This window comes from Medicago truncatula, chromosome 6, assembly GCF_003473485.1.
Source record: "Medicago truncatula cultivar Jemalong A17 chromosome 6, MtrunA17r5.0-ANR, whole genome shotgun sequence".
NCBI lineage: Eukaryota > Viridiplantae > Streptophyta > Magnoliopsida > Fabales > Fabaceae > Medicago > Medicago truncatula.
This window is the reverse complement of record NC_053047.1, coordinates 21,554,679-21,626,767: the sequence shown is the minus strand read 5'-3', so window position 1 is coordinate 21,626,767 and position 72,089 is coordinate 21,554,679. Positions and strand designations below refer to the sequence as shown.

Below are 72,089 nucleotides of genomic sequence, written 5' to 3'. Positions count from 1 at the left end.
TTTAAGAAAACTCGGATTGGCCCCCAAAGATCCAGAACAAAAGATCAAGGTGACAGAAACTGGAGCTATTCGCTTAAGCGACCACCTGGTTCGCTTAAGCGAACAAGTTACAGTAGCAACTCACTTTGTTCGCTTTATGGTCGCTCACTAGTTCGCTTAAGCGACCACATGTTCGCTTAAGCGAACAAGTTCCAGTAGCAACCAGAAATCTTCACTTACTTGCTCGCTCACAGTTCGCTTAGGCGAACTGAACCCAGAAAAACTATGAATGTTCGCTTACCAGGTCGCTTAAGCGAACCTCTAAGCAAACCTTCACAAGTTTGCAGAAAAAGTTACGGGTTTGGACCCCTTTTCACCCAAAATTATATCTCAAACCATCAACACATTCACATTCCCAAATACATAAATGCATACTCAATTATTCACTCTAAGTACTTCATTAAACCCAATATCAAGTTTGGAAACGTTTCACGGCTCATAGAAAAAGTTATGATAAGTTTTCACAAAAATCCACATGACCCATGTGTAGTAATTTGATCATAACTCAAGTCCTAAAAATCATTTGGACGTCAAACCAAAGCCATTAGAAAGCTAACATAATTATCTAAAACTTTCATGTTTACACCGAAGTCCAATTCAGCTCCTAAGCTTACCCCAATTGATTCCTCAAGCTATTCCCTTCAAAACCCTTGTTCTTCTCTTCACCTCTTTCTCTCTCTACCTCTCTCTCTAGGAAAATTTTATGAAGTGAATGAAAAATATTTTTCTATGACAACCCTAATGTTATCTCCCTTAATGGGCTCAATTCTAAACCCTAATGGGCTTAACCCATTCTAACATAATTCTAAAAAGTTCTTATACACTCAACGGTAAAATATAACCAACAGTCACTAAACGGTAAAAACTAATCACTGTACTAGTAACTTAGTAAAATAAGGGTTCTCACTAAATATTAAAAACAATTCTCACCAAAATTACCATTTTACCCTACCTGCCAAATGACCAAAATACCCTTCTAATACGGTAATCCATGTAAATGCACCCAATGACAATTAAATACACACAAGCACAAATAATCACAACAAACATATAATAAAAGTAATTAAAATAAATATAGCTAAAAATTGGTCTGTTACATCGAGTATGGAGGCGATCTATTGAGGTCAAATCTGAATTGATGATTGGATTGAAGAGAGGAAGTAGAATTTTGAGGAATTGGATTGCCTGCTTTTAGTTCTATTATCAGGAATGGAGTTTCAAATTGTCAGATATGGACACAATTTGGGTGGTCCAAGTAGTCGTGTGAAATATATATCATATGCGTTAAGCGTATGTTTGGTTGTTTTGCGGATAAAGAAATTGATTTTTGATAAAGATGAGTTGGTAATCGTTCTAAAGCTCAAATACTTTAAAATTGTTGAAGTATCGATATTCTAATATGTATCTTGAACCGATTCATGCCATATACAATTTGATACATATTAGGAGAGTATCTGACGATTAAATTTTATATAAGAAAAAAAAAACAATTGTCTAATACGTGAGGGATACGGTGAGAGAATTGATAAATTTTTTTATTATTTTGTTTTCTTTAAAAAAAGAAAGAAGAGGAAACATGGTTTTTTTTACTTTCTTTTTTTCTTTCAAAAAAATAATAAAAACATTGTACTATATAGATTCTTAAGACTTATCATAACAAATCATACATATCTTTTTCAATTACAGCACAATATTGAAAATATATAATATAAATTATTATCATTTTTAATGACACCAACGATATAATATTATTATAGGAATTTTTTTTTAAAGTTATAGTTGGAATAATGAAAAATTAAACCCAAAATCTTATATTTCCTTTATATATTTTTAAGATAAGATTGTTCTTATTGTAGCGAGGTATTTGAATGAGATTTACCTAATTTAATTAATAATTTAGTAATTTGAATAAACACTATCTTAAAAACTTTGTTTTTTAAGGATGCTTGTTGCTAGACACGATTTACGTGTTCGGTCTTTTTCCTCAACTTCAATTCAATTCTAGCCTTTTTCGAATCTCAATGCTTTAACCACAACACCTTTTTTTTTTATAATTAAAGTAGCAATACTGAAAAAAAAACAATTCACTTCTGAGACGTCTGTAATTATACTATTTTAAAATATAAAAAAAAAAATCAAAGTACCAATTTTATTCCTTTATTCATTCATATAAATCAAGACAGACAATAGTGTGTGGGAAATTTCGATGGAAAAGGTGAGTGGGTAGAAGTAATATTTTGTTCCGAGAAAAACATCAATGTCTTTTCTATTGTTCCCAGAAAAAACATCAATGTTCTTTTCTATTAACAAAATTACTAAATTAATCTTTACTAATTACTAACTTAAAAGTGTGTAATTAGGTTTTTAGTCAAAAGGAAGTGGGAGTAGGCTTGCTAACTTTATCCTTTATATTTTTTGGTGGGAGTAAGTTAGCAGCCCCCTTATTTATATATAGTATAGATGTATTAGGTAATGATTTTATTTTTGGGATATAATATAGAATTAATGATGTTCTTTTTTTGGGTATATGTAATTGACAAAATAATGATGTTTTATATTTTTTGTATGTGTAATTGACTCAATAATGATGTTTTTTATTTCGGATATATGTAATACACAAATTGTCACTTTCTTTACTATCAATATTACTTTTTTTTATAACATTAATAAGAGTAATTCATCTCGCACAAGACGTGCGAATAGAAACACTATCAAATTTTACAAAGATAAGTCACCAGTGTCAACAGAAAAAACACCGCAATGAAAACTGAAGTAATAATAAAATTACACCATAGCACCCAAACAAGGTAAAGGGTGCCGCCACCAATCATGATAGCTGTAAGAAGAGATGTGCATATTAGACTTTAGCCAAAGGAAAGATAGTTATTTAACCTTGTCCTCTATGATATGTGAATCCAAAGCGATGTTATTATAAAATTGGTTATTTCGCTCCTTCCGAATATCCCAAACACAAGCTAGCCAGATTATCCTGAGGAACGAATGAGAAGAACACGACAAAGTGTCCGAACTGAAGAAGATGCACGTGAGCCATACTAGGAACGACGCAGGAGAAGCCCAACCACTGAAAAACCAAGAACCACGTACTGCTAAATGCGTCGGAGCCAAAAAACAAGTGATTCACAGTCTCAAGACAGCCCCTCACACACACACACACACACAAACATTGTCCTCATTTTGAAGTACTCGTCGTCGCACCAAGTTGTCTTTTGTTGGAAGTCAATTGCGAAGTAGGCTTCACGCGAACAAGGAAAACTTTAACGGTGCTTGCCTATGCCAGACATCGCCAAACAACCCCCTTTGTGGAGGTGCATCTGGCGTCATGAGAAAATGGTAAGCTCCCTTAGCCGAGTACCCGGTCACAGGATCAAGAAGCCACCTCCACCTATCAGGTAAGTGATCCTGCAAAACAATATTATTCAACAAAATCGAACAGTCCGTAACACTTCTCCTCCCAAGCAAGAAGCCACCCCCACTTGTTTTTACGGTATTGAATGGTTTATTTTAAATGATCAAAATTGAGAGTTGCAAAAGGAGGAAATCTTAGGGGCTGGAATGAAATTTTTTTTTATTAGTGGCCAAAAATGGCAACTAGGGCAAAGTTAGGGGGCAAAAAAGTGTGTTTAAGACTTAAATTTATTAGTAAAGTATCTCGGTTGTATCGTATCTTGAATTTTAAAATATTTTTGTATCAATATCATATCGTTTATGTATTGTATCAAGTATCTGAGCATCATAGAGATCAAATTATTTATGTTGAAAGCATTTGTCTAAAAGTGGATTCAACATTAAATTTGAAACTTTAATCAATTGTATAAATCAAAAACTATAAATTCTAGTTTCAAATAGAATCAATACCGAAAACATTTCAGCACATGCAGCAAAAACCTCCATTCTAAAGTTGTATTTTTTGTCTATTTTCTCGTCCATTAAGATTCTACAAAATGCAGTCTTGTATATGTCCATGCTTTATAGAGCCTATCTTATAATCTTACACAATTTTGGAAGCAATTTCACTTAACCTTTTAGCCAACACTTATGTAATAACCTTGAACTGAAAATTTGCAAGATCTATTAGACGAAAACTATCCATTCTATCAGCTCCCTAAACCTTGGGGACAACAACAATGACGTTAGAATTCAAGTGCTGCTCATGAAGATCGTTCTATATGATTAAAATTGCACGAACATCCTCTACTTCTCTTTGAGGGTTATGGCCAAAAGTGTCAAATGAGCATTTGGACCTCTTCAAATTTTAGCTTAACTTTGCTAACATTGTTATTTCTTTGTTCCAAGACTTCAATAGGGGTTTAAGAATTAACATACGATAACCTTAGATTTTCTTCTGTAGAATTAACATAGGAGAACCATTGATTGGAATCTGCCGTGCTTTAGAAATATGATCTTTACAGGTCAGATGAGCACTCAAAGTTTTAAAGAATTGGAATCTTGAACAACTTATAGGGGATATTAACTAATAGGTTAATTCCAATTTATATAAGGATGATTAAAATGCCAAACTTATTTAAAATAATCACAAAATTTGAATCAATTATGTTTGGCATTAGAATTATCAAAATTGTATTCAGAAGTCCTAGATCAACTGGCAAAATGCCGAAATTGTTAGGCTGGATGCCATGACCGGGGTTCGAACCCCAGTACCTGTAACACCCCGTTTTTCCAACTTGAAAATTTCACAAAATAAATCAGAGAATTTCAACACAAACGGAATGTCACACTTCTTTCATAAATCATAAACAGAATAAATAACTATTTATCCATTAAACTCAACAACGTATCAATTATTTCATCGCAGCGGAATTAATTCAACATTTAAACATCTCTGGCACCAAGGCCTCAACATAAAACCTCATAAAAATTGTTCCAACATCATGCTATTAAAACTTCATAAAATAATACGTAAGAAACAGAAAACAATAACAAAATTCTCATCCCGTTACGTATCAGAGCACCTAAGGCACACGTGAGGAAAAGTCCACTCACGACCGCAACTAATACCAACTAACAACAACTATTCTCGATCACCTACAAGTTACCCATGCGAAGAGCAACATTTCCAAGCAGAAGGGGTGAGATTTCACATTCAACAATAATAAGTATATAATTCATCAAAAGCATTTAACAACATAAACATCATCAATTTATAATTATAATTCTTCATATAACATTTCATTAACAACTTATGAATATATGACAACTTATCAACAACGACTATGCAACATCTTCGACTTCAACTTGACAATGCGACTACTTCTTCTTAATCATGCATGTGGTACCAACCAGGGCGTCAAGCCCTCAACATAAGATCATTAATACACTCATAGGGCATCAAGCCCTCAACATAAGAGCAAAAGCTCACAGGGCATCAAGCCTTCAACGCAAGGAGCAAAGGCTCACAGGCCATCAAACCCTCAACTTGAATGAGTATGCATGGACTCAACAACTTACAACTTGGACAACATGGACAACTTATATGAATCCAATACTTTGGAACAACATCTTACAACTTAACAACATGGACTAACATATGCAACTTAATGATTTAATAATCAATACAGCAGAGACAGCACATAACAGCTCATAACATAATAACAATCAATGGTAATCAGCAACAACTTCAATATCATACATTTTCCACATAAATACATATATAACTATATCACATTACCAACAACATTTAATCATCTTAATTTCAGACTCTCTGAACTACATTAATATCATAAACAACTCTCATTCCTACCCCAAGGACCAACTCTTAACATTTGTGCGACAAAGATCGCAAGAACCCTAAACAAGGTTGTCTAACACTATGCAACTCGCGAGGCGAGCCACTCTACTCGTTATGGCGAGTTCAGGAAAAAGGCTATTCGCCTTGGCGAGCTAAAAATTGGGTGCTCTCGGGAACTTGACATTTTTCACTCAAAAATCCCATTTTCTGACTTCTCTATGTCTAATTCAAATCTAAAAACTTGCCTAATCATTCTTATATATATTAAGGCACTCAAAACCATTTAAAAATCGACCTTTAACATTAATTCAAAAAATCAGATTTCACTCACTAGGCAACTCGCTATGGCGAGTGGTTTACTCGCGATGGCGAGCAACAATTTAAGTCACTCGCGAGGCGAAGGGTTTTGCTCGCCAGGCGAGCGATGAACTTCATCCCTCGCGAGGCGAGGATCATCCCTCACCAAAAATCATCTAATCTCATGTTCCTAACCTTAAAACTGATTCCGATTACCATCCCATGGATTATCTAAGGTCTGTACACAATTTCTACATTAATTCGACAGTTTTTTATCAATTAATCATCAATTCCTCACTAATCTCTCAAATTCTAAAAACTCAATCTACAACCATGTTAAATTCAATTTTAGAATTAGAAACTCATAATTATTGAAGGTTAGTCCCACCCTTACCTTAGGATTCACGATCGGCAGGCTCTCTTGGTTCTTCTCTTGTTTTTTCCCTTTTTCTCCAAAATGTTTTGTTTCACGTAAAAACTATTCTGACTTAGGTTTCTCCTATTTATTCCTCAACCCTCTTTATCTTATTTCCACTTATTCCCCTAAATTCTTCCAAATTCCAAAACAACCCACACCACTTAATCTTATTTTATTTTCAAATCTTATTCTATTAAATAATAAAATAAGCCACTTAATAAATCACAACTCATCATAAAAATCATATAAATCACATAATCATATAAATATACTCTAAACTTAATAAAATAAATCAAATAAATATTTAGGGCGTTACAGTACCTCCACTATGTGTGTAAGTTTATAATGCTTTGTCATTTCGTCTATCTACCAAAAAAAAAAAAAAGGAATTATCAAAATTGAACACTTTAAATCATACTTATATCTAATCTTTGTGAACATTGCTAATGACTTTGCAAACCCTAATCCTAAATGGTTTTGGCTCCAAACATTCTTGACTGTTGATTTCAATCAAAACACATATGCACACTTCTCAACCGTTGATCCCTAAGGTAAGGGTGGCCCACATCAATTTTTAACAAAAACACTTCTCAACCGTTGATCTCTATGGTTTTGATTGTGATTTTTTCATTCACATTTCATATTTCTTTTTTTTTTTTTTTACGATTTTTCTGGTTTTTTAAGTTGAAATTCAGATTGGTACTCATTTGGTAAGTTGGTTTTGCAGGATATTTACTTGAATTGATTTCAGTCCGTTCACTTTTGATAAGTTAATTTATCTTAACCTCATATGTTATGTTATTATGCTTTCCCAGTTGTTTTCTTATTTGTGATGAAGATGATTATGAAGACAAAAACAATATGGGTTATTGAGATTATGTTGTTTTTATATAACTTTTCATGATTTAGCAATTTGTTATTAGAGTTGATTTTTCATTAGAGTTCTCTTAACTTTTCATTGTTTGGCTTCACTAAACACAAGTGAAGCAAAAAATGCAACCAACCTATTCAGTTTTTCCATAACATACATTAAATGTTGTAGTAGCTTGGTCTCTTTTGGTGTAGCCTCATTTGTATTTGCAGGTGCTGGTTGATAATTTAGTCAATGTATTTTCTTTAGTTAGCTTGGTGTAGCTTGGTCATCTTTAAATATGCATTGATATTCATTAATCAATTGTTGTATAATTTTGTTATGCTATACATCACTTTACTGTAAATCTTTTGTTCAACATGTTTTTATCATTTTCTTCTTTTAACCTACATGTAAGCATCTACTTATTGTGTAATAGAAATTTTGCAAAGGGTAGCTTGATATATTTGGTGTTGATTTTCTTTTGCATTGGCAGGTTGTAATTCATGGTTTGGGTAGAAAGTTGAAAATTTCTACACAGCCACATGATTTAGCAAAGATGGTGAAGGGGTTAAGGTTGATCTGAGAAGTAAAGATGTTGGCAAATGTCGGTGAATGTTGTGGTGCATGAGAATTATTGTCACATTGTATGACTGATTCATAACATTAGAATGATCAGTACAAATGTTAGTCAATGTCGGTGAATGTTGTTGTGCATGATAATTATTGTCACATTGTATGACAAAATTCTAAACATTAGACTGATGAGTAAAAATGTTGGCAAATGTCTTTGAATGTTGTGGTGCATGAGAATTATTGTCACATTCTATGACTGAATTATGAACATCAGATTGATCAGTAAAAAGGTTTGCAAATATCGATGAATGTTGTGGTGCATGAGAATTATTGTCACATTGTATGACTGGAGTTTTAACATTTTGATCAAGTTCTGGCGTTGACTTAGCAGCTTCAAGACCTAATTGTGTTTCAGCAGGAAGATGACATTAATCCTGCTTGATGTTTTCCACTTACCTTTTGGCATTTCATTCTTTAAAGTAAGTCTCAATTTATGCGAATCAATATTCAAATCATAATATTAAATATAAATTACAATTAAAATCACAAAATAAACTACTATATAATAATCTACAAATATTCTTTCAAAAATAAATTACAAATATGTTGTCTAAAAAAAAAGACGTCATGTTGTTGTTAAGTAACAAAAGCATCGTCCCCCAATAAAAATAATTCACCATCAAAAATAACATAAAATCGTAATTGAGAATTTTTCGTGAACTGCAATCTAAAAAATTATGATAGAGAATTTAACAAACATAGATAGAGAACAATAGGTGGCATTTAGCATGCACAGGTATAAAACTTGTGCACCATGCACAAATATTATTTCAACCACTAGATTAAACAGGTACACGGATTTTATTGTGGTCCATCTGCATCCTATCTTTTTTTAGTTTATTTTCAATCTTAGTTTTATCAACCTCCATGAGAGGCCACCAACACCGATCACTTTAATCTTTGTTGAATCAATGGATAGTGTGAAGAATGTGGCTATAGCCTCCTTTCTCAGTTGTTCAAAGACTGTAATTTTTTTCTTCCACCGAAACCAAGAAAACCGAGTTAATTAGATCTGGAACGCATCCATTTTTATTTGCCGCCGTAAACCCAAGTTTTGCAGCTTTTATGTAGATAGAGGATATGCATACGGTAAACCCACCTTGAATAGTTGAAACATTGAATCCGAAATTCACAATTGGGTTTTTTAGTTTTCTCCATTTTTTAGCAATTGGGTCTGTGAATTTTGAGAAATAAAAAATGGGTATTGGAAAGATTGAGATAAAGTGTTGAAGATTCTAATAAGAGCCAAGATATATTTTCAAAGAAAACACTGGGTTGTTAAAGAAGGCTCAACAGCTAGCAATTTCTGGGTTAATTTATCATACTTTTTCTACTTATCTTAATAACAAATTATGTAGGAGAGTTAATGGATGATGTATTGGCTGAATAAAAATTTAAATGAAAGAAGGTAAATTAATGCCTAAAATCATGGCTAAATTAATGCCTTAGAGTTTTTTTGACAGAAAATGCCCAGAGTTAATGCATCGAATTAATGTCCAGAATTGGGTTTACATAATCAGCGATGTTACCCCTTTTTGAAGTGAATTTGGGAAGATTTATTAGCTATTATAAATTGAATGTAGTTCTAAAGTTTTGATTTGTTTACTTCTCGGGTGTTAGTTTTATATTAGTGTCATGCCATGGATTATTCAGTGAGTGCTTAGTACATGAAGCATCCAACCATGGAGGTTAAACTATGCATTATTAAGGGAGACGAGTTGCATAAGGTGGGTTGTAGTAGGGAGATGAATTGTAGAAAGTGCGTGGTCAGATCTAGTGTGTGAGACACATGATAAGATATAATATAACTTAATATCTGATGGTTGAAATAAACTTGTGAATGATGCACAAGTTTATGACTTGTGCATGCTAAATGCCACCAGAACAATAAAGGTCAGGTTAGTAAATTGGTGGCATTTAGGGTGGGTCAATGGAATACTTTCCCACCATGGCCCAATTAGTATTTAACCATGAGATCAACTAAAGAGTATAGCTTTATCATAGACTCGCTACATTGGATAGTTTTTTCCACACTATCTTCAACAACACACCCTTCATCTTCAACCTTTCACCATCGACACTGTGCCCTTCAGCTGTTTCCGTCGACTGCTTTATCACAGCTTACAACCACTTGTCGCCTCCCATCTAAACTTATTTCGTCTTTCTATGTGACTGTTGTGTTGTGTTTGCAGTTTAATGCGTAAAGTTCAATCTTAATCCTTAAAATTATTCTGTTATAGTTTCTCATAATCTTCTGGTTCTGGGTCAACCAATTTTGAGTTTTTAATGGGTTAAACATGAATTGAGGCATAAACAGACCAAATTTTATATGGGATAAACAGACCCATTGACACCCACCTATGATATACCTAAGATAGAAGGCCAATCAGCGACGGTAACAAGAAAAGCCTTTGCACCCCTACGACGGCAAAACTATTATGAGTCGGAATAGCAACGGCGACATAAAGATAAGTAGAACAGTGTCGAAATCTGGATCTGAAAATCCCATTTCCCGTCTCTTTGCTTCTTTTTTCACGCTATTATCTTTTGGGGATTACAATTTTGGATGGCAGAATTTCAAGTTATTTTATTTTATTTTAAGAAAATTAAATCAACAATAAAAAAACACATACAGTGGAAGAAGGATAGTTGGAAAAGTGGGTTTGATGTTGGTGGTGGTGATAGATGAGTGGGGTATGGAGGAGAGAGAATGGAGGTAGAAAATAGAGTAAAGAAAAATAGAGTGTAAGTGAGTCTATGATAAAACAATGTACTTTAGTTTTATCAATATATGAGCCACCAATTCTTTTGTTGTATGAGTGATTGATGTGCATTCTTATTTTTTTTTTTCATTAATAAAATGTAGAGTGCCTTAGTACACAACCAATTCATGTTTTGAATAATTTGTTAAAAATATAATTTTTTAACAAATAAATCCTTTGCTAATAACATACATTCATGATTCTTCAAACAAAAAAACATACATTCATGGTTGAATGCAAACATTAATGTATAACAATTATCACTACTAGAAAAAGCAAAATTAACGAGGGAAATTAGTGACGGAAAAAATGAAATTCCTCACAAATTTCATGATCGCAAAATTTAGTGACAGAATTAGAGAGAGATTTCACGTTTTCCCTCACAAAATTTCTCTCACTAATTTTTATTTTTTAGTAGTGTATATGCTTAATTTTTTAAACCCAAAATCTATCAAATTTTCAATTAGTAAACTATACATGTTATAATAAAATCTATCAGATCTTCAATCATGAGAAAGTATAACAGAATCAACCAAAGTAATTCAAAAAAAAACCTGTAGATGGCTAGCAATATGCTCTCTTGTCAAACCAGGAACATTCATCACTTCAAATATTTTTTTTGGCTTTGCATCTAAAAAGTAAATTGATGGAAAAAAAATGTGTACACAAGTTTAGTTTCTTGAACTTGTCAAAAAAAAAAAAGTTTAGTTTCTTGAATTATACAATAAAAAATAAATAAATAAGTGGCATAGAATCTTACTATCAAGGACAAACTGATTCACAGCCCTTAGAAATTCTTGATGCATTGCTTGATTCACAGCCCTTAGAAATTATAAAATGTTTGTGCGCTTCATAAATCAAGCCCTTGATCACCAATCTTAAATTACACGTGGATATGAGATTAACAGTTTTTAAAAAAAAACTAACGGAGTTCACTTAATAATATATATTTTTTTTTTGGTTAGGTAGCCTAGTGACTAGAATTCACCTTATAAGGTGAATAAGTGGGGTGTCCGGAGTTCGAACAACGACCCCTGCATATAATTGTGCATTGTCCTACCAACTAAGTTATGCTCACGAGATGATACATTCTTAATAATTAAGGGACCAAACTGAAAAAATAAAATAATTTAAGAGACTGGGAATGTATACGCTTGACTTAATTAAATAAGTATTTTCTAGGGTCTCTAACAACAAAAAAAAATATCACAATAATATTAATTTATATAGAATACTACTTGATACAATAATATGTTAGACCGAGTCTAAAAAAATTCAATTTCATAATACTTTAAGAGAATAATTCACATTAGTGATTTTATTATAAAAAAATTAAATAAGATATTTTAGACTCAAATCTAGGGAAAATATTATTTAAAAGAATATATGATTCTTCCTTAAAAAAAAAAAAAAGAATATATGATTCTCATATTACTTTACATATAATATTTAGACATTTTATAGAGTAACTTCAATCCCAGAAATTGACGGTATAAAATAAATAAAATATTCTTAAGAATATTTTGGGTATAATGAAATTACAAGTTTATCCTCAAATGATAGAAAATCAAATTAATTGACTAAGCAAATTTCTTAATTAATAATATGACACATAAACAACAGAGTGAAATTTTCTAAAGTGCCACAAAAGGGCAAGGAATATTCCCAAAATTATTATATATATATTAATAATAAAACGATATTTCAAATTTCAATTTATTCTCAAATAAATCAATATAAAATATTGTGTTAAAAAATTCCGTAAATTATGGTAAAATGATCAAAATAATATTTAGTACTTGTTTAGCATAAAAATGTAAACAATTGGAATTCGTGGGTTGCTCTCACAATTTTTTTCGAGTCATCTTCTTCATCGATTAGGTCTGAAATCGAGTTGAAAACTCGTGAGTCTGACTCGATTCGATATGACTATTTATTCTGCGAAATATGAGGATTAGGAAAATGATCCCTCCTTTTTTTCTTTTTAGGATAAACAGGTTCTAAATCTATAAAATGATCCCTCTATTTTCATATTTTTAACCATTGGTAAAATGATTTACTCCCAAATACTAAACATCCTTAATAAGCATGATTGCGGAAATTGATAGGCAAAATAACATTGATAGTCCTAAATGTGTAAAACTGTTTGTGTATTTATTTAATTGAATAGTCTAATGACTTGAACATTGTATTTAAAGATGAATAAGTGGGAAGTCTGAGATCGAACCCCAAACTCTCCATATATATTTCAATGCATTGTCGTTATAACTCAGTTATGCTCATAGGGCATAAACTAGTTTCTATTAAGTAACACTATACCTACATAAACATATCACGACATCCTTTTAAAAACAAAATAAAAGCACATAGAACCTACAACTTTCACACTCTCAACATGGATAAAAACTAGGACACCATACGAATTTCCTTGATGAAGGATATATATAATTACTTGCCAAACAAATTAGGAAAATTTCCTTGAGAACCAAATAAACAAAACTACCAAAATTTGTATTGTGTCCTTGAAACCAAATAAACAAAACTAGGAAAATTTCGGGCAAGATTGTGACCATTGTCAAACAAGTACACCTTTTTTTTTTCTTTTCCAAATGCCACAATTCATGCATTTAATAAACTAAAATGAATTTAATGCAAAAATATTTCTAACTAACAAAACTAATAACATTAAAAAAAAAAAAAAAGAGATAATTCTTTTCTGACCTACTCTTCATCTTATTCCATAAACAGTCAATTAAAGAACTCATCATATGGATTCATGTTGGACTGATAAGTGAAAATGTTGCCGAATGTCGATGAATGTTGTGGTGCATAAGAATTTAGAACACTAGACTGAGCAGTAAAGATGTTGGCAAATGGCGGTGAATGTTGTGGTGCATGAGAATTATTGTCACATTGTATAACAAAATTCTGAACATTAGATTGATGAGTAAAAATGTTGGCAAATGTCTGTGAATGTTGTGGTGTATAAGAATTATTGTCACATTGTATGACTGAACTCTGAACATCAGACTGATCAGTAAAAAGATTTGCAAATATCGATGAATGTTGTGGTGCATGGGAATTATTGTCACATTGTATGACTGAACTCTGAACATCAGACTGATCAGTAAAAAGATTTGCAAATATCGATGAATGTTGTGGTGCATGGGAATTATTGTCACATTGTATGACTGAATTTTTAACATTTTGATCAAGTTCTGGCGTTGACTTAGCAGCTTCAAGACCTAACTGTGTTTCAGTAGGATGATGACATTGATCTTGCTTTGATTTTTTCCACTTACCTTTTGGCATTTCATTCTTCAAAGCAATTCTCAATTTCTGGGAATCAATATTCAAATCATAATATTAAATATAAATTACAATTTAAAATAACACAAAAAAATTACTATAGAATAATCTACAAATATTCTTTTAAAAAAAAAATTATTTATAGATATGTTGTTTAAAAAAAAACTTCATGTTGTTGGTAACGTAACAAAAGCAACGCCCCAAAAAAAAAATATTACACCATCGAAAATAACATAAAATCGTAATTAAGAATTTTCATGAACTGCAGTATAAGAAATTATAATAGAGAATTTATTGGTGGCTCATACATGAGCCACCAATTCCTTTGGTGTATCAATAAAGGTCAGGTTAGTAAATTGCATTATTTAAAAAAAAAAACATCATAAATCTCTCTTTTACCAATATTTATCGATAAAAAAAACATACATTCATGATTTTTTTTACATTCATGATTCTTGAAACATAAAAACATTGAATTCAAACATTAGTGTATAATAAGTATATGCTTAATTTTTTACACCCAAAATCTATCAAATTTTCAATTAGTAAACTATATGTTGTTATAAAAATCTATCAATCATGAGAAAGTATAAAAGAATCAACCAAATTAATCTAAAAAAACAAACCTGTAAATGGCTAGCAATATGCTCTTTTGTCAAACCAGGAACATTCATCACTTCAATAATTTTTTTTGGCTTTGCATCTAAAAAATAAATTGATGGAAAAAAATGTACACAAGTTTAGTTTCTTGAATTATACAATAAAAAAAATAAAAAATAAGTGGCATAGAATCTTACTATCAAGGCCAAACTGATTCACAGCCCTTAGAAATTCTTGTTGCATTGCTTGAGACCATTTTAAACGGTTCTTTTTTGTTGGGGGTTGATAATTATCCTTTTCAACCACATCAACATGAGTTTCTTTTGTGCCATTATCAACATGAATTTGATCATGTTTATTTTCATTCAAAGATTTCCTTGAAACATGTTGGCAAATGTTTTTAATTAGGTCATCATCACTCAAAGGCTTAACACAATACTCACAAGCCCCGTTTGCAATAGCCTTCATAGCTGCACTTGTTGATCCATCTTTACCCATCACTGCACATGTCACGTATATATAATTTAACTAAGTGTGTCATGTGATATATTAATATAATTAATTATGTATATATGTTCTTACTAATGACAGGAATATTGATTTGTTGGGTAATTTGTTGGAGAAAATCATAGGAATTCATGTCTGAAATTTGTTCTTCAATTAGTATCACATCAAAACAACCCTTTGCTTCCCTCAAAAGAGTCAATGCAAAAGAAGCATTAGAGCATGTGGTAACTGGAACAACACAAGCATAAAAATTCATAAAAGTAAGAATTGTTACAAAAAGTTCAAGACTTTCACACGTTAACAAAATTTAATTTATAATTGAGTATGGTATCAAAAATTAATTAACAAACCTTTGAAATCCCAACCAATTGACTTTTCAACAATGACATTATGGATAGTGGTATCATGATCAATCACAAGAACCCTTGGACCCTCTAAGAATTGTTGGGGAAGTGCCTCCATCTCAGTTGAAAGAGCCATTGAAGAAAGGATTAAAGCAAGCTATTGTTGAGGTGAAGAGTGAAACTCAAGAAACTTCAAAGAGAATAAAAAGGTTTATATAGAATTCAAAGCTTGAATAAAAAAAGAAGAAATCAAATATAAAATAAAACGATATCAATTATAATTGATTATAAATCTTTGTTAAGATATTAGCAAAAAATCTCAATTTAATTAATTTATCTATTGTTTTTTTTTACAGGAAATTTGATTGAGTAAAAGAAGTAATTAGGAGAAAAAATTTGGTACACATGTCAAAATTTCCATGAAGTTTTTTTTACGCCGTTGACGGGTATCGTTGATCTTTAACAAAAAGGAAATTTGGGTGTACCATAGAATTTGCCAATTTTCTTTACTTAATTGCACTATATTTCTTTTATTTTTAAGTAATTTATTTTTTTTGTCAAAAATTTTAAAAATACCAAAAAGGTTTTTATTTTTTATTTTTGTTGATTTATTTTTTCGTCAAATATTCTTATATATATATATATATATATATATATTCAATCATATATTTTTCAATCAAATATTCTCAAAATACCAAAAAGATTTCTTTTTATTTTGGTTTCCCCACTATGATGACAATCTATCGTATCATGTTTTTACCGTTCTTTATGAGTCATTGTATTGTTATTTGAATCATTTTTAGGTTTGTTTTAGTAGTGTTTAGCAAAAAGCAAGTCAATTAGCATTGTACTAAAAATACGAGAAAAATACCTCTTTTTTTGCTGCATCTAGAGCAATGGGAGGCATCAGGGGAAAGATGACATCCCAACCAAGTTGGTACCCCAAATCCACCCCATCTTATACCACTTTTCTCAAAATATTATTAAAATGAGAAAATATGTACAAGAGGGGGACAAAACCAAAACCTCAAAGGAAAAACATAAACAAAAAACCGGAAGAAAAGATATGTGAGGAAAATGATAAATAGGAAGTTCGAATCTGTCTCTCAAAAAGTTCTCCCTAATGAACAAGAGTAAAGAATCCCATCAAACAACATTCTCGATTCCATATGCTCGTGGGTAGCTAGCTTGTCCGCACAACATTCACGAACAGAAATGCGAGGAGGTTGAATTGTGCTCCTAAACTCTGTACTTAATTCGGTTCCAATTTTTTATTTGTTATTTTTAAAGATGCCGGCAAAGGTGGTTAGTATGCAAAGTAGTTTACATTGGAGTGGGGTGGGGTGAGGAGTGGATAAAGGAAGACTTGTTGGGTAAAGTGGAGTACGATTTGTCAACTAAAGTTTAGAGGGAGGTGATGAATTGGATACAATTCAATTTTATTACTCCTCCTGATTTGATTATTTATTTCAATTGTTGGTCATGTATAATGCTTTCGAAGAAGTTGAGGAAAGGGGCGTGGGTTATATGGCACGCGGTTGTTTGGATCATTTGGAAGATGAGAAATGATAGGGTTTTTAATAACAAAGTTTGTGGGGTTGATGAAATGGTGGATCAAGTCAAGGTGATCTCTTAGCATTGGTATATGAATAGAATGAAAATTGCAACTTGTTTGTTTTATAAGTGGTGTTGGAACCAAAACATGGTATGAAAGGCTCGTTAAGATCAAGGAAACTGCAGATCCAGAATTTATCAATGATCACTCTCTATACTATAGTAAAAGTTTAGATTTGAGGATGGACATTGGGGTGATAAGAATTCAAATGATTTTATTTCGATCTTCATTCCAGAAAAGGAAGGTTTTGTGCATGTTGACACACGAACTATATTTAAACTAACTAGCTTATATGCTTGTAAAAATGATATTTTTTTGGATTAAAGTCAACATTATAAGAAATCTATTTTCTCTTTCAATGAAAAGATGATAGTAATTGATTTATGTTTCCCAAACAATTCCGACAAAAGGAACGAGTTCTTTAGTAGCCTCTTTTGTATCTACCACATGTCTCTAACTTGTAGAAGGAATTTGCAGAAATATTTAGGTTAAAATTAGGATACAATGCAAAATAGATGTTAAATGAAATATAACCTATTTGAACAATTTTCGCATTAAGGAAATGGACAACTCATGTTGAAGGGTCCAGAGTCATTCGACAACAATTGTAAATTTACTATCTATTACTTGTTTATGAGTAATGCTAGCAACACTTTATTTTGAACACTCGCTAATAATAACTCTCTTATTCTCAAGAGCCTAGTTGAACTAAGATATATGCCAGCAACTTCAATAAGTTTAATTAACAATTTACAGTCTATGAGTTTAACTAAAAAAATCTTAAAATAACGACATTGAACTTAGAATCACATGAAATGTGAATGACTGAAAGGTCGAGTGACATAATCGACCAAACATTTTAATCTCCTGCAAAAATCTGACAAATGACGGATTTCTGCAAATGAGGGCAAAACTTTAGAGGTAGAGCAAGGTTTCCTAGAACTAATTCAAGCAATGAAACTAGAAGTAGTGGCTCTTCACAAAATAAATGAAATATTCTAAGTCAGAAATGCAAGAAGTATGAATATCATACATAGCAGCCACAAATTGTTCTACTTGAGCAATTTGGTTACATAAAATAATAAGAGAAACATACATTGCATAGTTATCAAGTGCACCACATAAATGCCTGGCAGTTGATTTGTATTAAGAGACCAAACCTATATTGTTCAAACCGAAAATTCCGGTAGCAGTGTATATAGAAACTAACAAAAACACCAGGTATCATCTAGGAACTAGAAAATTCATATAAATGACAGGTTACATGCGGGAGAGATCCTTGGATAGGAGAATAAATCTTCTAAAAATTGGGGACTTTCCATTGAATTCCAAGTACTTCTATAGTGGATTTCCATAACCTGTAAATGTCTTGCATTTCGCAAAATATATGTTACAAATCGAAAATCAGCTTCTATGGCATGATAGTCTAAAATTTTGCATGTTGTTAAATGGGATGAAACACACTCAGGAACCGTATATGGGTATTTCCAATCTTCAATTTCGTTGGTAGTTGATAAACCTGTCCACTGTCAATCAAAGACAAAATAGAATTCGTAAAAATACTTAAAGAGACTAGAAGGGAAGAACCAACAAAAACCATGAACTATTCATCGACGTGACCAACAAACCTTTGAAATTGAAAGACTTTGAAGTTTCGGACAATTATGGAGCATTTGCACTACCTCATACCAATCATGAATGCAATTATCAAACCAAAATAGTCGAAGTTCAATTAAGTTTTCAAACACAGGGCAGCCTTGGTAATATGAATTGATTTCTTGATTGGGGAGACTTTTCCCCATCTGCATACAAGAAAAAAATACATATTATAAAACCAAACAAAGTCATAGATTATGTAAGCACTTATCATATGAGTGTTTATGTAAGTTATTTCTACACACAACACAAATAAACTTTGTTCATACGAGGTATAATATTTTCATATGCTAACTCACAGAACGTATGGAAATAAAATCAAAATAACTTCTTGACATATCATAAGTTGTTTCCCTAAACTCTCTAAAATAGTTTCAAAAACGTTTATGCATATGGATAATTCAAATAAATCAATCAAAACAACACATAATAATATTGATGATAAAGGAGAATGCATCATATCGTAACATATCACATATCATACCCCTGTTACTGTTAGAAATTGCACATTTGAAACTGCTCTGAGAGGAACGTCGAATAAACGAATATTGGCTTTAATCAACTTGGATAAGGTTTTAGAGTAGCCTCCGGCTGTAACCTCAACCCCGATATTTGATGTGACATATGCAGTTTTCAAATCCTCTAACATGGGACTCCCGGATATAAGTTTCTTTAAATCCTCGATATCATCAAAACGAACATCGCTCAGATGAAGCGTTTTAAGTAAAGGAAGATGAACAGAACAATCAAATAGAGTTGCAACAAGTAAGTTTGTTAATTTCAAAACCACGAGTGTTTTGCAGCAGAAAATAGCAGACGTCAAAGTCACACGTGGTAACAAGAATAGAGAGAGATCCTCCACGTGTCGACGTATTGCTGTTTCGACCCATTGATTGATACTGGAATAGTCAAACTGCCAGAAATCGTACCGACACTTGAGATGAAATGATTTGAGTGTATGTTGTTGGGCTCGTGGTGAGAGTAAGATTGCGTCCAACATTTGACAGAAGTGAATCCATGCCTCGATTTCGTTCACGCCACTTTGGATATCGTTGAAGTGGTGAACATCACGTGAGTGACATAATGAGACCCACCTCTTCGAAAGAATGGTAGTTCTGAAAGCGTCTTTGATTGGAAGAAAAGAGAGAATTTGGCTTAGTATGTCGTCTTGGAAGTCGTTGAGAGAATCTACTCTTGACGCTCTCTTACTGTGTGTTGGGGTTGGTTGGCGAAGAAGGTTGGGGATGTTATCTTCCATTGGAATCGAGTATGGAGGCGATCTATTGAGGTCAGATCTGAATTGATTACTGAATTGAAGAGAGGAAGTAGAATTTTGGGTAATTGGATTACCTGCTTTTAGTTCTATCATTGGGAATAGAGTTTCAAATTGTCAGATATGGACACAATTTGGGTTGTCCAAGTAGTCGTGTGAAATACATATCATATGCGTTAAGCGTAAGTTTGGTTGTTTTGCGGAAAAAGAAATTGATTATGAGTGAATTGATTTGTAACATTGATTTTTGATAAAGATGAGTTGGCAATCGTTCTAAAGCTCAAATACTTCAAAATTGTTGAAGTATCGATATTCTAATATGTATCTTGCACCGATTCATGCCATATACATTTGGATACATATTAGGAGAGTATCTGACGATTAAATTTTATTTAAGAAAAAAAATTGTCTGATACGGGATACGTTGTGAGAATTGATAAATTTTTCTATTATATTGTTTTCTTTAAAAAAGAGAAAGAAGAGGAAGCATGGTTTTTCTTTGAAAAAAAATAATAAAAACATTGTAATATATTAATATATAGATTCTTAAGACTTATCATAAAAAATCATACTTATCTTTTTCAATTATAGCACAATATTAAAAATAAATAATATAAATTAATATCATTTTTAATGACACCAACAATATAATATTATTATAGGAAAATTTGTTTAAGGTAATAGTTGAAATAATGAAAAATTAAACCCAAAATCTCATATTTCCTTTATGTATTCTTAAGATAAGAGTGTTCTTATTGTAGTGAGGTATCTGAATGAGATTTACCTGATTTAGTTAATAATTTAAATAATGTTATAAAAAGCATAAAATTCATACTCCCACCCAATACTCCCTAATACTCCATCCGGTCACATTTATACGAAGAAAAAAAAACAACTTTTTATCTACATTGAATAATTAATGTCTCTAACCTATAAATGTGACTGAATACATTAATTATTCAATATACGTAAAAAATAATTTTTTTCTTATAAATGTGACCGGAGGGGTTATATTTTATTTATAGGGGGCTGCTAACTTACTCCCACCCAAAAACATGAAGGAGTGAGTTAGCAAGCATACTCCCACTTACCTTTTACTAAAAACTCCCTTGTATCTTGAATAAACACTATTTCAGTGGATGGGTATTATTGTACTTTGCTTTTATAATTATTATTATTTTGCAAACTTTGGTTTTGAAGGAATTGTTGCTAGGACACTATTTACGTGTTCTGTCTTTTTCCTCAACTTCAATTCAATTCTAGCTTTTTTCGAATCTCAAGGCTTAAACAACAACACTTTTTTGTATATTTTTTTTTTAATAATCAAAGTAGCAATACTAAAAAATAAAACAATTCACTCCTGAAACGTCTTTAATTATACTATTTTAAAATACAAAAAAAAAAAAAATCAAAGTGCCAATTTTATTCCTCTATTCATTCATATAAATCAAGACAGACAATAGAGTGTGTGGGAAATTTCGATGGAAAAGGTGAGTGGGTGGAAGTAATATTTTGTTCCGAGAAAAACAACAATGTTCTTTTCTATTGTTCTTGTAACGCTCATATTAAACGTATCTAGAAAGTTCAGTATGTGCATTAACTTAGTACTGGATACATTAAATTTTAACAACATAAGCTTCAATGAATAAAACATCTATACAAATTCGTACGTTCAATACAACAATCTTAGAAATCCTAAACATTTGTCTAGTAATCACTAGAATCCAAACAATAATCTTCGTCTGGTACGAACATGTACTCGATGATGATCCATTAAGCTACCTGCATAACGTCCCTTGCCACATAATCTACTGATCTGAAACAAATAAGGATTGGGATGAGACATAATGTCTTAGTGAGTTCTACCTAATCCTAGGCTATAGGTAACCTCGGGGGAAAACCTAAGGTTACCACGTGTCTACAATACAACTTGTCGGTTGATTATACGTGTGTGGAGCATTCTTACCTAGACGGTAGTGCATACTAGGATCGTCATAAGGTTTTACATAACATGGGTTACAAGTTTTGTCATCTTCTACATGTCATGGCGGTCGAGGGAACCTAATACTACTACTTAGAATACGATATCGCATCGAAACCTAAACATTAATCATTCATGACATGGTCCTAAACTGGACGATCGGGGAGATACTAGGATCGTCGACAGTTCATCTTAATAGTCTTGCCTTGTTGCATAAGCTTATACATACTTCATAGTCGAACATAAACATATCATATCATATCATAGTGTTCATTCATTATGTTAGAGGTTAGTGTTGAACAAACATAATTATCTTGATTCATTTTACGAAATGCATCGACTGGAGTAACCCCGAGTACAATCCCTTACATGACCGATGAAACCTAGCTAAGGTACATCGGACTCCCTCAGTGTCGTGCGGGCCTACCTTGCAGAGCGTGTCCCGTCCCCCTGGCGTGAACCTCTTGTATCCCCTTGGCGTGGATAGCAAGAGACACGACATCTACATCTGGCTTAAAGTCTTGTTCATACATGAAAGCTTATACTTAACTTACTAGGATGATCACCACGAGTCCGTAACCTACTCGTTTAAAGGTGAATCATTTCGTGCATAATCTTGATCATACATAACTTATACCTAAAGTGCTTAGGTTACATGATAACATACTAATTCCCGACTATCTAAGTCGAGGCTCTAGGATTCTTCCATTCTTAGACTTAATTGCTACCTGCATAATTCATGTTTCGCTCGTATGCCATTCACCGTTGAACTTGTTAATAAATTCCATGCATTTCTATTGATAAAACTCTAGGTAATAATGCACATTAGACTCTAAACATTGAGGGTTTATACGTTAGAAAAGAACTACAAGAAACGGGCCTCGGACGGCCACTTCTGGGCTTCAGAACAGGGTCAACATGTGCCGTGCTGACCCAGTTCGCTTAAGCGAACCCTAAGCGAGCTCTAAGCGAACAATGTAACACCCCGTTTTCCCAATATCAAAATTTCATTAAACACATAGCATTTATCAGAGTAAGCATCAAAACAACGGGATATCACATATAACATAATCCAACAGTCAAATAATAATTTAACCAATATCTTAAACATTGCAGCGGAAAATCATAATCATAATTCGTAAAACGTTTTGGCACGCAGGCCCAACAAGTATCTCAAAAGAGTTAGTCAAAACAGTAAATATTCATGGCAGTTCACGTAAGAGAATGAAGCATGTTATAGCATAAAACCCCATCCGGTTACGTATCAGAGCGACCTAGACGACACAGTGAAGGCAAGGCCACTCACGACGGCAACTGCACACTAAGCACGATCACCTGCAAGTTACCCATACGAAGGGCAACATTTTCAAGCAGAAGGGGTGAGATTTCATAATAAAATAACATTAATCAATGTAATTGCGAATCATAAATTAACATCATAATCATTTCATTATTAACTTTGCATAAATGCTAAACAGTTATCACGTAATCATATATCCAATTCATTATGAACAACGTAACATAATCAATAAGCACTTATCACGTAATCACATATTCGTTCATTATCAATAGGGCATCTTAATCATGACAATGTGACAATGCTCCTAGACTCCTTATATGCATGTGGTACCAATCGTCATCATAAGTATTAATATACTTTAATCGTGCGGAGGACAAAGCTCCTATAAAACGTGCGGAGGACAAAGCTCCTAATATTCGTGGTGAGGACTAAGCTCAATGATATGCTATGCATGGACACATATGAACAAAACATCGTAATCAACTTATCAACATGCATCCAATAATTTGGAGCTAAACTTCATCGTATAATTATGCACTTAGTTAAATAACGGAAGCAGCATAAACAGGTCACATAACAAGATGATATCATTATATCAAAGCACATAATTTGTATCATTATCACATCTTCTTATCTTGCATGAGTATACAATACAATAGTTCATATTCAATTAATATTAATATAACTTAAACAACTCTACAGTCTGCATTAAACGACATCACGAGGTCTCATTACCAGTTAGGGGTTCACTCTTGATCAACAAGTGCGACACAGATCGCATAAACACATAAACAAGTTCATCCTGGTTGTACTCGCGAGGCGAGAGTACTTACTCGCCATGGCGAGTACCACTCAACTCCCAAACTAAGGTTGTTCTGGGTTCCCTCTGATCCTACATTCATTCCTAATCAATACTAGGTATGTTCAGGTACTCAAAGGCATACAAGATTCAACTAAAAAGGTCGAAACACGAAATATGACATGCACTCTGCCTAAGCTCGCGAGGCGAGGAAGGGTTGCTCGCCATGGCGAGTTGTACCAAACAACTCGCGAGGCGAAGGGAAGGGGCTCGCGTGGCGAGCGATGAAGTTCATCACTCGTGAGGCGAGGATCATCACTCGCCGTGGCGAGCGATGAACAGAAGCACGGGCAGACTAGGGTTTTTCTCAAAAATTCATCACACAACATGGTTCAAGGCGTGGTTTTGATTCCAGAATTCATCTTAAACATATTCTAAGGTTAAAGGACGGTTCTTTCATCAATCTAACAAGTTTTACCGTTTGATCATCAATTTTTAGGGTTTTGACCTAATTCCAAAACTTCTCTAAATCAATCCTAACTTTGTCAACTAATCATCAAAATTACAGTAAATAACATTATTGAATTATTAGTCTCACCCTTACCTTGTATGAAGAAAATCGCAGCACTCTACCTTGGTTCCTCTAGACTTGGCTTTTTCTCCCTTTTCCAAAAGTTTTCACGTACAAAGTGTTTTTTCTAAACCTAGGTCTATTCTTTTATATCTCCTCTTAAAATACTTATCTTATCTCACTTTCTCCCCCCAAAACTATCTAAAATATCAAAACAGCCCTCAACTAAATATTTTATATTATTTTCAAATCTTTATTCTATTTATCAATAAAATAATTCTCATATCATAATCAAATCCTCCAAAACTCATAACTTATCACGTCATCAATCAAATCACTAAATTCACCACAAATCATCAAAACATATCAAAATCATGCATATACTATATAATTATAATATAATGACCTAAACTCGATTAAATAAACGATTAAACGAAAGTGGGCGTTACAACTCTCCCCGACTTAAAAGATTTTCGTCCTCGAAAATTTACCTCAAGCAAACAACTCTGGATAAGACTCCAGCATCTTACTCTCAAGCTCCCACGTCAAGCTTTCACCAGTCGCTCCCGTCCAAACGACTCTCACGAGAGGTATCTCCTTGCCTCTCAACGTCTTCACTTTACGATCATCAATCCTCACCGGTAAAGTCTCTACCGTAAGGTTGTCTCTAACTTGCACATCGTCACTCTGAATTACATGAGATGGATCCGGAACATACTTTCGAAGTTGCGACACATGGAAAACGTTGTGCAAATTCGAAAGATGCGGCGGTAAACCCACTCGGTAAGCCACCGTTCCAACTCTTTCCAATATCTGATACGGACCAATGAACTTCGGGGTCAACTTCTTTGACTTCAAAGCACGTCCTACACCAGTCATAGGAGTGACTCTCAAAAACACGTGGTCTCCTTCTTGGAACTCAAGATCTTTTCTACGCTTATCATGATAACTCTTTTGTCGACTCTGCGACGCCTTCATTTTCTCTTGGATCATCTGAACTTTCTCAGTAGTTTGCTGAACAATCTCTGGTCCTAAGACCGCTCTTTCTCCTGATTCAAACCAACACAACGGAGTTCTGCATCTCCGACCATACAAAGCCTCGAACGGTGCCATTCCAATACAAGAATGGTAACTATTATTATAAGTGAACTCGATCAACGGAAGATGACTATCCCAAGTTCCTCCTTGCTCAAGAACACAAATTCTCAACAAATCCTCTAGCGACTGAATTGTCCTCTCCGACTGACCATCTGTCTGTGGATGATACGCCGAACTCAATCTCAACTTCGAACCCAAGGCCTCTTGCAAACTTTTCCAAAATCTAGAAGTAAATCTTGGATCTCTATCTGACACGATGCTCGAAGGAACACCATGCAACTTCGCAATCTCCTTGATATAAATCTCTGCCAACTGTGCAACAGGGAAACTAATATTAATAGGTAGAAAATGAGCTGACTTCGTCAACCTATCAATAATAACCCAAATTGCGTCGCTCCCTCTAGGAGTATTCGGCAAACTCGTCACAAAATCCATGGATATACTATCCCATTTCCATTCTGGCACGTCTAAAGGTACCATCATTCCAGCAGGTTTCTGATGCTCAACTTTCGACTTCTGACAAACTAAACAGGAATACACAAACTGTGCCACATCTCGTTTCAAACCAGACCACCAGAAAATCTTCTTTAAATCATGATACATCTTCGTAGCTCCCGGATGAATACTCAAGCTACTTCTATGACTCTCTTCAAGAATCATCTTCTTAATCTCTTCATTGTCTGGGATACAAATTCTTCCTCGGAATCTCAACACACCTTGATCATCGATTTTAAAATCACTGTCTTTAGTCTGATCTCTAGCAACCAACAAGTCCACAAACTTTACATCAACTTTCTGTGCTTCCTTGATATTTTTCAGAAATTCACTATCAATCTTCAGCATACCCAGTTTCACACTCTGAGGTGACCATTCGCAAACCAAACTCATATCTCTAAACTGTTCAAGCAATTCGAACTCTCTGACCATCATGGCGGACATATGCAATGTCTTCCTACTCAAGGCATCTGCAACAACATTAGCTTTACCTGGATGATAATTCAAACCAAAGTCATAATCCTTCAACAATTCGAGCCATCTTCGCTGTCTCATATTCAATTCCTTCTGATCGAACAAATACTTCAAACTCTTGTGATCACTAAACACCTCAAATCTCGAACCATACAAGTAATGTCTCCATATCTTCAATACAAAGACTACGGCCGCCAACTCGAGATCATGCGTAGGATAATTCTTCTCATGAATTCTCAACTGTCTTGAAGCATAAGCTACCACTTTACCTTCTTGCATAAGTACACCTCCTAAACCCAACTTGGACGCATCACAATATACCACAAAAGGTTCATCTGACTTCGGCAAAATTAACACTGGAGCAGTCGTCAAACGCTTCTTCAATTCACCGAAACTTTTCTCACAATGAACGTCCCACACAAAAGTTTTACCTTTACAAGTCAACTGCGTTAGCGGAAGAGCTAACTTAGAAAATCCTTCAATAAACCTTCTATAGTAACCAGCTAAACCCAAAAAGCTTCTAATTTCAGTAACGGACTTAGGAGTATCCCATTGCGATACAGCTTCGACTTTAGACGGATCCACAGCAATACCATCTCCGGAAATAACATGGCCTAGAAAACTCACTTCTTTCAACTAGAATTCACACTTAGACAATTTAGCATAAAGCTTCTTCTCTTTCAACACTTGCAAAACAATCTTCAGATGCTCAGCATGTTCTTCTTCAGTCTTGGAGTAAATCAAAATATCGTCGATAAACACAACCACAAACCGATCCAAAAATGCATGGAAGATGCGATTCATATACTCCATAAACACTCCAGGTGCATTGGTCACACCGAAAGGCATAACTTTATATTCATAGTGACCATAACGCGTTCTGAAAGCTGTCTTCTGCATATCTTCATCTTTTACTTTAATCTGGTGATAACCTGATCTCAAATCAATCTTGCTGAAAACTCGTGCACCCACTAGCTGATCCATCAAATCATCAATTCTCGGAAGTGGATACCTATTCTTGATAGTTACCTTGTTCAACTGCCGATAATCAATACACAACCGCATACTACCATCTTTCTTCTTTACTAACAAAACCGGCGCTCCCCAAGGTGAAACACTCGGTCCAACAAACTTCTTCTCAAGCAAGTCTTCCAACTGTTTCTTCAACTCAGATAACTCAGAAGCAGACATACGATAAGGTGCCATCGAGACCGGCTTCGTTCCAGGAACAAGATCAATAGAAAACTCAACTTCTCTCTCTGGAGGCACATCAGGAATCTCATCTGGAAAAACTTCAGGAAATTCACACACCACCGGTAACCTATCAATCACTGCTTGATTCTCAATAGATAAAGTAGCCATCAACGAAAACATCAAGATACCGTCGCGTTCCAGTTGCTTCAGCTGCTTAGTAGATAAAAACTCTGCACCACTTTCCTCTTCGACGGAAGAGAAATGTACTGACTTGCTAAAACAATTAATAAGAACGTGGTTGTACTCTAACCAGTTCATACCCAAAATCACATCCATACCACTCAAAGGTAGACAAACTAAATCCATTTCAAAATCACGACCAAACATAGACAAAGGACATTTCAAACATACGAGAGAAGTAGTCACCGAACCCTTAGCTGGAGTTTCGACAACCATCTCTCCATTCATATCAGACAAAACAAGACCCAAAGCAGAAACACAATCGAAAGCAATAAAACAATGCGTAGCACCAGTATCAATAATAGCAACTAAAGGAGTATTATTAATATAGCAAGTACCTCTGATCAAACGATCCTCATTCTCTGTCTGAGTCCCAGTCAAAGCAAAGACCCTACCAGTAGTTGGCGCCCTCTTAGGCTGAGTACACTGTGAACTAATGTGACCCTCTCCATTGCAATTAAAGCACACAATGTCCGTACGATTGCAATCAGCTACAACATGACCTTTCTTGCCACACCGGACACACTTCTTAATTTCCTCCGGGCAGACGTTGCTTTTGTGGCCTTTCTCACCACAATTGAAACACACAATCTCTGCAGCATCCTTCTTCTTAGGCCGCCTAACATCGACCATCTTCTGTTTACCTTTGTCAGCGAGGGCACTGTACGGCTTAGGACGACTCTGCTATCCCTTGCCCTTCCTTTCATTCACTACCTTGTAGTGAGCCTTCGTATCCTCTTCATAGATCCTGCAGCTATTAACCAAATCCTGAAAAACTCTCAGCTGTTGGTATCCAATCGCCCTCTTAATGTCGGGCCTCAAACCGTTCTCGAACTTGATACATCTCGAGAACTCAGCATTCTCAGTAGTATAGTGCGGATAGAACTTAGACAGCTCCACGAACTTGGCAGCATACTCTGTCACGGACATATTTCCTTGCTTCAGCTCAAGGAATTCGATCTCTTTCTTCCCGCGAACATCTTCCGGAAAGTATCTTCTCAGGAACTCTCTCCTGAAAACAGCCCAAGTCACAACAGCTCCCTCCTGCCCAAGGGTAGGCAGAAGAGCAACCCACCAGTCATCAGCTTCCTCGGCCAGCTGATGAGTACCAAATCGCACTTTCTGATCCTCCGTGCACTGCATAACCCGGAAAATCCTCTCAATCTCCTTAAGCCACGTCTGGGCTCCATCAGGGTCATAACGTCCTTTGAAGGTCGGAGGGTTCTTCTTCATGAACGTCTCCAACATCCTAGCTTCCGCGTTCGCACCAGCATTTGCGTTAGGTTGTTGTCCCACAACTTGGGCAACAGCTTGTAGAGCAGTAGCTAACGCAGCATCGTTTCTTCCAGCCATTTCCGAGATTCTACAAAAGTAGCAACAACAACATAAGATAGTAATATAAATATTACTAAGACTCGACACGACTCTCTAATTGACCGGACGGACCGACCTGCTCTGATACCAATTGTAACACCCCGTTTTCCCAATATCAAAATTTCATTAAACACATAGCATTTATCAGAGTAAGCATCAAAACAACGGGATATCACATATAACATAATCCAACAGTCAAATAATAATTTAACCAATATCTTAAACATTGCAGCGGAAAATCATAATCATAATTCGTAAAACATTTTGGCACGCAGGCCCAACAAGTATCTCAAAAGAGTTAGTCAAAACAGTAAATATTCATGGCAGTTCACGTAAGAGAATGAAGCATGTTATAGCATAAAACCCCATCCCGTTACGTATCAGAGCGACCTAGACGACACAGTGAAGGCAAGGCCACTCACGACGGCAACTGCACACTAAGCACGATCACCTGCAAGTTACCCATACGAAGGGCAACATTTTCAAGCAGAAGGGGTGAGATTTCATAATAAAATAACATTAATCAATGTAATTGCGAATCATAAATTAACATCATAATCATTCCATTATTAACTTTGCATAAATGCTAAACAGTTATCACGTAATCATATATCCAATTCATTATGAACAACGTAACATAATCAATAAGCACTTATCACGTAATCACATATTCGTTCATTATCAACAGGGCATCTTAATCATGACAATGTGACAATGCTCCTAGACTCCTTATATGCATGTGGTACCAATCGTCATCATAAGTATTAATATACTTTAATCGTGCGGAGGACAAAGCTCCTATAAAACGTGCGGAGGACAAAGCTCCTAATATTCGTGGTGAGGACTAAGCTCAATGATATGCTATGCATGGACACATATGAACAAAACATCGTAATCAACTTATCAACATGCATCCAATAATTTGGAGCTAAACTTCATCGTATAATTATGCACTTAGTTAAATAACGGAAGCAGCATAAACAGGTCACATAACAAGATGATATCATTATATCAAAGCACATAATTTGTATCATTATCACATCTTCTTATCTTGCATGAGTATACAATACAATAGTTCATATTCAATTAATATTAATATAACTTAAACAACTCTACAGTCTGCATTAAACGACATCACTAGGTCTCATTACCAGTTAGGGGTTCACTCTTGATCAACAAGTGCGACACAGATCGCATAAACACATAAACAAGTTCATCCTGGTTGTACTCGCGAGGCGAGAGTACTTACTCGCCATGGCGAGTACCACTCAACTCCCAAACTAAGGTTGTTCTGGGTTCCCTCTGATCCTACATTCATTCCTAATCAATACTAGGTATGTTCAGGTACTCAAAGGCATACAAGATTCAACTAAAAAGGTCGAAACACGAAATATGACATGCACTCTGCCTAAGCTCGCGAGGCGAGGAAGGGTTGCTCGCCATGGCGAGTTGTACCAAACAACTCGCGAGGCGAAGGGAAGGGGCTCGCGTGGCGAGCGATGAAGTTCATCACTCGCGAGGCGAGGATCATCACTCGCCGTGGCGAGCGATGAACAGAAGCACGGGCAGACTAGGGTTTTTCTCAAAAATTCATCACACAACATGGTTCAAGGCGTGGTTTTGATTCCAGAATTCATCCTAAACATATTCTAAGGTTAAAGGACGGTTCTTTCATCAATCTAACAAGTTTTACCGTTTGATCATCAATTTTTAGGGTTTTGACCTAATTCCAAAACTTCTCTAAATCAATCCTAACTTTGTCAACTAATCATCAGAATTACAGTAAATAACATTATTGAATTATTAGTCTCACCCTTACCTTGTATGAAGAAAATCGCAGCACTCTACCTTGGTTCCTCTAGACTTGGCTTTTTCTCCCTTTTCCAAAAGTTTTCACGTACAAAGTGTTTTTTCTAAACCTAGGTCTATTCTTTTATATCTCCTCTTAAAATACTTATCTTATCTCACTTTCTCCCCCCAAAACTATCTAAAATATCAAAACAGCCCTCAACTAAATATTTTATATTATTTTCAAATCTTTATTCTATTTATCAATAAAATAATTCTCATATCATAATCAAATCCTCCAAAACTCATAACTTATCACGTCATCAATCAAATCACTAAATTCACCACAAATCATCAAAACATATCAAAATCATGCATATACTATATAATTATAATATAATGACCTAAACTCGATTAAATAAACGATTAAACGAAAGTGGGCGTTACAAACAACTCTGGTTTGGTTCTGCCATTCTTCCGCTTAAGCGAACGTCAGTTTGCTTAAGCAAACATTCATCAGTTCAGACTTGCAGAATTCGAATTGTTGATCCAAAAACCTCAAAATCGAGTCTCTAATGTTCATATTACACCCAGAACACATGGAAAACAATATAACTTGATTGCATGGCAACAATTAACACAATTGCAACAAATCAAGGCATAAGGGAACTAAATTCATATATATCCATAAAACCTAACATTTCAATCACCTCACATAACTCATACACAACCACAAAGGAAGGTATTCTATCTATAGAACTCACCTTTAATCTGAGATCAACTTCAAGTTTCTAAGCCTCTACTCTAAACCCTAGCTTGCTCCCTTGCTCAAAACATGAACCCAAAGCTCCTAGCTTATCAAGATCAAACCCCAACCTCTTTAATCTTGCCTTTGTGATGAAAGGAGTGGAATTAAGTTGAAACCAAGCCTCCACATGCTGTTAAGATCATGAGGGAACATCTTAAATGAACTTGTCATGGAAGTAGGAAGATCTTGGATGAATGGGTGAAGAGAGAGAGAGAGAGAGGGAGAGCGTGAGGTAGAGGGAGAAGGGAGAGCAAATATGTTTTGTGTTTCTAGAGAGAGGAGGAACATGACTAAATGAAGAAAATTGGTCATTATGGCCTTATATAGCCTTGTGGCTAGTTACCAAAATTCCCTTCGTCTCAGACGTACTTAGATTAATACTGATACTGAACCTGCTTATCAAGCATTACATGATAATATCCTCCATTACATTTATTGTACATGAACATTCATACTCTGATTATTCGATTGACAAAATTCTCATAGCTGATGAGTGGGATATTACAGTTCCCGAAAAAACATCAATGTTCTTTTCTATTAACAAAATTACTAAATTATCCTTTACTAATAACTAACTTAAAAGTGTTTAATTAGGTTTTTAGTCAAAAACAAGTGGGAGTAGGCTTGATAACTTACTCATTCATGTTTTTGGGTGGGAGTAAGTTAGCAGCTCCCTTATTTATATGTAGTATAGATGTATTAGGTAATGATTTTCTTTTTAGGATATAGTATGGAATTAATGATGTTCTTTTTTTTGGCTATATGTAATTTACAAAATAATGATGTTTTATTTTTTTTAATGTGTAATTGGCTCAATAATGATGTTTTCTATTTGGAATATATGTAATACACAAATTGTCACTTTCTTTATTATTGATATTACTTATTTTTATAACATTAATAAGAGTAATTCATCTCGCATAAGACGTGCAAATAGAAACACTATACAAATTTACAAAGATAAGTCATCAGTGTCAAGAGGAAAAACACCGCAATGAAAACTGAAGTAATAATAAAATTACACCATAACACATGTACAAGGTAAAGGGTGCCGCCACCAATCATGATAGTTGTAAGAAAAGATGTGCATATAAGACTTTAGCCAAAGGAAAGATAGTTGTTTAACCTTGTCTGCTATGATATGTGAATCCAAATCGATGTTATTAAAAACTCGGTTATTCCGCTCCTTCCAAATAACTCAAACACAAGCTAGCCAGATTATCTGGAGGAACGAATGCGAACTGAAGAAGATGCTCGTGAGCTATACTAGGAACGACGCAGGAGAGGCCCAACCACTGAAAAACCAAGAACCGCATACTCCTAAAAGTGTCGTAGCCAAAAAACAAGTGATTCGCGGTCTCAGGACAGCTGCACCCCCCCCCCCCCCCCCCCCACACACAAACAAACATTGTCATCATTTTGAAGTACTCGTCGTTGGAACAAAATGTGTTTTACCCTTTGAGAGTTTTGATGATAACAACGTATTAAAAATTGTCAATTGGATATGCTAATTTTTGTTAAAGTGTACATGACCATAGACAAAATTTGACATCTTAAAAAGGTCTTGAAAGAACAATAGAGAGCAAAGGAATCAACAAAAAGGAATCCTAAAGCATCTGAAGAAAACTGCTCCTGAAGACAAAGTGCTCCTGAAGTGGCGACGTCATCAGAAGCAAGTTCATCAGAAGCTGAAAATCACCAGAAGCTGCAGTTCGTCAAGAGATGCAACATAAAGCTTGAAAGGTTGTTCAATGGATTTAATCTCATCTAAGCATTGCACAGGACTGGAAAAGTGAAGCAACGAGTAGATTGAAAGGTTTTGAATGCATTGGATGCTTGTTCTTCAAAGAGCGTTGAGAAAGTACAATTGTACGAAGTGTGCAACCACTACCTCCACTACTCTGTTTGTGTCTCTGCTACAAGACAAGAAAAATAGCTCTGCCTGCAAAGATGTTCCTTCGCAATGGGAATGCATTTGAAATTGATCCTTCATAAGACAATAACCATATCAGGCAAAAGATCATTGGTGATTCATCAAAGCTTCAAACAAATCTATTTTGAATTGCTGACAATTCACAATGTCTCTTTCATACCTCTATATAAAGGAGTGAAGACTTAGAGTTTTGTACAGAACAATACCAAGAATTACAAGTGCCAAAACTCTACTGAAATTGTGCTGCATTCAAAAGTTCACTTAGAATTTCTTATCAACTTTCATATCTTAGAAATTCTAGAGTCTTAAGAGTCTGTATCTGATTTGTATTGTGAACACCACTGATTGTATATCAAGTGTTCAACCTCAAACATTTTTCTTGTAATTCTGTTTGAATTAAGAAGTCTCTCGCAGTTGTGCTTGAGCATTAGAAGTCTCTTGATTGTGTTGAGGAGCATAGGAAGTCTCTTGCAGTTGTGCTTGAGCAATTTGAAGTCTCTTGCTAGTTTTAGCAGTGAGCAATTGTAATCAGATATTACCTAGTGAACTCTCCTTGGAAGTGCAAGGGGGACAGGACTGACTTCCGGTTTGTGGAAGGAACCTGTATAAATTGCTTTGTGTCTTTCTTCTCTCTCTCTCTCTCTCTCTCTCTCTCTCTCTCTGTTTTATCCACTGCATCTAGTTCTGAATATCACTTCAGAAGTAGAACTCTATCTGCTTCTAATCAGTGTTTTCAGCTTAGGAGAAAAGAAGAAAAATCTAACACAATTCAACCCCCCCCCCCCCCCCCCCCCCTCTTGTGTTTTTCTCACCTTCAGTCGTCACACCTAGTTGTCTTTTGTTAGATGTCGATTGCGAAGTAGCCTCCACGCTAACAATGAAAACTTTAACGGTGCTTGCCTATGTCAGACATCGTCAAACAACCTCCTTTGTGGAGGTGCATCTACCGTCATGAGAAAATGGTAAGCTCCCTTAACCGAGTAGCCGGTCTCAGGATCAAGAAGCCACCTCCACCTGTCAGGTACATGATACTGCAAAACAATATTATGCAACTTTCAATTTTCGGCCAAAGAGGCGCTCCCTAACACTCCTCCTCCCAAGCAAGAAGGCGCCTGCTCCACACCCAGGCACCACCGCCATCCTCCTAACCTCTACTCTCCATCTCCGCCACCGTCGCCCACCTATTTTCGGCCAAAGAGAACAACCATTATTGATGTTACTTATATTTATATATTAAGCATTTAGAAATTAAATTTAGGATTAAACACACTTTTGACCCTAATTCCAGCCCCCTAAGTTTCTTCCCTTTTGCAACTTTCAATTTTGATCATTCAAAATCAACCATTCAAGACAAAAGAAGATCAAGAAACCAGTCCCAAGCCATATTCTTTGCCCTATAAATCTGAAACTTGCTCAACAAAACACCCCACCTCTTTTTACGGTATTTAATGGTTGATTTTAAATGATCAAAATTGAAAGTTGCAAAAGGAGGAAATCTTAGGGGCTGGAATGTGATTTTTTTTAATAGTGGGACAAAATGGCAACTAGTGCAAAGTTAGGGGGCCAAAAAGTGTGTTTAAGCCTTAAATTTATTAGTAAAGTATCTCGGTTGTATCATATCTTAAATTTTAAAATATTTTCATATCAATATCGTATCGTATATGTATTGTATCAAGTATCTGAGCATCATTGAGATTAAATTATTTATGTTGAATGCATTTGTATAAAAGTGGATTCAACAATAAATTGAAAACTTTGATCAATTGTATAAATTATAAATTATAAATTCTAGTTTCAAATAGAATCAATACCAAAAACATTTCGGTACATGCAGCAAAAACCTCCATTCTAAAGTTGTATTTTTTTTTGTCTATTTTCTCGTCCATTAAGATTCTACAAAATGCAGTCTTTTATATGGCCATGGTTTATAGAGCCTATCTTATAATCTTACACTATTTTGGAAGCAATTTAACTTAACCTCTTAGCCAAGACTTATGTAATAACCTTGAACTGAAAATTTGCAAGATCTATTAGACGAAAATTATTCATTCTATCAGCTCCCTAAACCTTGGGGACAACAACAATGACGTTAGAATAGGGGTTTTTCGTAATTTTTGTTTTTTCGTGAGTTGTTTCTACACAACAAGAAACAAATAAAATAGGGGTTTCCATATATTTGGACCTCTTTCCTTCAAAAAAAAAATATATATTTGGACCTCTTCAAATTTTAGCTTAACATTGTTATTGATGTTTCCATGTATTTCTTTGTTCCAAGACTTCAATAGGGGTTGAAGAAGTAACATACGATAACCTTAGATTTTCTTCTCTAGAATTAACATAGGAGAACCATTGATTGGAATCTGCCGTGCTTTAGAAATATGATCTTTAAAATATTAACTCAAAGTTTTAAAGAATTGGAATCTAGAACAACTTATAGGGGATATTAACTAATAGTTTAATTCTAATAAGTGGCGGAGCTCGAAATAATTTTGAGTATGGACCGATTTTTAACAAGTGTAAATTTATATTTTTTAGAGAAGGTGTAAATTTATATTTTTTTTATTAATTAATTTGAGGGACTATGATTTTTTTTTCTTTCTATAGAACATAATTTTTTTTTTTTTTTTGGATCAAGTAGTCTATTGGCTAGAGCTCACAATTTAATTCTGGAGAAGTGGAGTATCCGGGGTTCGAACCCCGGCCCCTGCATATAAAATGCAATATCCTACCAACCGAGTTAAGCTCACGGAGATAAAAGAATGGAAGGCAGCAATCGAACTGTGAACAAGAAGGTAAAAAACGCCTTGCCAAAACCGCAAAAATAAAATAACGACAACACTAAAAATATTGATATATATGGAGATGTGGGGTATCGATTCTCGTACCTCTCGCAAAAAACAATTAAAAACGAACCCTATCCAATGCGTCAAAGAAAAAAAAAATACATAGGAAGTTGTTGTCCAAATGGTAAGGAACTTGTTGCTGTTTCAAGTGCTTGTGCACAAGTTTGAACCTCATCTATGTATTCTTTTTTAAGTAAATCTTTTTAAAAAAAAGGATAAAAGTAAAAAAAATGGAAGGCAGCCGTCGAACCGTGAACAAGAAGGTAAAAATTGCCTTGCCAAAACCACTGGAACACGCTTACAAACATGTCAATTTGTTCCCATAAGTCTTCCTATGTTTACTAATGTGGTCCTCTTAGTTAGTTATTAACCTTAAATGTCTAACGTGAACCAACTTTGTATGTGGTCTACCATAGACTTTATTAAATTTTTTAATTTTATCCGTTTGATTTTTTCTTTGAATGAAGATTGTTGGATCATGGAGGGATCTATTTTAGCTTATAATGAACCACAACCACCTAATTTTTTTCTTCATCTTCTTCCTCTACCAATCTTCTTCATTTGCATCTTTTTTCATCTTCATCTTAAACAAAAATCCAAAAAATTACAAAATTTCATATCTATTTTCCAGAAACCCCAACATAGCAAATTCCAAAAAATTACAAGATCTATAATTTCATAGCTATCATGGATCCAAACAAATCCTTCACAAAATATTTTCCAAAATTCCCATAAAAATTTCCAGCAAAACATAGTAACAACATCACTGCAAATTCCAAAACTCTTTCATCTTATAGCACCTCCAAAATCATTGCGATATGTTCCTCACCCATTGAATGGGTATGAACAACCAACAATGTCATTTACACATCAATGCCAATCTGATCAGATTTTAATTTGTAGTTCCAAAGTGGTTTGATCTACCACAAACTTCTCAAGAAAGCAGCCCCTTGACCTCAAATATTATTGTCTTTCTCCACCAAATTAAAGGTGCTGGTTTTTTTTTTTTTCTTCTTTCTGATACAACCAAATTAAAAGCCTCTAACGCTCCAACAGCTTACAGTCATAAAAAAAATAGGTTTAGATTGGAATTTGTAAGGGTTTAGATTAGATCTAAAAATTTGTTTATATTGGAATTTGAAAGGATTGATGTAGATGATGAATTTGAAATTTCTATATTTATTTTAATTTTTAGGAAATTCAATAGAAATAATCATATGTTGTGCGTTCATTGTATGTTTGTGCGCTTTCTAAATCCAACCCTTGATCACCAATCTTAAATTACACGTGGATAAGGGGTTAACAATTTTTGAAAAACCTAACAGAGAGGACCACATTAGTAAACAGAGGAAGACTTATGAGACCAAATTGACACACTTAATAGTTTTTTTTTTTTTTGTCAGATAGCCTAGTAGCTAGAATATACCTTATAAGGTGAATAAGTGGGGCGTTCGGGGTTCGATCCTCAACCCCTGCATATAATAATGCACTGTCCTACCAACCGAGCTATGCTCACGAGACAACACACTTAATAGTTAAGAGATCAAACTGAGAAAATAAAATAAGTTAAGAGACCGGAGGATGTATACGTTTGACTTAATTAAATAAGTATTTTCAAGGGTCTCTAGCAACAAAAAAATCTCATAATAATATTAATTTATATAGAATACTATTTGATAAAATAATATATAAGATCGAGTCTAAAAAATTTCAATTTCATAATACTTTAAGAGAATAATTCACATTAGTGATGTTATTATAAAAAAAAGGGTTAATTAAGTTTTTGGTCCCTATAAATATCTGCAGTTTTGTTTTTAGTCCCTATAAAAATAAATCACACTTTTTAGTCCTTACAAAATTTTCCGTTAGTGTTTTTAGTCCCTGTTAAATTAAAATTTGTTTAATTATGCTTAAAATTTTAAATTTTTTAATGATTTTTTACACACTTGTTTAAAACATTATAAAAGGTTCTGCCACAATAAATTAGCTCAAAATTTTATTTTTAGGTCCAAATTTTCGTTAGTTTTATCTTGAATTTTTGGCGTTTTAAAAAAATTATATTTAATTCATTACATGTTAAAAAATTCTACTTTTTTATAAAAGACATTATTATAATGTTCTTAATATGTCTGTTAAAAATCATTTAAAAATATAAAAGTTTAAGTATAATTAAACAAATTTCAATTTAATAGGGACCAACACATACTTTTAGTCCTTGTAAAATTAAAATTTGCTTAATTGTGCTTAAACTTTTAAATTTGTAACATATTTTTCACATACTTACTTAGAATATTATACAAAGTTCCCCCGCAAAAAAGTAACTTAAAATTTTAGTATTTTGTCCAAATTTTCATTAATATAATCTTGAAAATTTGGATTTTCGAAAAATTCATATTTAATTCATTACATGTTAAAAAACTAATTTTTTTTATAAAAGAGTGTTTTACGATGTTATGAACATGTATGTAAAAAATCTTTCAAAAATTTAGAAGTTTAAGCATAATTAAACAAATTTTAATTTAACAGGGACTAAAACACTAACAGAATATTTTGTAGGGACTAAAAAGTGTGATTTATTTTTATAGGGACTAAAAACAAAACTGCAGATATTTATAGGGACCAAAAACTTAATTAACCCTAAAAAAAATTACATAAGATATTTTAGTCTCAAATCTAAAGAATATATTATTTGAAAGAATATATGATTCTCATATTATCTTTATTATATATATTTGCACTATTTTTTTTGAAAAGTACACATGGCATGCTTATATTGTTAGGTACATTTAATGTTTTATTTGATTTACACAACAAAATGTAATATGCTAGAATTCTAAGGTGTATTTAATGTTTTTTTTTATTTAAACTACAAAATGACATGAATTTTGGTAAACGAAAAATTTGATAATTGGAAGATACTTATTTTGACAACCGTGATTGAATCTACAAATTTGGCAACCAAATGGTAATCAATTTTTGATTTTTTTTTAAAATAATTATTGTGATTAATCATGTAAAAATTCTATGGACTGAAAATCAAATTTAAAATTTATTGTTTTGTTATTGCATCATTTTTGTATTGATACGTCTTATTTTTTATTTTTAATTGGAACTTCAAATTTTACTTTTACTAAAAATCAAAGAAAAAAAATTAGAATGCATCATCTTTGTACTCTAAATAATATTTGATTCACGTCATTTGAACAAATTCTTTCAATAATATATTAACATGTGTCGATATTTTTTTTTTTTTGTCTTAGATGAAGTGGTAAACCACTGAAACTAAACTCACACACAATTGTGAGGTCCCGGGTTCGAACCCGGATCATGACGTCCGGCCTTACAATTTCGGCATTTGCCAGTTGAGCTAGGACTTCTAGACTGTGAAAATATTATTTTGTTGAACCAATCATATTGCATCAATTATAAAAATAATTGTAATTATAATGTATATCATATAAATATTTATCTTGCATAGAATCAATAGTCATTTTATCTATATTAAAAATAATTTACACTTAAAAAGGAATTATTTTATGGTGTGTAAATGTAATTAACTTGCACTAACTTTTTTGATTTGTTTAAAATTAAACCTCACAAATGAACATATTTCTTTTGTCAAAAAAAAAAAATTAACATATTTCTTTTCCTCCCTCTTTTCTATATGTTTCAATCATGTCATGAAACCAATTAGATCATAACACGTGTCAATGAGATTTCTAAGCCAATTGAATTCTAATATGTGACATTTTTTTCATCATCATATTATTTAATGACGGATTGAGATTCAAAGGTAATTTGTTGGTTTCCCCCCGATATATAGTTGATGAAACTTGCATCATTTTCATCTCCTCACTTCTTTCATGCAATTTCTGATAACATGTTTGAAATCAATTCAGTAAAAGAATCATGGTTCTAATGAATTGCATGTATTTGGTTCCTTTTTGTTTGGTTTGTTTGTGATGTAAACGATAACTCAGTTATCTGTTCAATGAATACGGTTCTAATGTATGAATATATATCTTAATCGCGAAAAAAAAAACATGTTTCATATTGATATCATGGCTATTTACTTCAATGTGGTCGTTTTAGTTATATTCATTTTATTTATTTTTGTTTTAATATATATTATTTTATATTCAAACTTAAAAATATGAATAGTAATTTGATCAACTCTTCTCACATCCTTCTCTTTTGTTTTTATTATTGTGGAATACATATAAGTTCACGATTCTGATTCCATTTTAATCAAGCACTATAACTAATAATTGTTAAAGAAATCAATACATGAATAATATATCATGTACATGTTCTATTTCCGGTGTTTTTAAAAATGAATCAACTTTCGTGTTTGACTTCTCTTGCTTGAAAGAGAAATATTATATTGTCAAATAAAACATATAATTAAATTAAAGAAATGATTAAATATCAATGAAAATTCATGAATGAATATAAATGAGAAAAAAAAAACTGTTCAAATAAGGCTTATAAAGTCCTCAAAAACATGTATATTAGAAAATTTCTTTTAATTAGTACTTCCTCCGTCCCTAATTATAGGGCCCTTTTGAAAAAATAACGGAAATTAAGATAGTGGATATTTGTATTAAATATGTTTGTAATTAGTATTATTTTTACAATTTTATCCTTTAACAAAGAGTTGATTTTTGTTTTCAATATGTTATTTATTGTTGATTGAAGAAAAAGATGTATAATTAATAGGGGCATGTATGTAAAGAAATAATTGATGTAGTTGGAAATAGCAAAGGGGTCTTTTAAAAAGGGACAAAAATTTTTTCTTCAAAAGGGTCTTATAATTAGGGACGGAGGAAGTATTTAATTTAATATCAACAAGAGCAACCCTATGATTTCATGTAAATTGTCTCCCATGTTAATTTCCTCTAGGATAAAAAATTGTTATAGTTAAAAAAACCAAACATATGGTTCATTAAAAAAAATTAACTTAATACCTATCAAGGACTTATTTCGTAAAAAAGACCCGTTTGTTACAACATTTTTTTGTAAAAACAAAATGTTTACATGTTAGGTTTGAAAAAAGAAAATGTAAAAATAAATGACTTAAAATTTATATATACAAAGGTAAGGGGTGTCTAATAATATGGAACAAGTGTAAAGGTTACTCTTATTATTTTTAGCAAACATGTCGTATAAGTTAAGAGTAAAAATTGACTCCTAAAATTCTATTGGATTTGAATAATTATATTTTCAATAATAATCACAACTTTTAGATCAATTCAAACATTTGATTTTATCTTAACCACATTCAAAGTCACAAACATGATTGATTTTGATGAGCTGATACTATAAAATTTCTACACTAACATTCAAAATAAACATGTTTACATTATATGCCCCAAAATATAAAGTTGTTTTGAGTAATTTATCTTAAAACTCATTTGAATATTATGTTGTATTCACTATAGTAAACAAATAAAAAATAACTTATGTTTGTAAACTAAAAAGTATCTTAAGTTTTTTCAATAATATCTATAAATCAAACGAGGAAAGTGTTTAAAATGGTTTTTTTTAAACTCTATATTTAGTTCAAGTACCGATTAATTCAATGAGATCAATCTCACGAGCATATACTATCAGACTAACAAAAGTGTCTGGAAGGATATTTAGAAAGGAATATACTGGAACATGTCATTATTAGAAAAGTTAAAAAAAAATTAGCAAAATAAGAACGTAAACACTCCTTAACTAATAATTACATAATGAATGTCATTAAATTTCTATTTGATGAACATTAATAATCATTTCAAAGTCAAATAAATTTCCGCAGAGAAAAAAACTTCACATATATATATGGTGAACTTTCAAAATTATAATAAACATTTCAATTGCATTGCAACTTTAATAATTAATTATACGTCATAAATTATAAGTTATATGCCATAAAATTTTCATTCATAATCATTGTTCATGTGGTAGCACATTAAAAAAAAAAATGAATGTCATTAAATTTCTACTTGATAAACATTAATAATCATTTAAGAGTCGAATAAATTTTCGCATAGAAAAAACTTCACATATATATGGTGAACATTCAAAATTATAATGAAGATTTCAATTGTATTTCATTTTTTTTTTTGAGGGATTAAAATTGAATATTTCAATTTTAATTGTTAATTATATGTCATAAATTATAAGTTATATGCCACAAAATCATTTTTCCCCTGGTAGCACATTAAAAAAAGGTTATAAATGACATTTGTTTGTGAAAGAACTTTAAATTGATTGTTTAAAGAAAAACTTCAAGATCATTAAGCACTCAAATATATATAAAAAGTTAACGTGTCTAATATGGAACAAGTGTAAAGTTGACTCTTATTATTTTTAGCAAACTTTAATAAAATATTGCATTTTCCTTAAAAGAAAAATATTGCATCGGGGTTTCTTTTAGATCATTTTCTAGATGTCCATATTATATTGATCCAAACATACGACTCAAAAACAAATATTTTTCAATCAAGTAAAAAACAAGGGGGGTTTTCGATCACGAAAACGTGACGTATAAGCTAAGAGTAAAAAATAGAGTCCTATTAATTCTATTGGATTTGATTAATTATATTCTCATTAACAATCACAACTTTTAGATCAATTCAAACATTTGATTTTATCTTAACCATATTCAAAGTCACAAACATGATTAATTGTGATGAGCTGATACTATAAAACTTTCTACACTAATATTCAAAATAAACATTGTTACATTAAGAGATAAAAAAACAAATATAACATGTACCGACATTTTTTTTAAATGATAACACATAGCTGTTATAATTTAATAAGGAAGCAAAAATTAGTAGAATCGATGTCTATATTCAAGATAGGAAACAACATTTAAAGGTCAAACGCAAAGCAAAACTTTTTCGTTTTTCTATATAAGGAATGATGTGGTGGTGTAAAAAAAACATTGATTAAGTTCATATTATTTGTTTCTATAAAAAGGTTCATATTATTTGTAGAAGCAAAAAAATAAAAAACAATGGTGATAAGAAGGGTCAAAGAAAAAGGTTTTTATTTATATATAAGGAATGATTGAATTAATAGTACATAAAAAAACATTATTTAAGTTCATATTATTTGTGAAAAAAAATAAAAATATTTGTGATAAGTATAAAATAAATTACTCATATGTTTTTTATTTACTCATGTGTTTTTAAAAACAACTTTATGCATTGTCCATACCAACTGAACTTTGCTCACGAGGACATTAACTAAAAAGTTTATATACATAGTAAAAATTTCCAAATCCTCTATAAATAATCCAAACAAAATGATATATATAGATATATAAATCAACAAACCCTGTTGTTTGTCAGATCATTTTCTATCTCATTTCCATTTATTTTAGATTAAATTACTTAAATCACTTTCGTGTTTTTTTTTTATTATATATTTTCAAAAATTTTTTTTTTTTACTCAAAGTTAAAATTATTAATCTTCTAAACAGACTTTACAAATATTAATTAGTCGATAATTCATAACAACCTATTTTGAGAGAAAGTTTTGTTCCACTTTTTCATTTCGTCTTTTTGTTGGGTTCTTTCTTTTTTTTAAGCAAATATTAGTTGTTTGTAAATTTATAGAGGGAAGGGAAAAATGTTAGTTTCTGGGGTCAATTTTACCCTTAAATCACCCCTTCAAAAAAAAAAAAATCTTTCCCTTTAAGTTAAATAAGACCTTTCCTTATATTTTAATTTTTCTTTCGTTTGTTTTTGTGATTTCATCATCATAGCATGACTCAGTTTGTTTTGATTTTCTATTTATATAAATAAATTCTTACTACTTTTTGAAACACTGTTGAATATTAATTTATTACATGATTGATTTTATTTCTCATGATGATCTTATAAATAATAGCATGAAATAATTATTTTCTCACTAAGGGTGGTTAAGACCATCTACAATAGGATCTTTCTTCTATTTAGAATCGTATTTTTATAGACCACCCTCGCTCTCCTACTATTTGTGTGTTACACATGATCACTTCGTTGTAAATTCCGTCATTGTCAATCAAAGTACATTTTTGTTTCTTTACTATGATTTCGACCATATGCAAAGTTGTTACTTAAACCGTGTAATTTCCAATCATTTTTTTTTTGTCTTTTCGAATTTTAGTTATTTTTTTGAATTATTAACAGGATTGAAAAAATATACTTTTTTTTTTAAATTTATAATTGAACTGATTTAATATTTCAAATATTAGATAATTATGAATGAATAAATACACTACTGTCAAAATTTACTGATACATATTTATTACTAAGGCCCATTTGATATATTTTTGAAGGGTTGAGTTTGAGAGATATTTTATTTTTTTTAGTGAAATGGGGTTCAATTATGAACCAGTTGTATCACGCTCTAAACATACGAATAAAAGGTAACAATAACAAAAGAAGATGAGGAAAAGAAAAGAAACAAACTCAGAGAAAGTCCTTAAGTTAATCTGGTAAAATACCTCTAGAGTTTGAGAGATTAAATCTTATTAAATATTAATTATATAACAACAAGTGACATTTACATACGAGACTCATTTAAGCAATCAAACGGAGAGGACCGTTATGGATGCTCTAACAATTGATTAACTTATCAATGAAAAATCTCGGTTGAAAGTAATACAAAATAAATGCTTGCTGAAATTATCAATTTTCAAATATTATTGTTATTATTATTATCATTATTAATAAATATTGATTTTTAATGTTTTTTTAGATATACTAATTAAATGTATCAATTAAGTTTGCTAACTAACTTTATATTTGATATTTTATCGAGTTATTATGAAATTGGTAGGAGTTTACACCACCGTTTAGCAATGACTAATCTTGGTTCGAAAACCTGCAGGACACATAAGGTGAGTTCTCTCATCTCATCCAAATATTTTTAATACGCATGAGACAGAAATTGAACTACTATCCACATGCTTAAGAGGCTCTAATCTATTATAACTTTGACAAAAAAAAATTCTAGGGTCATAGTATACATGTTACTTCTATGTGTTCGTAGAAGAGATGAAATTGGATCTGCCAATGAGAGTGGAGAAATTAAATTATGTATTACTGATAAACTTTCTGGTGTATTCGTGAGAGTATAGGAAACATAATGAATTGATGGCGATTTTATGGATTTGTTGAAGAAGTTTGCTACCAAAATATTAGACTTATTAAAATATGTACATCTATTTAAAATGCCCAATAAATATGTATTTTGTCAACTCATCAAAATACATCTACATTTTTCTATTGCAAGATCCCATGAAATAACAAAAGTGAAGGAATTTTAAATGATAAAGGTTGAATTTTTTTTCTTCTTCATGAAAGCGAATGACATTCAAAAACTAAAATTTAAGATAAAAATTAAACAAATGACACTAAAAAACTAACGAAACAACTCATCACATTAGGCAAAGATCCTACATTGGATTATATTATCACATTAGACTAAGAACAATCACAGAAGTGAGATTCACATCACATATTCTTTCAAAGTCTGAAAGCATTATGCATGTGAGTCATCTCACTTAAATGTTTCTCATATCTACTATTGCATACAATATAAAATTTTAACTTACACTTGACACATTAACATCTGTCCATTAAGTGTCAGGATCTTTGTGTTTGTAGTCCACCACCAAGAACAACTCTCGCTCCCTCACAATGTCTAACGGAGATGTGATACCACAACTGAGCTTTCTGTGGAAGCTTAAACTGATGTAGATCGACAATTTGGGGAAAGAGAAAACCACACAAGTGATAATAATACCACCACAACTTCATCCAAAATTTTAAGACTTAAAGTATATGATTTTTGTTAGTATATATAATATATGCGACGACATTCTAGCCTGTGCTTGGCACGGGTGTCCATGCTAGTTTTACATATAATCTTTAGAGATTTCATCGAGTAATTTCAATCCCATGAAATTTGGGTTAGAAATTGAGGGTATAAAATAAATAAAATCCTCTTAAGAATATTTTAGGTATAAAGAAATTACAAGTTTATCCTCGAATGATAGAAAATCAAATTAATTAACTAAGCAAATTTCTTAATATTTTTTTTTTATAAAGCTAAAATCAATAAAAGTTTGCAAGGTGAAGCCTGAACCTCATACAAAAAGTTAATACAAACAGCTCAAAAGAGACAACAAACAAACAGACTAAAAAGCCAAAAAAACCATCCCTAAACAAACAGGCAAAAGGGACAACATCAATGCATAATCAATCTAGAGTGAGAAAGCCCATATTTGTCTCTATCAAGAAGGGATTGAATGAAAGTAGGAGGTGCTGGCCACCACTATGAGGAAAACAGAGAAAGCCATTGTCCATGCTTGGCCAACGCATCTGCAACCATGTTGCCTTCCCTATGAATATGCACACAAACATAAGCAATGTTTTGACAAAACCCGAGACAGTTGTGCCATCTGATTCTCATCTTCCAAGGAACACCCACCATCTTGTGAAAAGCTTGAACAACTTTAATGAAATCAGTTTCCAGGCAGATGTTGCTCAAACCCATCTCCATGGCCTTTTCAATGGCTAGCATGAAGGCACAAAATTCAGCCTCTATAAAAGTAGCATGTCCAATGTTGCTAGAGAGGGCCCCCAAAAACACAAACCGGGAATCTCTAAGCACTATGCCAATGGCCCCACAAGGATGGACCCCAACAGAAGACCCATCACAGGTGAGTTTAACGGTACCACCTATAGGAGGAATCCAAATAACTTCTGTCATTGGCCTATTTCTTAATATGACACATAAATAAGAGAGTGAAATTCTCAAATAAATCAATATAAAATATATTTTTTGTTAAAAAATTCCGCAAATTATGGCAAATGATCAAAATAATATTTAGTACTTGTTTAGCATAAAAAATATAAACAATTGGAATTCGTGGGTTGCTCTCACAAATTTTTTCGGGTCATCTTCTTTACTAATTAGGTCTGAAATCGAGTTGAAAACTCGTGAGTCTAACCCGATTCGATATGATTATTTCATCTGCGAAATATGAGGATTAGGAAAATGATCCATCCTTTTTTTTTTTCTTCTTCAGGATAAACTGGTTCTAAATCCAGAAAATGATCCCTCTATTTCCATATTTCTAACCATTGGCAAAATAATTTACTCCCAAATACTACGCATCCTTAATAAGCATGATTGCATGATCCCTCTATCTCCATATATATTTCAATATGCATCGTCGTTATAACTCAGTTATGCTCATAGGGCATAAACTAATTTCTATTAAGTAACACTATGCCTACATACACATATTACCGCATCCTTTTACCAACTTGAGTTTTTTTTTTTTTTTTTTGAGACGAGCTTATAACTTATTCGTTATAAGCTAACTTCTTCGTCTTACCAAACAGACCCTTATGTAGTCCTATAAATACTCAAATTTAAGCGCCAAATTCAATTTTCATTCATCTTCTCTTTTTTCTCTTCCCTCCAAAAATGCGAACACGCTTTCTAAACAACGACTACTTCACACTTCCACCATTGCATCCCCCTTTCCTCCACCTTCCCGTCCCTCGTCTCCCTACACCGCCGTCCACCACCGCGAACCACCACCACCACCACCACCTCTTCACTCCTCTCTCCAATCTCTCCCTCCACCTCGATCCTTTCCCGATCGAATCCGCTCTCTCCTCCTTCCTTTCCGCGGTTCTCCCTCACCAAATCAGCGTCGAAGAGAACGATCTAACGGTTTTGAATCCAGATCGTGATTCCTCCGTTGCCGAATTTCGAAATTGCGAGGAGGTTCGTTACGGTTTTTAGTTTACGTTTTGTGAAGAGTTAATGTGCTTTGATATTCGTTTAGATTTTTTAGTTGATTTTCGTTGGTTACTGTTAGCATTTCATTTTACTCTGACAATTGTGATTCTATGTGCTTTACGTGTTTGAATTTTTGACTGTGTCGCCGGCTTTGAAAATTGTGAGCTTAGTTTCGATTTTCAGTTCACGTTTTCCTTCTCTGATGAAGATTTTATGTATTTAGATTCTTGTGTAGATTTTGTGTTGATTTTCACTTGAGGTGAGGTTAGCATTTTCATTTCACTTGAAAATTGAGATTCTATGTGATTTACGTGTTTGAATTTTTGATTGCGTTGCCGAATTTCAAAATTGCGAGGTTAGTTTATGAGTTCACGTTTTGCTTCTCCAATGAAGAGTTGATGCGTTTTGATCTTTGCGTATATTTTGTGTTGATTTTCGTATGTTACTGTTAGATTTTCATTTCGCTCTGAAAATTGAGATTCTATGTGTTACTTTCATTTTTAAAATTGTAACGTTAGTTTTAATTTCTAAATTGAGATTCTAATGTAGTGTAATTTCGGAATTTCAAAATCACGAGTTTAGTTTCAATTTTCAGTTTACTTTCTGTTTCTCCGATGAAGAATTAGTGCGTTCTGATCCGCGTGTAGAATTTGTGTTGATTTTAGTTTGTTGCTGTTAGCATTTTACTCTGAAAATTGTGATTCTATGTGCTAGTTGTGTTGATTTTTGTTCGTCATTGCTAGCACTCTGAAAACTGCGTTGTAGCGAAAAGTAGAGTTAATCTTCAAAGTTAGTTTCAGTTTAAGGTTTGATTCTCTGATGAAGATTTGATGTGTTTATTCTCGTGTAGATTTTGTGCTGACTTTCGTTTTTTACTGTTAGCCCTCTGAAAGTCAAGATTCTATGTGCTCGTTATGTTGATTTTCGTTCGTCACTGTTAGCACTCTCAAAACTGCATTGTAGCGAGAAGTTAATTTTATTTTCGAAGTATATTTTGCTTGTCCGATGAAGAATTAGTGTATTTTGAGCCTCATGTAGATTTTATGTTGATTTTCATTTGTTTGTTACTGTTAGCATTACATTTCACTCTGAAAATTGAGATTCTATGTGTGAGTTGTTTTCAATTTTCAGTTTTCCTTTTGCTTTTCTGATGAAGACTTGATGTAATTTGTCGATTTTTGTTTGTTACTGTTAGCATTTTACTCTGAAAATTGAGATTCTATTTCTATGTGCTTGATTTTGAATTTTAAAATCGTGAGTTTAGTTTCAATTCAGTTTACTTTTTGTTACTCCGATGAGAGTTAATGTGTTTTACTCCGATGCGAGTTAATGTGTTTCCATCAGAGTGTAGTTTTTTTTGTTGATTTTTGATCGTTATTGTTGGTGTTGTACTCTGAAAATTGAGATTCTACGTGCTCTTTGTTTTTGAATTTCAAAATTGCGAGGTTAGTTTCAAATTCAGTTTACAGATGAGGAATTAATATGTTTCGATTTTCATGTAGATTGCGTTGATTTTTGTTAGAAACTGTTGCCATTTCATTTTACTCTGAAAATTGAGATTCTATGTGCTCGTCGTTTTTGAATATTTGATTGTGTTGCCGAATTTTAAAATTGTGAGGTTAATTTGAATTTTCTGTTGACTTTTTTTTCTTCGATGAAGAATTGAGTGTTTTGATCCGCGTATTGATTTTTTCTTTTTCACTAGTAGCTTTTTATTTTACATTGAAAATTGAGATTATAAATGCACGTGATTTTTGGATGTTTTATCTCTGTGGCAGAATTTCAAAATTGCGAGGTTAGTTTCAGTGATTCAGTTTAGGTTTTGTTTCTCCGAGGAAGAATTAATGCTTTTTGATCTTTGTGTAGGTTGTGTTGATTTTCGTTCGGTATTGTTAGCATTTCATTTCGCTCTGAAAATTGAGATTTTATGCGCTCGTTGTTTTTGTATGTTTTATTTTCGTTGAGAATTTCAAAATTGCGAGGTTAGTTTCAGTTTACGTTTTGCTTTGCCGACGAACAATTGATGCGTTTCGATCTTCATGTATATTGTGTTGATTTTCATTTTTCACTGTATGCATTTTACTCTGAAAATTGTGATTCTATGTACCTGTTGCGGCGAGAAGCAGATTTTGTAACTCTGATGAAATTTTTCTGTTTTTATCTCATTTGTCCTAGTGTAGTTGTTTCGATTTTCGTTCCACACTGTTAGCATTTCATTTCACTCTTGAGGATCTCTTTGTTCATTGTTTTTGGATGTTTTGATTGTGTAGCAGCGAGAAGTAGATTTTATTTTTGAAGTTAATTTCAGTTTACTTTTCGTTTCTCCCGTGAAGAATTAGTGTTTCAATCCTCATGTAGATTCTGTGTTGATTTTCGTTCGTCACCGTCAGCGTTTTATATTACTCTGAAAATTTATATTTTATTTGCTTGTTGTTTTTGTATGTTTTATTTTGAGTTCCTGAATATCAAAATTGTGAGGTTAGTTTAAGTTCATGTTTTGATTCTCCAATGAAGAATTGACATGCTTCGATCTTCGTGAAGATTGTGATGTTTTCGTTCATTACTGTTAGTATTTCATTTCACTTTGAAAACTGAGATTCTATGTGCTATTCTATAAGATGTTTATTGAATGTGCTTGTCATTTTTTAAAAGATGCTTACTGTAAGATGCTTACTGTATGTGCTTGTCATTTTTTAATGTTTTTATTGCGTTGCAGCTAGAAGCAGATTTTATCTTTGAAGATCATGTCTCCAATGCTGATATTGAAGTTTCCAAAGTAAACTGACACTTCTTCTCCCTGAAATTTTTATTCATTTAGTTTATTTATTTTTGTTAGATCTTATAACTTATATCGTTTGCAGGAGAGTGAAACGGTTACTCGTGGTGATGAAAACAAAGTTGTTTATGAACCAATTCAATTCGAAACACCTGAGCAGTTGGACACACTCTTGGTGAGATGCTTGTTTCTAATTTTGTTGTAATAATAATAACTTATTCTGTTTATGGCATTTGATTTTTGAACCTTTAACTTCATTTCTTTAGTTCTTTGTATGCTAACAAGTGTTGTCAATCGCGAATATTGAAAATAGTGGTTTCTTCAAATTCTGTTAAATTTCTGTGCGATGGCACTGCCATTTGATAACACTATAACATATCATAAAAACAGAGATTTGTTGAAATTCCGCTTTGCTCTACTACATCGCCGCTACAACTGCTATTTGACAACACTGATGCTGACTTTTCGCACTCTTAGCATGTTAATTCAATCCTTACGTTTTTTTTAATGTATTTTAAAGGAAAACGTATGCTTCACTGAGAAGGAGAGGATGGAAATGCTGTCTAAAACTCCAGAGGTTGAAAATTGCATGGTAATTACTCTATAATATATAGCCACTCTTATGTTCACTTTGTTTTATTACACCTTTTACTTTAGCTGTAAGTTTGCGGGCTTGCGTTGTCAGAGTATGAACCTTTATCTAGAAGTTAGTAATGTGACATGGATGTATTGTGGTCTCCCATTCGGTGTCAGTGTAAAAATATTTTACACTGACGGTGCATGCCCATTAAACTCTTGATATGTTATAGTATCTTATTTATTTTTGTTTGTTGAGTTTGCAAGATGGTGGATCAAAATATACTTTGTTTTAGATTTTTACTTCTTGCATTATGCAGGAATAAGGATGGCCTTTTAAACACAAAAGAATGGATTTTGAGAAACATATTTTATACAGTAATAGGACATAAGCAAAGATTTAAATTTTTTGTTATTCAAGTGTGCTTGTCTGCGAATTTTATAGGGAACAAGTTCCTGTGTTTTTCTTGCAGGAAATGCTCATGCCTGAGTCATTGAGGCAGTACCCTTACGAGGATCTAGAATCAGTATCAAGGATTGAGGATGTTATTTCTGAGTACCTGAAGGGGGAGAATGCATGTGCTTCAGAAGGTAATATACCTGTTCAGCACCTGGCACACTCTGAGAAAAAGATGTTTCTCATTTTGGAAGTGGATGAGGAAAGTTTGGGAATTCCCACAAGCTTATCTATGGTAGATATCGTTGAATCATATTTCGGGAATATCAAACCTCAAAGTTTTGATGAACGATATCAGTCGATAACAGAGGGCAACGAACTTTTGGATTCTGAGATGCATGAAATGGTGAAGTTGTTTTCTGAAGACTGTGTATCAAAGAAGAGTTTGGTGTTATCAGATATATTTCCTGAAAGAGATTTTATAAATATGTTGGAAAGTGAACATGTGGATAGGAATGTTGCCCTGGATGGGACATTGCAGTCTAATAATGCTTTGTTAGTTAACTTAATTACCTTCCAGGAGTTCGTGTTCTTTGATGAGGACATGATTAATACCTTTGAAGCTTTTTATGACACAAAAGCATCAAATGATCTTGAAGAAACAAGTTACTGGATGTTCAAGAAAGAGTTTAACTTTAAGAGTTTTGATGAATTGATTGTTAGTAATGAGATGGCATTAGGAGATGACAAATTCAAATCTTTGCCTGTACCTGTAATCTCTGACCACAAAAAAATGATATATGTACATGATATCATTGAAGAACTATTTTCCAACATGAAGGTCCAAACCCTATCTGCATCTGATGGAATTTACTTAAACTGGGATCTACTGGAAGAAGATAAATGCAGTTACAATATATCTAACTGGTATCATACCATATGGGCCAAGATAGATATGAACAACCATGATTTCGGAGAAGAATCTCTTGACAACAGGAAATCGATACTTGAGTTGGTTTTCTTTGGTGATACTTCAGGGGCTTGTGACCTTCAAAATAGTGAAGAGTTGCAGAAGTTGCTTTCTGAATGCATTTCTCAGCTTGACAATCGGCTTGTAGAATTTGCTGCGAACACACTCTTAGAACATGGGTCTTCCAATAAAGGATGCCGTGAACAATTACCTGAAAAAAAGGCACAGAGGGCTTCATCATTATTTAAGTCTACGTCTGAAATCAGAAACCTTAGTCATACTACAGGTAAATGTGACCTTCAGCAAAGTGAAGAGTTGCAGAAGTTGCTTTCTGATAGCATTTCTCAGCCTGACAACCAGCGTGTAGAGTTTGCTGCAGGCAAAGCAGTAGAAAATGGATCTTCCAATGAAGGACGTCGAAAACAGTTACAGGAAATAAAAGCAGAGAGGGCTTCATTATTATTTAAGTCTATGTCAGAAATCAGCAACTTTGATTATTTCTTAAACCCTCAAAAAGCAACTTCCAAGGAGAGTTGTTGTTTTGGAGCAGACTCCGCCAATGCTAATGTTAGTATTCCAAAAGTTACATCCACTGCATTGAAAGCTGGTCTACAATCACAAGGGTGGCACACTGTTCTGCATAAAGTTAAGCTGTCTGACAATATTGTGGCACTTGCTAGGTATTTTGAAAAAAGCTATGTGGCCATTTTGCAGAGTGATACAGAGCTGGCAAAGACACATAAATTGGATGTACATTATTTTGAATTGCTGAGTCTTCAAAAACACAAGCTGATTGAATTCCATGTAAATGGAAATAATATGGCGTTTATTGTGTTAAGTGCAATTAAACAGGCAGTTTGGTACTTGTGTTTCTATGGTCTCAACCCAGCATGCTTGTATGTAGACAAACTATGTCAAAACATAGACTACTTGAAATCAAGATTAGGCGTCCTCCAATCTTTGATCAAAGATGAAAATAGGAAGATGGAAAGCAATATTTCTATGGCACACTCGTCGCTGATAACTGTCAGGGAAATTTTACAGGCAAACATCAAACATGATAGTTTGAAAGCTTTAATTGTGGCTGAAGAAGTATTCTGGGGGTCTTTGAAAAGTCTCCTTCTCTTCCTGGGGTTATCATTCAGTGAACTAAATACTTCTTACAGATGTCAGCCATATGCAAATAATCTTCCTGGTGACACTAATACTAAAATGAAGGGACTTCTGAGTTCAGACTGCTTGCTGGTTTCATACAGGTAAGCAGTTGTTTCTGTATAATTTATTCAGTATTGTCAATCATACATAACAGAAAATAGTGGTTTGTTCAAATTAAGTGGCGCTGCAGCGCTATAGCATCGCTATAGTTTATATTTGATTACACTTTTTACTAAATTCAGTGGCACTTTTTACAAGAGTGGGTGCTCAAATTCTGCTACACCATAGCTGCTATATCACAACACTAACTTTCGTTTAATCTCACATTGTACTTCTTTTTAAAACTACATTTTTTAGCATGCTTTTTTGAAACTTTCTCAAATGATATACCCTTTTAATGAGGGTCAAATAGGTTTTATCCTTCATTAGTTAGAAGTAGAGGAGGATCAATGAAAACCTTAAACCCTACCCTTATTTAACATTTGGAGTTAAATAGTATATCTTTAAATATGATCCATGCAGTTAACTCTTTATAGTGCAACAAAACTTTGATTGTTGTTAATGAGTATCTCCTCTGCCATTTGGGTTAGTATTAAATTTAGGATTTTTTTTTCTAACGGACTAAATTTAGGATTTATGTTTCTGCAATGATAAAATACTCATACAGTAAATGCATGAAATTTGAAGTCTGAAAATGTGAACCTGACGGTGCTACTGTTATTTTAAAAGGACACTAACTTCCTTTCTATATTCTTAATTCAATTGATTGATTGCAAATTGTGAACATAATGCAGTACATATGATTTTTTGGTGGTACGTTTTAGGTCTACGTTCTGCTACGAAACTACGTCATTTATTTGTTTTTTTTTTTCTTCTTCTTTTTGAGAAAAATAATTGCTTTGTTAATTAAAGGTATGTCTGTCCATTTTTATCATTCAACAAATTTGGCATTATCTTGGAATATGCATAATGCAGCAATATATCATTTTGGTGGAATGTTGTTGGTCATATACTTCTGTTATGAAACTAAGTAATTGCTTTGTTAATTGAAGGAATGTTTCTCCATTGTTTCCATTCAACAAATTTGGCATTATCTTGGAATATGGTGGTCCAAATGACTCATCTAGAATATCTGAACTTCCATCAAACTCGGTTGGATTGCCTACTCTTCATTTTTTGACGGTTGAATTGGATGACCATGCTGCTCTTAAAGCATTCTGTCAAGGTGTTGAATTGCCCCCATACTCTGAAATGTTGCTGGTAATCCTCTCTGACTCTAGATAGTTTAATGCTTATAGAATCTATATTACATACACAATATGATGTCACAAATAATATCGAAACCACTTTTTTGAAGTTTCTGATTATATATCTGGTATTTGCACTGGAATATGGTTTATGATAGACTCAACTGGTATTAGAAAGAGAAATCAACAATAATCAATTAAACAGAGAGACTTTATTAGGAACAATACCCTGGATCAATGTGATACAGATGTGGAAATTAAATGTTTTCATTTGTCAACTTCATTAATTGGGAATTACTGACTTAACTGCATCAGCTGATTGGTACTCTAGTTTCTTGGCTTATACTTTTTTACTGACCAATGAAATGGAATATTAAAAACTCACACATGCAACTAACAATGATTGTCTTCTAGGAAACTGAGGCTCCTCTTCTTTTCAATCACAAGGAAAGTATGGTGAATCGAAAATTAGAGCGACTACTGAATTTTTATCCTGTAGAACAGAGATATGATATAAATTCTTCAAAGACTGCACTTGAAGCAGACAATTTTGTGCCTCTAATTCCTGCTGTGAAAACTGATCATAGCCATCAAAGCTTGGAATCTTTTTCTGGATCGGTCATCATTGTGAATACTCAAAATGTAGATAAGGAAATGATAGTGTCTAGAAGAAGTTCTTACCAAGTAATTCTTGCGATGGAGAAAGGAGGAATTCAAGTTGTTGAACGTGATTTAGATTTACCAGTGGATATTATATTAAGTTCAGCAGTTTGCTTGGCATGGTATGATAGCAGAAACCTAGGGAAGAAAGCAACTCCAGCAACTGAGGCATCTTCAAGTTTGTCATTATGTGTTGAGAATATTGCAACTGACATTCTTCCGTTGCTTAGTTTTTACTTCCGTGGCTGCTTTCTGGTAATCAATTTTTCGCATTAGTTACACATGTTATGTGATTTTTCTTTCCAACTGCTTCTATAAAACACCGTTCTGTCAATGGGGCTTGAGAAAAATGACAAAGGTGGTTGATGTTGGCTAAAATTGCCAGATATTTTCTTTAGTTTCTATCTGAGAAGCATTTCTGGTAGAAAGAATGTGAATATAGACCCCTTGAATGATTAATGTCTCACTGAGTAAAAACATTAAAAAAAAAAAGGATCACAGTGAAGGGGAATTAAGGGGTTTTCATCATTGTTTTCATTGGGAAACTGATAATCATAGTTTGCTGAATCTGATTTTGTTGATATATGGTGGTTGTTTAATACATTATTGACCACCTGTACATTGAACTGATTTTAATATTTTTGTTTTCCTTTTAGGTCTTTGAAGGAGAATTTAACTTTCTTTCAACTGTTATGGAGTTTTCGGATGGATTTTATGCAGCAGCAACAAGTCTGGGAATTGATTTGCAGATTTTCTTCTCGTACTCACCTGAGTTGACCAATGAAGTTATGATAAACTGCATTAAGAGTACTGCCATTCTGACAAGGGGTTTGTATCCTAAAATGCCTGATTCAGTAACTCTTGCTGAGTCATTTCTTACGCAATTTCCTGGAATAAATCCTTTGACAGCACATTCTATACTATCTTTAGGGGTCACACTTCATGAGTTTCTTGCTTGGTCACACGAACAAAGGATACGTGTTTTGGAAAAATATCATGTTCCAGAAGAAAGTCTTTCCCTATTGAGTGTTTTCTGCAGATATGGTGAACGGGAGGATTCAAAATCTATAATGACAGACTGCTCCTCTTCGGTATCTTCTGGTCCAGATTCAGATAGGTGTCGCTTTTATCAAGCTGACAATAAAAGAAAAAGAACAAACCCTGTAATCAATGGTCAGAATGATGAACTGTTGCAATTCAAAACACTAAACCATGATGAGGCTATCCCAGATCCATCTACTTTGCAAAATCCTTTTAATCTTGGTATGTCAAGAGATGCTGGGAGGTCCAGAGACTTGGGAAAATCTAGTTTGTACACGAATGATGCGTTTTACCAGAAGCAAAGAAACATTGCGACAACAACGAGAAACCATTCCAGAGTATCTCCATCATCATGGAACTGTAAAGCTTCCCAAATATCAGAGCATCTAGGACATCCCAGTTTTTCTTTGAAAAATAAAGAGTTGTCTCAAAATGAAATAATGGATACTGGTTTGAATTGGCACAACCTTGGTAATTTTGAGAAGCTGCATGAGGACATTAGAGGTGAGGTGGTTGACTTGACTAATAGTCCACTATTAGATGAAAGCTTCTCCATTTCCGACTCCATGTATTTCCCAAATTTGATGACCGAGACAGAGAAAGATCACATGAGGAAGAATAAAATTGTAAGAAAATTGTCATTTGATAACAGTATTCAACCAGAAACCAACTCAATATGGGGATCAATGAATGATACAGGAGAAATTGATCACCATGAAGAACCAGATTTTGGAAAAGATGCATTTCCTCTTGATTTCAATCCCCATGGGAGTATTGATTCAACTCCGGTAAGAAACTTAGGAGGAATAACCTTCCAGGAGGGAATGTCGTATTTGAGCGAAACTCCACTCTCGCGTGTCCGCAGGTCTGGTACTCCGTTAAAGCATTCCCCCTGGACAACTGAATTTATTAATAAAGTAAAAGAGAAGAGCAAATTGCGTCAAAAGTCAGTATTATCTGGGAATATCAGTTCTTATTTTGGGTACCAGGGGAATATTTCGAAAGCTTCTAAGAAGAGAAGTCCCTCTATACTTGAGTCCTTTAGGTACCAACCTAGTAAAACACCGGGAAATATTCCAGAACAGAAAAGACAGAAGCAATCTGCAAAATCTTCAAACTCAGCCAAGAAAGGAAGATATGCCGTTCCCATATCTGCACGGACTCCTAATGACAAGAGATCGACACAGGTACGTTTTACATCTATTGCTAGTATATACGTGAGTTCCATATATGTTACTATTTGTATACATGACAATTATGAGGTGAGTCTAATGAATATGCATAGAAAGTGTAAAACAAATTTATACTTACGCCTAATGATCTAATCATATATTACTATGTAAATATTTTAAGAATTTTTATTTGTAATAATATATTTTAAGAATTAATAAGACAAAGTGACATTATGATAAAATGTGATTAATTCATGTGTAAAAAAAATTATACAGTAAAATCAAACTTATAATATTTTGTACAGAGCATCTTGATTTTGGGGGGACCTGTGATTAAATATGACTATATCTTTCCTGCTCTTCTATTACTCATTGACATTCAGTCTATGGCAGACACTGACATTTGGGAGGAGCGCAACTGGAGGTCAAACTAAGCTGGTCTGGAGTGATAAAAGAAAATTTCCATATCAGGCAATGTAATCTATCACTGAAGAATAGAACGAAGATTTATATTATACGACCCTGTGACCATAGGCACTGTTAATTTCAGAAAATTGAATTAATTGCATGTGACTATAATTTGAAATTTTGGTGCTATATAGGTCACAACTGAAGTGAAGTAACAACACCTGAAAAGAATTATAGTTCTTACCATTCTTTAGATCATTATGTAGAACTGGACATAATATCTTTATCCATCTATCTCCGCATATTTGAATTTTTTTTTTTCCTATTTCTTTTAATTCAGTATAGTTGTTCCTTTACTTTAGGAATGCCACTTCATTCAACAATTCATTTGTTACACATGCCATCATGATCATTATTGAATGCAAGCAAGTGTTCACATCACTGTTAAGGGTAGTAAAAAAATTAAAAAGTTTATTCAATTTGGATCTATTATTCCCATGCTTCATACTACCTTAGATTCTTAAAATCGATGAAGTTCGCCAGTGTTATAAATTCATAATACACACACCAAAGGATATTTAGTTTTTTATTCTCTTCTTATTTTCGCTTTGCAAAGCAGGTAGGAATTTGACAAAGATTAAAATATTGTGAGATGTCTAAATCAATCAATTAACTATGGTTATATTCTAAAAGATAATGTGGAGGCAGCTAACATCAGCTCTTTATTTTCAATTTTTTCTATCCCTTTTGATCTCTACAACATGCCAAGCATGACCAAGTTGATAACTATAATCACTTTTCTTGAGAATGGATTGATGACATTGGTTATGCGTGGGCTGATCCGGTGGGACTATAAGCATCTTCATCTACATTGTCGAAGGCGGCTTTCCCAGTTAACATCTTCATAGCAATTTCAGAAACTTCAACAAACCACTCATCCTCTGGCAAGACACTGTATTCAAGTCACTTAGATTAGTATTATGAAGCAGTATAAAACAACGATTGGTTATCACATCATAAATCTATTCATGTGATTAGTTTAAGAGAATGTCTTTATTTCTATATTTATTTTTAATTGCAAAGTTGGCCATTGTTTGTACCTTGTCTTTTGTTTCCAAAATATTTATACCAGACATGATTTTGTTTACAAATATATGAAAACATGATATAAAATATAAACAATAGTCAGTTTTGCATTTGATTAAAAGCTGAAAATGAAAATAGAAAATTCTTTCTCAATGTCGAAGCTCACAGTAATTCTTGTCTTATCGGCTGAGATACTGATCAATGTTGATTAGGAAAAAAAAACAAGAAAAAAGCGAATTAGTTGAGTTTTGAGAACATATTCATTTTCCCTTGTTTTTGGTTGAACCGACATTGATCAAATCACTGTCTCAACCGTGAGGATGAGAAGGACCAGAAGCTTCTACTTTAAGATAGCAACGTCTGTTGCTTTTACAGTTTCAAACGATTTTTAACTACCAATCCACATTGGACCGCTGCCAATTTGCCATCTACACATGCTATTTTAAGCTACATATATACGTACCTGTTGGGATCTAGCCCTGTAGCAGCAACAGCATCAATAGCCCTTCCAATAATGTTTTTGATAGCTTGATGCAGATGACGAGATAAGTAACGACCTTGGGATGAAAATATCATTACAAATTGCATGTCCAAATAGAGCTGCACAAATTATTGTATAGTGAGTCGGATATTACTTTTTGGTGAGTTGTGACTAATCATAGATCTAAGATAATGTCTTCAATCAATTATTCACAAACTACCATTTAGAAATAGTTGTTTTGTATTAAAGAATTCTGTTTACTTCAGTATTAAAGAATTCTGTTTTGTATTAAAGAAATAGTCTGTTATTTTTTCTACCAACTACCAGAACATATCTAAGTATTTTTACAGAATTTTCCACAGAATTTCATCGTTATTAATTGTCTTTATTATTTTATTATATTTCCATGTCCGCTTATCAACTACTTAACTTGTCTCGAAAACAACATTTTGGATGTTTACTTATACCAAAGATTTTGTTTACAATTGAGTTTCTAAAATCACTTCCTCACTACTTTGTTTTAATGCTCAAGTGTTTGCATATCACCAAAAAACAATGCATGAAACCACAAACAAATGACTATGGAAAACAAATTCTCCACCCGTGACACGAGTTCACAAATACAGACTCAGAAAAAATAATGATTGTGTGCTGTTCAAAAGTATTCTTTTAGAACATTTATATTGTTTGAAAGTACGCTTACAAAAACACAAGACTTTAGAAACTAAGGACAGCTTAAAAGTAACACTCTACCTGTTGAAGGCCAAGAGGACCTAAAGGAGTTCTTTCAATGTCATCCCAAAAGGCTTGGTCATCAGAAAGCCATAGTATGACTGTTTCTGTAAGTCTCATCAATAAAATAGTTGCAAACCTTTCCCTTCCCACAAATACATCTGACACAATTGTTGCCACTTCGGTAAGCCTTATAAAAAGCTCCTGAACAATCATATAGGAATTGATCATCCTTATTGTCTGAAACATGTTAGTGTCTGCCACCAAATCATATGGATACAATATATCACTTCTACCTTATCAAATTATTACCATTGTCTATATGTCAGTGCCGTCATCGTGTCCAGTGTCTGAGTCTACGACAGTGCTACACAGATTATAGTATACTACTATCACTGTTCTTATATGAAAGTATGTGTGATATGTGACTTAGTATTAAAGAAAACATGTTATAATATAACAATGTAGATGTGTAGAGCTATAACCTAAGGAAGCATGAAACATCCTTTGTTTTTACCTGAAAAATTCCAGAAGGAAACCATTCAGGTCTCTCCCCTTTCTCCTCCATACCCAAATACATTTGAGAATTCACAAGTGGTTCACCGTCTACTGTGAAGATGAGTTCAAGAGCATGTTGTCTGCAGAAAATGTCTCTCAGACGATCAACTTCGCGCTGGAGTCTTTTCTTCAGTTCACGCTGCTCCGGAGGTTTTTGTTTATCTGATGCTCTTTTAAGAGAGTCATCATCACCTTTTGTGCTATGTGAAAGTTTGATAACAGCACGCGGTAGCAGCTCATCTGCTAGCAGTATTGCATTACCTAGCAATGCTATCTGTTGTGTTTCTGTCTCAGCAATCTTAACAATTTTGTGTCCTGTGCTTTCTAGATTCTCAGTGACAGCTGAACCTGGCATTGCATTTATTAACAGATTGACATAGAAATTGAACACTTGGTGAAGTCCTTCTAGTGCAAGTCCATCCAATTGTAGGATTTCAAGTGGACCTGCGTCTTCAAAAAGCTCCTATATTCACACAAATGATATATAGGTATTACTGTCTTACATAAAATGGAAAGGGGGGTGATTAAAAATTTTATTCTATGTTGGCTGTGTCTCACTTTCAACCTTGTTCAATTTCTGATTCTATGTCAAAATCATAACACAGTCGCCTCTATTTATGATAATATGCAGGCTGCATCACATGATCGGCCACAATACTATGGTTGTGTCTGCAGCCGCATTAGGCCTAATACTGCTAGTTGATATGATTTATTAATTTAAATCCTAAAACATGATTCAAATTTTTATAGTAAATAGACAGATTTGATTCATTGGTTCTAACACACCTAATATATGAAAGAGAGGAATCTATAGCGTCGTTGATTCATGTAGCAGGTCCCATCCCACCTAGAGGAAAAAAGGCTTGGGTGTTATATTCTACAAAGCATTGACACAGACACAAATATCAGACACGGTACTGACAGGTAAACATTGGTAATAATTTTAGAAAATAGAGGTGATTGAACGTAACTACATGTGTTGGTATCGTGTCAGATACAGGACATACTCTCAATCTGAATTGTCGGTGCTATATTTGTTATATTTGATATATTTTCAAAGTAATATATTATCGTTATGGAGTGCATGGCAATGGTTTTTTCTTCAAACGCAAACAATTGTGAAACCATGGCAAAAAAGTGAGGAGGATGAAAATTAAAATTGATATAATTAAGAGGTAATCACCTGAACCATTGAGTTGAATTTGTGAGCACTGATTGAAAGCTTAGGCTGGTGTGAATTCAAATTAGAATAAGAAGAAACAGGAGGTAGGCCGGTATTACTTTTCCTAGTTCTAGTAGTCGGTGCATAAGCAAGCAACCAATCATCAGCAGAAGCTAAAGCAGCACTACTTTGTTCAATTCTTTTCAAATTTGTGATAAGTGCTTGCTCAACAAATGGTCTAAAATGTTTAAGCAACACAGGTGAAAGTGCCATTCCACTAGACTCTAAAAGATGACAGTGTGTAAGACAAACATGAACACATTCTAATGCAATTCTAAGACCTCCTGATGCAGCTATGGAGGCGAGAATCTGTTTCTTGAGGAGAAGTGAAAAATTTTCAGCTTGTATTACTGCCCAAGTTACTAGCTCAGATGTATATGCAGGCTCTTCTCCAGCAAAAACTGTCAAAGAATCTGATGTTGCTTGCGAAATGGTTGAAAAAACAAGATGTGAAACAGATGCAGTGTATGCACTAACTGTTGTGGACTCAAGGCTTTGTATGTTACGATTCAACTTTTCTTTGTAAGATTTAAGTAGTAATGTATGAGCTCGAGGACCGTCCCCAAGATTTTTCAATGCTAACGCGGTTGATCGAATCTCCGCGCGGCGAGTTGATGGTTGGCAGATTGTGTCTGCTAGCTGATCAGCTAGTTTTTGTCTGTGTTCAGTAATGGCATTTTGAAGTGCTTGAAACAAACTTGGACTTAAAGTTTTGCCTTGTGTAATTTCATTTGTCATTTTTTCTCCTTCTTCTAAAGCAGCCATTGATTCTTCCACTCTTTTCTCAGCTAATAGAACATCAAGCGTTTCTAGATATTCTATTAGCCATTTTTCTGTATTGGATATGTCTGTTTTCTCTTTTAATATAGCGTCTATGTCTGAACCTTCGTTTCCGGTCACCAAGGAACCAAGTTGACACCCTTCTGCTAAACCATGAACCAATGCAGCTTGGTTCGATAGAAGGTTTCTCATGGAAAGTAGCTCTCCCTCAAGATCTGAAATCTCTTTGGATGTACTGTACATAATATTGCAGGTAGTCAGTTTCAAGATAGCAATAGAAAACATAATCGAGGTTTTAAATAACGGACTTCAACTTCGATACCATAATGTAACACCTTAGTCGTATTAGAACGTTACTGAAAATATTATATTTCAATCAAGATATCGATATAAAATTTTCAGTAATGTAAATAGCAAAGATACTTCCATTAAGTTATGTAAATAGCACTTGCAAACTCAGTAAAAACAACTTTAGGCAAGACTCGAGGAGTCCAGAGTCCGAACTATAGAATCTAACATTTTTCTGATGTGTACTCACCGTATGAAGGCAGAGTAATTAGCAAGAACACTTTTGCGCATTTCTTCTGCAGAAGCCTTCTTAAGGTCAACAAGATAAGCACACAAATGTCTTATCTCCTGTAAACAATGCAGATATGAATTAAACAAAGCAACATTTCTCTAATCAAATGAAAGCAAAATGGGTAGAATTTTTTCCATAACACTGTCTAACACATTGCATAAGAGAACATGTATATATATTGATTATTGTAATAATATTTACACTTTCAATACATGCAAAACCAGTTTAATTCTCAGGAATGGGGATAACTTAACTAGTCTGTATTCTACCATTCATTGAGATGAATTTCTACAATTTTTACATCACAAATTTGTAAGCTATAACTTGAAAGAAAAAATAGTGGACTTTTTCATACAAAAATTAACCATTTACTTCTCATATTATATCTAACATCTAGAACATATGGTAGACATATAAAACCTTCAACCTTTACTTTTTGACTAGAATAAATTGTTCATAACCACAACATTTTGAAAACAACTAAAAACTTAAGTTTTTGTTGTTTGGTGAAAACATATGAGTGCCGCTACAATCTCTTCTCGTATATGACAACAATAGGATGAGATTATTCATTTCTATACGAATTTTATTTGTGGTCTCGAGTTCGAATTCAGCCTTAAAATGCGGCAATGTTAAAACTCTTCTTTCTATTCATATATAGTCCTAACCTATCCAAAAAATTAATCTCTATAGTTGCGTGCCAAAATAGCCTGGTTTATGGAAGATTTTTCTTGGTGTTAACCCTCCGATTTTTAGGGGAAAGAGACCTTAGTAATCCAGAGTTCGGCCGAAAAATAAGTAAAGTCTGACCAAAAATCATTCGCACAAGGTTCATTGAGGCTTTAGCATAAACAAATAGACCCTTTTATCAATTTGTAGTCATGGAACAAAAAAAACATATAAAAATTCAAAAGTTATAAAAATAAGAAACATTAAGAGTGAGAAACCTTTTCGTTCATGCTACGTGATTTGGAAGAAACATAGGCATTGGGATCAAATGAAGAGCTTTTGAAAACCCTAAGCTTATCACTGAGAGTGAGATTGGGATTGGCTTCAAGTTCAGCAACACTTCCAATGCTTGATGAAACGGATCCTCTTGGAGTCACGAATGGTAATTGATCCATTGACATTTTGATTTGATCTCTCTTTTTGTGTAGTCTTGATGCCTTATAATATTATACTTATATATGCATGCATGTAATAACAAACATTACAATAAGAAATCTCTATACAATAATTAATTAGAGGAAGCCTCAACACTACAAAGATTAAGAAGAATCCATCACAATAAGAGATCGAGGGTGATGTAAAACTAAAAGATTGAGATATGAATTTGATCTAATATTTAGGATCTAGTGATTGCAAAAGGAAAAAGTAATGATTCAGGACATTTTTTTCTTTCATCTATCTATCTATACTACTATTGCGCTAACGCATGTGATTTTTATTATGTTTGTTTGTATAATTTAAATTAAAATTTTTAAATATTAAAAAAATTATTGATATATAAACAAAATATTGTCAGACATTTAACAAAATTATTGTTGAACTCAACATATTTTAGTTTGCCTGCATATATATATATTTTTTTCATAAGCAAGGGAGAGAGGACAGGCATCGGGAGGCATCATCGACATCCCAACTAGGTTGGCATCCCGAGATACCTCCCTCCCTTTCTGCCACACTCAAGAAAAATTTATTAAAAAAAGGAAAAATATTTACAAAAGAGGGGGGACTAGACGAAAACCCTCCAGAGAACAGCGACAAAAAATAGAAAAAGAAACAGCCCAAAAATAGATTAAGGGAACCTATAATTGGGTAACCCACATCCGTCCCTAAAAAAATTAATCTTCAACTCATCTGGAAGAGTGTCAAGCCAAATCTCACCAACTATGGAATGACCCAAAGCAGCTAACTTGTCAGCACAACAATTTCCTTCATGGAAGATATGTGAAGAGATAACCGGAATTCCAATATTGCGGGCATTGTGCCATCTGTTACGTAACATAATCGGAACCAAAGATGTGTTCGAGAAGATCATTAGAGCACTGGTGAAATCGCTCTCCAGCCAAATGTTTCTCCAGCCATATCGAGCAGCACACTCTATAGCTATAATAATACCAATGACTTTCGCATAAAAAACTGAATGAGCACCAACATTGCAACAGAAAGCACCACGAAAAGTGTCACAGCCCGATTTTTCGCTAGATTTATTTTTAATTAATTATTATGTGATTAATTGTGCTTGTGTGTAATTAATTGTCATTGGTGCATTTTCATGGATTACCGTATTAGAAGGGTATTTTGGTCATTTGGCGGGTAAGGGTAAAATGGTAATTTTGGTGAGAATTATTTTTAATGGTTAGTGAGAACCCTTATTTTACTAAGTTACTAGTGTAGTGATTAGTTTTTACCGTTTAGTGACCGTTGGTTATATTTTACCGTTGAGTGTATAGAAACTTTTTAGAATTATGTTAGAATGGGTTAAGCCCATTAGGGTCTAGAATTGAGCCCAATTGAGTGGGAACACACCTAAACTTAAACTTGGAGAGAAATTCATTCATTCATTTCATTTCACAAAGTTAGAGAGAGGTAGAGAGAGAAAGTGGGAGAAAGGAAGAACAAGGGTTAGAGAAAGGGAGAAACTTGAAGATTGAAGAATTAGGAGCTAAAGTGAAGCCTAAGTTTGGATTAATCATTACCTAAGGTAAGGGGGTTAGTCTTCTTCTTAATCATGATTGTTTGTTTGCAATTTTCCTTGTTGTATGAAATGGGTTGATTAGAATGAATTGATAATTGTTGTTAAAATTCGTGCTCTTGTTTCGGTGATAAGTTTGAGTATGTTAATTGAATGATAAATGAATTGTTGGTGATGAAATAACATGTTCATAATGTATGAAAATGGGTTGTTGTGAAATTATGCCTAATTGATAAATTATGACATGTTGTGGTTGAATTGAGGTGAGAATCAAGTTTCAATTGATGTTGTTGTTGCTGAGATATGTTGTTGTATATGATTTATGGCTTGGGTGTTCATATATCATGATTGTTGATGAAAAATAAGATGTTGGTTGTTTTGCAAAAATGGGTCAAATGGTGATTTTGGTTTAAAATGATGTTTGATTCAAGTGATTATATGTAATTGAGTGTCTTTTCATGTTAAGAAACGTTTGGGTGCACTTTGGGATCGAATTTGGGTAATGGGAAATCAAAAATTGGGATTTTGGGGTGAAAATGGATTTTTTCCCGTAAAACTGAATTTTTCTGAACTGTGCTCACTCGCCAGGCGAGCTGGTGGCGAGTAGCTACTGCCTTCACTCGCCATGGCGAGCAGCCTTCCTCGCCAGGCGAGCTGCCCAGTGCAGCATCCCATGTTTTCGCGTTTTGCGTCGTTTTCGCTCGTTTCCGTTTTGTTTTGGCTTTTGATTTTAACATGAAAGTTTTAGACAATTGAGTTGGCATTCCATTGGCCTTGGTTTGACTTGGAAATAATGTTTTGATCTTGAGTTATAAAGAAAATACTCTAAGGAGGTTTTAATAAAACTTTACGAAAATATCGCATAATTGTTCCTAAGTCAACCCAAACTTTATGGATTGTTTCCAAACTTCAAAGTCTCTTGATTATAAGTTCAATTAAAGGTTTTAGAGTATTGGAAACTTGGTTTGTGAGATTGAAACTTAATTTAAAAAATTACTTAGAATGTCGATTTTTCCGGAATGTGATTTCTCTTTAAGAAATGGAATGGGATTAATGTTGTTTAATGATTATTGAATTTCCAGAAATGGATGAGATTGGTTCCTTTGAACTTTACTTGGTTTTACTTTGAAAATGGAGATGTATGGATGAATTATGATATGTTGGTTATGATATTAACATGAAGTGTTGTATGTTCTCTTACTTAGTATATGAGAAATATTGTAATGATGAGATGTGTATGTTATCTTACTTAGAATGTAAGGAATGCTTGTATTGGTGAAACTATATGTGATAGTTGAATATGGAATGTGATGTTTATCTTAAGATGACGTATCTTCCTCTTTACTTGGAATGTGAGCAAATCATGTAATTGATGTGAAATTATGTGAAGGTGATGATATTGGTGAGTCTATATACATTGTTAATATGATATTTGGTATTGATTATGTATGTGGTGATGAATTATTGGTGTGATTGCATAAATGCAAATAAATATGTGGTGATGAATTATTGGTGTGATTGCATAAATGCAAATAAATATTGGTGATGAATTATTGGTGTGATTGCATAAATGCAAACAAATATTTGTGAGAATTTGGTGAGTTGTTATGTGAACATATGCGTTGTTGAGTCATATATTCATGCATATATGACTGATGGAGACGGATATTTTTATATATCCAAATGGTGATGATATTGGTGATATTATGATGTTCTGTCGGCATCATGGGCGACGGCCTAAATATTGGTGAGATAGTACCGCATGCATATAGAGTTGTGTCTAGGATCATATCATGTTGTGGCATGAGTCCTAGTTGTGAAATACTTGATTTACTTGTGGTTGTAAGTGATTAATGGTGATGTTTGTGTTTGATGGATTGTTATGCCATGTTATGGTTAATTATGTGAATTGATGAACTCATGGAATTGGTGGAATTGTGAATGATGATTATTAATGATGATGTGTTCTTTGAATATATGTCGGTGAGACTTGGATTACGGTGATGATGTATGTATGGAAATTATCTATTTTGATTCATACACAATATTGTATTATGCTATTCCTGCTTATCTGTGTTATTGATTATGTTGATGTAATACTCACCCCTAGTGGTTTTAACCGCCTACTTGCCTGTATGGGTGAGTAGACGTTGTGCATGACTAGTAGCTTGGTGAGTTCCTGATGTTGATGGATAGTGGGAGCTTTCTCCACTATCGGGTCTTAGAGTAGAGTTGGCTCTGATCTAGGGTTTTGTTGTTAGCTCTAGATCTTGTTGGATTATTTTTATATTTTGAGATTTTGTCCATGTGTCGGACTTGGAGATTTTATGCTTATGTATTTTGAGATCACATGACATGTATGTTTGATGTATGAGATTTGTATCCGCTGCGACTGATGAAGTTTTATATACATGCATGTTGACCGTTGATTTGATTTTGTTTATCTTTGATTTGGTGAAAGTAGCGACTATTTCTTGAATATATGAATTATTCGCATGTTTAATTGCTTTAACAGAAATAGGGTGTTACAAAAAGTACCTAAATTATCACGAAACAGCCCCCCGCAAGCTGCAAAGCCACCAATCACCGAGCCATCCGTATTTACCTTCAACCACGGAGCCGACGGATTCTTCCACAAAACCATAGTAATTTCTTTGACTCTACGGCAGTGAGGTGAAACCGCAAAAGAGTCAAGAAAAGAGAAGTCAGAGTACAAGCACTTACCTTTCGAAAGATTTCCAGACATAGCAATATAAGAGTGAATACGAAAATAATATCTTTAAATGTATAAATAATGATCATTTATTGTTTATTCTAATAGTAATTAGTAATATCAAAACATGAATGTATAAATGACATGTTATGTAAAAGAAATATTGTTATGATTGTTGTGCTCGCGATTTTCGGATATCAAACCATTAATTGATTTGAATCGTCAATCTTTGAACTCTCGATTTTTATTCGTGAGAAGGGAAAAAATGAGTAAAAACCCTTAAGACTTTGGATTCGGGGGTTGGTTACGCGAAGGGAAGGTGCTAGCACCTTAAGCGTCTTTGGTATTCCATAGGAACCTCTTATCTAGATTATCTTGTGCTAAATTCATTTGCTTACTTGAAAAATTATTACCTAAAAATCTAAGTGAAAGAATGGAGGGAGAAGAAGTATGTTTTTGGTTATTTTTATTTGATTTGGAAGGATTTGACTCCCCTACCTACATACCCTTAAAGAAAGGGATCAAAACCAATGTAGTTCACCTCAAAAATTTCTTTGGTGGGTTAGGTTGATTTTAAGATTTTTGAAAATGGGTTTTAAGAAGAGAAAGAGGCCTCAAGGCATGAGATAAAGAAAACAAGTGAGGTTGATTGATTTTAAAGTTTAAAAGTTGTTGAAGTGGAATTAAGATTGATTAAGGATTTGATTAAGAAAATAAAGAGAAAATGTTGTTAAGAAAATGATTTTTGAATTTGACATATTTAGGATTTTTTTGATAAAAAGGTTTTTTTTTCTAAACTAACGGTAAGCTAACGTAACGACGTAAAAAAAAAAAAAAACGAGCGGAAAGCGGTAAATAAATTGTGGTAGTGTCGGTGCTTGTGTTACCTACATTATTACATCAATTCCTAAATACAACCCTAAGGCCTTTATGCCAAAATAAAATGCAAAAACTAAAACTTACATCAATTTTCTATTTATACACACTAGGTCAATGGCAAAATAAAATGATAAGAAAGTTAAATGTGCATGCTATGATTCAAAACAAAGATTAAATCGTTAGTATAAGGAATATTGTGATGAATGAGACATGAGAAATAATAAGCAAGAAATAGACATATAAAAATAACAAGTAACAATTAAAATCATCATATAAAGACACAGTAAAGCAACAATTGAAATCAAATGAAGAAATGAGCAAAAAATTAAAAGAAACAAGTAGGATGAATTTTTGAAAATTAGAGAAAATTAAGATGATAAGAACAATATTTTTTGAAATTTTTTAAAAGCATTAAAATGTCAAAAAAAAAAATGTAAAAAGCATTTAAAATGATAAAGAACAATTAAAAGAAAGAAATTGGCTCAGCAGGATACAATCTGGACCGTTGGATGAATCCAGAGGTCCAGATCTAAATCCCAAGATCTCATCACAGCCACAGGATCTAAGATCCAACGGTTTAAAAAACAGCTTAAAAATCAGAGAAATAACACAGGAAACACAGTGACCGTCAGTTCAACTATCTGACGGTTCAAACAGAAAACACACCATAAACCACAAAAAGAACACGCGCTGGATTAAACAATGGGAGCATCATCGGCCGTTAGATCTACGATCTGACGGCCTAGCTCCACAAGTACACGATAACACAAAGGAAAGTTGCGCATGGAATTAAAATAAAACAAACAGGCTATATAAAGCGGTTTCAACAAAAAAACACACACAAAACAAAACCCTTCTCTCTCTAAGTCACACTTAGAGAGAGAAGCTCTCTTCTCTTCCTTTTGAAGCAGATCGGGGAAGAAGGAGGAAGGCGGTGGTCGGCCATAGCGCCGCCGCGTCGGAGTTTTTTTTTTTTGAAAATATTTACATCCAAACCTTCGTCTTCTTCTCCTCTACTTGATTTTCAAAACATTTTTCAAAAAAAGGTTATAGAACAGGCCAGATCTAACAAAGAAAGTTCAAACGAAACTACCTTCGGTTTCAAAACGGAGAAGACTGGATCTACTACTACTTTAAGCTCGGATTTACTTCTTTCTTGCTAAATTACTCCGATCCGGTTCGAAT

The 72,089-nt window shown here is 33.3% G+C and overlaps 5 protein-coding genes across 5 annotated transcripts; 1 reads left to right on the top strand and 4 right to left on the bottom strand.

Moving 5' to 3' along the window:
- Positions 1-13,517: 13,517 nt before the first annotated feature.
- On the bottom strand, positions 13,518-15,665 carry LOC25496352 (two-component response regulator ARR14). The gene is made up of 5 exons (XM_039826989.1): positions 15,536-15,665; positions 15,261-15,413; positions 14,876-15,178; positions 14,705-14,781; positions 13,518-14,108 (listed from the first exon to the last, which is right to left on the bottom strand). The coding sequence occupies exons 1-5, from the start codon at positions 15,663-15,665 to the stop codon at positions 13,518-13,520; spliced, it is 1,254 nt and encodes a 417-aa protein (XP_039682923.1).
- Positions 15,666-18,152: 2,487 nt separating this feature from the next.
- Positions 18,153-20,260, bottom strand: LOC25496353 (FBD-associated F-box protein At3g52670). The gene is made up of 3 exons (XM_024786433.2): positions 19,285-20,260; positions 18,773-18,946; positions 18,153-18,670 (listed from the first exon to the last, which is right to left on the bottom strand). Exons 1-3 carry the CDS (start codon positions 20,167-20,169, stop codon positions 18,389-18,391), a joined length of 1,341 nt encoding a protein of 446 aa, XP_024642201.2. The 5' UTR covers positions 20,170-20,260; the 3' UTR covers positions 18,153-18,388.
- A 27,031-nt stretch (positions 20,261-47,291) lies between these two features.
- LOC112422776 (uncharacterized) lies at positions 47,292-47,729 on the bottom strand. The gene has a single exon (XM_024786434.1). It carries the CDS (start codon positions 47,727-47,729, stop codon positions 47,292-47,294), a length of 438 nt encoding a protein of 145 aa, XP_024642202.1.
- A 723-nt stretch (positions 47,730-48,452) lies between these two features.
- Positions 48,453-59,950, top strand: LOC25496355 (protein SHORTAGE IN CHIASMATA 1). The gene is made up of 9 exons (XM_024785750.2): positions 48,453-48,758; positions 51,490-51,549; positions 51,635-51,724; positions 52,070-52,141; positions 52,599-54,748; positions 55,700-55,907; positions 56,309-56,809; positions 57,211-58,782; positions 59,161-59,950. The coding sequence occupies exons 1-9, from the start codon at positions 48,453-48,455 to the stop codon at positions 59,245-59,247; spliced, it is 5,046 nt and encodes a 1,681-aa protein (XP_024641518.1). The 3' UTR covers positions 59,248-59,950.
- On the bottom strand, positions 59,936-65,744 carry LOC25496356 (exocyst complex component EXO84A). Its single transcript, XM_013596664.3, has 7 exons — positions 65,562-65,744; positions 64,573-64,670; positions 63,216-64,269; positions 61,992-62,495; positions 61,496-61,678; positions 60,725-60,861; positions 59,936-60,127 (listed from the first exon to the last, which is right to left on the bottom strand). The coding sequence occupies exons 1-7, from the start codon at positions 65,742-65,744 to the stop codon at positions 60,001-60,003; spliced, it is 2,286 nt and encodes a 761-aa protein (XP_013452118.1). The 3' UTR covers positions 59,936-60,000.
- Between the last annotated feature and the right edge of the window lie 6,345 nt (positions 65,745-72,089).

What these genes read in the sequence shown, in the direction of transcription:
- LOC25496352 (XM_039826989.1), bottom strand. Translation starts at nt 15,665, where the DNA reads ATGGCTCTTTCAACTGAGATGGAGGCACTTCCCCAACAATTCTTAGAG. An exon ending in GAATCAGTTTGGCCTTGATA is followed by an intron (nt 14,782 to 14,875) that starts GTAAGATTCTAT and finishes TTTATTTTTTAG; the next exon opens with ATGCAAAGCCAAAAAAAATT. An exon ending in ATATTGCTAGCCATTTACAG is followed by an intron (nt 14,109 to 14,704) that starts GTTTGTTTTTTT and finishes ATTGATTCCCAG; the next exon opens with AAATTGAGAATTGCTTTGAA.
- LOC25496353 (XM_024786433.2), bottom strand. Translation starts at nt 20,169, where the DNA reads ATGATAGAACTAAAAGCAGGTAATCCAATTACCCAAAATTCTACTTCC. An exon ending in AATTTCTAACAGTAACAGGG is followed by an intron (nt 18,947 to 19,284) that starts GTATGATATGTG and finishes TCTTGTATGCAG; the next exon opens with ATGGGGAAAAGTCTCCCCAA. An exon ending in AAAGTCTTTCAATTTCAAAG is followed by an intron (nt 18,671 to 18,772) that starts GTTTGTTGGTCA and finishes TTTGATTGACAG; the next exon opens with TGGACAGGTTTATCAACTAC.
- LOC112422776 (XM_024786434.1), bottom strand. Translation starts at nt 47,729, where the DNA reads ATGACAGAAGTTATTTGGATTCCTCCTATAGGTGGTACCGTTAAACTC.
- LOC25496355 (XM_024785750.2), top strand. Translation starts at nt 48,453, where the DNA reads ATGCGAACACGCTTTCTAAACAACGACTACTTCACACTTCCACCATTG. An exon ending in CTGATATTGAAGTTTCCAAA is followed by an intron (nt 51,550 to 51,634) that starts GTAAACTGACAC and finishes TATCGTTTGCAG; the next exon opens with GAGAGTGAAACGGTTACTCG. An exon ending in TGCTTGCTGGTTTCATACAG is followed by an intron (nt 54,749 to 55,699) that starts GTAAGCAGTTGT and finishes TGTTAATTGAAG; the next exon opens with GAATGTTTCTCCATTGTTTC.
- LOC25496356 (XM_013596664.3), bottom strand. Translation starts at nt 65,744, where the DNA reads ATGTCAATGGATCAATTACCATTCGTGACTCCAAGAGGATCCGTTTCA. An exon ending in AATTACTCTGCCTTCATACG is followed by an intron (nt 64,270 to 64,572) that starts GTGAGTACACAT and finishes TATTATGTACAG; the next exon opens with TACATCCAAAGAGATTTCAG. An exon ending in GTCCTCTTGGCCTTCAACAG is followed by an intron (nt 60,862 to 61,495) that starts GTAGAGTGTTAC and finishes TAATTTGTGCAG; the next exon opens with CTCTATTTGGACATGCAATT.